We start from the raw sequence: 70,000 nt of genomic DNA on the forward strand, positions 1-70,000 counted from the left end.
AGTTTGTGGATTTGTTTGTGTGCGTTTGTTGTTGTTGTTGTTGAAGGTGTTTGTGTTTGTGTGTGCATTTCAGTCTCTATGTGGGTGTATGTGTGAGTACATCTGTAACTGTGAAATTATCTCTGTACATACAGTATGTGTGTGTGTGTACTGTATGTTTGTGTTTATGTATGCATTTCAATGTGTGTGTGTGTGTGTGTGTGTGTATGTCTATAGCTGTGAAATAATCTCTACATATCATTCAATAATCTGTACATATGTGTGTGTGTGTGTGTGTGTGTGTGTGTGTGTGTGTGTGTGTGTGTGTGTGTGTGCGCGTGCGCAGGCCTGGGCATGGAGAACATCGGCGGGATCTTCGTGGTGCTGATCTGCGGCCTGATCATCGCCGTGTTCGTGGCCATCATGGAGTTTGTGTGGTCCACGCGGCGCTCTGCCGAGACAGACGAGGTACGCCCTCACCCCTGCCACGGCCGACATCACAGACACCCCCCAGTAGGTCACCGCGGCAACCCGCCACCCCTCTGTATGTGTGTGTAAGTGTGTGTGGATGTGTATGTGTATGTATGTGTGTGCGTGTGTGTGTTTGCGTGTGTGTGTTTGTGTGTGTCTGTGTGAGTGCGTACACCAGGTGTTTGTTGCTTTCGCCCTTTCCTCAGTCAATTCTAAGCATCTGATCAACAGACTGCTCCGCACCCCATTTCAGACAAGCCAGTGCATCTATTACTGCTCCGACATAAGCACCCTGATCTGTGTAGTAGTGGAGGAGGAGATGTTGGTGCATTCCCAACTGTTCTAATTAGCTGTTGTGGAGACTTAACCATGTTGTACTGCGGTCAGTTCATTGGAGAGGGCCTTGCACCAGTTTGTAATCCCCTCCACTCCTCATTGATTAAAAGCATTGATTGATGAAGTGGCAGAGTGAATCAAACCAGCACAAAAAAACAATGGTGCTTACTCCTTCCTTCTCTCTCTCCCTCTCCCTCTCTCTTTCTTGGCCCTTCTCATTCTGTCTCTTTTCTACACTGCCTATCTTTCTCCTCTTCATCTTACTCTCTTATCCTCTCCCTCTCTCTCACTCTCTCTTTCCCTCCCTCTCTCTATCTATCTCTCTCTCTCTCTCTCTCTCTCTCTCTCTGTCTTTCTTGGCCCTTCTCATTCTGACTCTTTTTTACACTGCCTATCTTTCTCCTGTTCATCTTACTCTCTTATCCTCTCTCCCTCTTTCTCTCTCTCTCTTTCCCTCCCTCTCTCTCTCTCTCCATGTCTTTCTTGGCCCTTCTCATTCTGTCTCTTTTCTACACTGCCTATCTTTCTCCTGTTCATCTTACTCTCTTATCCTCTCCCTCTTTCTCTCTCTCTCTCTCCCTCTCTCTCTCTCAGGTGTCTGTGTGTCAGGAAATGATGTCCGAGTTCCGGAACGCCATCTCCTGCAAGAAGAGCTCCCGTTCCCGCCGGCGACGACCCCTGTCCAGCTCGGCCGTGCTGCGGCACCCTGCGCGCCTGACCCTGGGCGGTCCGCGCCCGCTGCGGCTGGTGCGCGAGATGCGGCTGAGCAACGGCAAGCTGTACAGCGGCATGGGCCCGCTGACCGGCGGAGGCCCCCCCCTCGGAGGAGCGGCGGGCGGCGGCGGTGGTGGGGGTCCCCTGGGGCCCCCGGGCCCGGCGGACATGGGCCCGGGGCCACAGCGCCTCCTGGAGGACCCGCTGGGCGCCGGCATGTCCAGCACGCCGCCACCGGCGTCCATGCCGCAGGCCCAGGCCCAGGCTCCGCCGCCGGGCAGCGTTGGCGCGACGATGGTGGTGGCTCCGTCGTCGGCGTCGGCGCGCGGCTGCACCCACGTGCGCATCTGCCAGGAGTGCCGGCGCATCCAGAGCCTCCGCTCGGCCTCCTCGTCCTGCTCCCGGATCCCGCCGCTGCCCTCGGCCACCAGCTCCCTGCCGCGCCTGCCGGCGCCGCCGCCGCCCTCCTCCTCCAACACGGACAGCGAGGGGGGCGGATCGGCCAGCAGCCCGCGCCGACACAAGTCCAAGCCCGCACCTCCGCCCCGGCCCCTGCCCCCCTGCAAATCCCCCTCCACAGACATACTGAGCAAGCAGGACTGAGGAGAGAAGAGAGGAGAATGTATGGGACGTATGGGGGGGGAGGAAAGGTGGGGGCATTCACCCAGAGAGAGACTCGTTGGAACTCCTGCCACCCCACCCAAACCCCACCCCAACCGACCCCACCCGACCCGACCCGACCCGCCCCACCAACCCCACCCCTCTGATTTCTGAAGGAAAGAGACCCGACAGACAAAGCAGCTGATGGGAGGAGAGGCCCCCTTTATAACAAGCCCTCTGTATTACTGATAAACACAAACAAACAAACAAACAAAAACAATGACAACAAAAAGGTTGACAAAGCAAGCAGAAGAGAGTGTGTGTGTGAGAGAGAGAGAGAGAGAGAGAGAGAGAGAGAGGACAGAGGCTCTCATGGTCCTTGTGAGACAGGACACCTCCATGACATGTGGCTCAGCGCTAGGGTGCGCCCTATGGGGCTCAGGTTGACAAAAGATTAAAAAAAAAAGATTAAAAAAAAAGAAATAAATGACCCAGTCGACCTACGTGGCCCTGCTCTATGCAACATGTCTGTGCGCTCATGTGGGTCGGTTTCCCATGATTCCCATCAGGAGGATACGGCAGCTCTTTCTTCCTCGGAGACAGGAAGTCAAGCTCACCTGGCCTGGAATCTATCCTCTGAACACTGAATATAATCTGGAGGACCAACATAGACCATAAGCCCCTGGGAGCGAGAAAAAGAAAGATAGATTTGGTACAAATTTCAGAGTGACAAACACCACCGAGAACGTGAGGCTTGAAGGTTGCGTTGGGATGTGGGTGTACGCGTCATCTTTAACGGAAGTCTTATATTCACCCTTGAACTTCACATGACTCAGAATGACTTTTAAAAGTAAAGGGCAAAACGAAGATGATGATGATAAGAGGAAGACATCAGTGGTCCAGTTTTCTTTCCTTTCAAGCTATTTGCTTCTTTTCTTTTTCTATATTCCTTTGTTTGCTTTCACTCAGTGTGGTGTTATTTTTTTTTCTACCATAGCTGGTTCCCGTATTTCGGGCTGGTTGCCAGGGAAACAAATGTCTGAGATTTGTCATGTTCTGTTTTTTTCCCCCCCGTCAGAGGTGGACAACGGGAGTGCGGAACAACAAGACAAGAGACTGAAAATTGGACCGTTCTTCGTTCTCACTAGAAACATACAGACATGGGTGGGCACTTGTGCTCCCAATGAAGAGGTTTGGGGGGGAAAAAACTTTGTCATCAGGCACTGACCACAAACAGTCCTGTCCAGGCATATACGCTTGTTCTTTCCTGGTTTAAGAGGGAGTTCATGTTATTGTTCATCTTATGTTATGCATGAGATTGTGTGTGTGCGTGTGTGTGTGCGTGTGTGTGTGCGTGTGTGCGTGCGTGTGTGTGTGTGTGTGTGTGTGTGTGTGTGTGCGTGTGCGTGTGCGTGTGTGTGTGTGTGTGTGAGTGTGCGTGCATGCATGTATGTGTGTGTGTGTCTGTGCCTGAGAGGGCGAGAAAAAGTGTGTGTGTGTGTGTGTGTGTGTGTGTGTATGTGTGTGTGTGTGTGTGTGTGTGTGTGTGTGTGTGTGTGTGTGTGTGTGTGTGTGTGTGTGTGTGTGTGTGTGTGTGTATCAGCGACAGTAATCGTCACGGTGAGTGACAGTGAATATGTGTGTGTTTGTATGAGAGTATACGAGAGTATTCAAATGACACAAATGAGTCTGATCAGACATTTTTATTATCTCTTTTTCCTTCCTTGTTATTTTTTCATAAGAATTTCTATACCAGTCCTTAATGGATTACAACAGTGAAAAACAATGGTTATTATGACGATTCTATTGTTATTATTCCTATTGAGATGTGGGGTTGTGTAGGAGGGCTGCTACCCTCTGCTGTTAAAAATATATAGATAAAGAAATGCATTTGGAATAAAAAAAAACAGCTATTAAAACTAAATGTTGTATTAATCATGCTGTGGGTCATTGTTTATATGTGTGCTTGTCTGTTCATGGGAAAAAGAAAACATTAGTAGGCCTACTGTATGTGTAACATGAACATCCCTGCTGAAAAAGCCTGGCCAGCTTGGGTTGGTTTGCTGGTTAACATACGAAGAGTTTGATTCCAAAACGCTATATATCCATTTTTAAAAACATTAAAAAGTCATGTTATTTAATTGTGTATTTCAGGTAATATCAATGAAAATGCAGTTGTTTTGTTTTGATTGAGTAAATATAAATCAACTAAACATAAACCAATACAGTTCCACTGTAATTACTTGCAAAACAAAATGTAAAAAAAATATTTATGGAAATCCATTAAAATGGTGGATAGCGTTTTGGAACCAAACTCTATATACCCAGTTTACAATGGTAATTCAGGTGATTTTGCTTGTCGTACCACCTCAAACTTTAATTTTTAGCTGAAGTTGCTGGTCTTACACTGCTGACTTCACTGGCCACGCCAGCTTATAATGATCATTCTAGCTCACCAGCATTACACCAACAATGTCAAGCTTGGCACGCTGGTCATGACTATTTTACAGAAGCTGTATCTCACATGACAGGGTGGTTACACCAGCATGACTACAGTAGCTTCCTCTGATGGCCACACCAGCATGTTCACCTGGTGGCCCAACCAGCTACACCAGCAAAGACCAGCAGGGATGGTATATTTTTGGTATACATCTCAGATCAAGCTGAAGGCTGGCCTTCAGGATATGTCTTCTAACTCAAATGTAGAGATAACGTATGGTACTTTACTTCCTAGTTTAGAGGTTACAGTATATATTTGACATTATTTGTAGAATGTATTTATTAAATAATATAATTTATCTATTATTTTATGTCTGATTACATACATAGCATAAGCTTACGCATAGCATAAGTATGTGACAGCACACAGCCATGGTCCACATATTTGGACCTTTGGATGTCTCTTAAGAAGCAAGGACACAGTGAACACAGACCTACAGAATGCTTGTGATGCGATCAAGTAGTTTGGTACTGCAGTGCCCACAACTTGCACATTTGACGTTACTATTGTTCTAACAGGGAAACGTAAGCTTAGAACAACAGTGTATATGAGTTGAAATCGATGGGTGTTTTTTTTAAGTCTATTCTCTCAAGCATCATCAGAAAAGCGCACACCGTTTCTCCACAACGACGAGACCGAGACGTGGGTCGAGGACATGCTTGCCCGTCTTCGATTAAAGCTAAGGGAGCACTCGGTCCTGTTCTCTCCTCTGTGAGGAAACCTAATTCTATCTGAGACGGGGCACCCCGTGGGGGCAGAATGGAAGAAATAAAGGCCAGTGTAATTTCACAGATATTATCCTCTCCTGATGAAAAGATCAACTGGTCGAGGCGCAAGAGGGAGGGGAGACAGCGCGATGCCTTGGCGCGTCAATGAAATTTCAGTAGCCACATTCGAGACCCTTCTGATGTTGGTCTGAAAGGGGGAAGGGGGGGGTGAAATTAAAGCAACAAACGACTGAGGACAACCTCAGGCACGGTGGCACGCAATGACAATGCAAGGAGAATGCGAAGAAGAGAAACGGAACCCAAATGAGATTGAAGAGAAGTTTAAAGGTGTATTCGGGTCAGGTGGCTTTGTTTGTTTGTTTTGGCACGCGCACCCTCAAGCATGAACACATAAGCTGGTGTCAGTTTCCAACGTCCAATCATGAGGATGGATGTCAACAGAGAAATATTGACCATAGTGTACAAGAATCAGAAACCTTCCACGTGGGTGCTCCTTGTTGCCAGGGAGCTGTTGTTAATGCCCTGTTGAACTCCAGACTGATTTCTGTGCGGTGAACTGTCTCCAATGTCTCCAGTCTCTCCACATCATTGTGGTCCTTCTGTGAGTTTAATACTTAGTACGGATGTGACATTTTTATTATTATTGAACACTGAGCTGTTATTTGCATTAGTCACAGTGGTCAGACAAAGTTAGCTTTATATGAAAACTGAGTTCTAGATAAGGCTACGTTATTTGGATTTAAATGTAGAACAGGCCTCAGTTCAAGGATAGGCATAAGTGAAGTGATGCGAAAGGCGCCATTTTAGCCTTAGGCTTTCCATAGACAGAAAGGCATCCTTATGGTCAGCAAGCAAATATGCAATCATATAGGTTTCCCATGTTTGTATGAACTGTTCATAAAACAGGATAGACACAGGGAGGGACTGAAAGAGATTTTAACATTATGTTGTCTGTCCATACTACTAAGGTTGGCGGTGTAATATCGTATACCTATGATGTAGCAAAATAGGGTGGCTTTGCCTTTGTTTAATATATGGCCTAAACTGCTGTGTAAGCAAACAGGACCAAGTGTATAGATCAGTCGGAAGAGCACCAGACATTTTTTTCATTCCAGATCTTTGGCCAAGGCTGGATGTTTAATGAAAGCTTTCTACAGGTTAGAAAAGCCTTGAGATATTTAAATATGACCCGTTCATATTGCTCTAGGCCTATATTGCTCTTACTCAAAAGCGTATATTTTTTTGATCGACTTCAGTGTGAGGATACGTGATTGTGACTTAATATTGACTTCAACAGTTCGCCACTGGGCGGCAGCGTAGGCTACAACAAAATCAACCAGTTGTAAAATGTTGATGCAGTGGTTTTTTTGCGCATACATTTCAATTGTTTAATTGCCATGATTAAACTGAAACGTGCTTATTCACGTAGCACTCGTAATGTTCCTCATGTTTACATGATACTGTTCATTTGTGACATTTTACTTTCTTCACAGAAGGTTAGCCAAGCAATATTGTCCAAAGTAGCCTACTTTTAGATGCAACAGGTGTATCAGCTGTAAAGTTTCAGCTGATGTCTTAATAGAAGTGAAGCTTCTAAATTAGTATGTTGTACAGTGTCCTCAACATTGTATCAGATTCAGTAGCCTATCCAACGATTGCATAGGATGACAGTCGTATACTTCCGCAAATGATCAGGTATGGGTGTAACTGAGCGCGCGGGCGTGGTTTGATTACAACTAGTGCGCACCTCCATAGTAGGATAGGCTATTATTCACTCTTTTTGCTTGCAAGAACGACTTTACGCGCACTCCTCCTCTGGAACTTGAAGGATACAGACGCGCCAATGGATTTCTTCAACTTTCGGCTATTCTTGCTCTTAGCGTCAGCACTTGGTGAGATATTTAAAAAATATTTGTGGAAAGAGTGAAAATAACGTTTTTGCTGCTTTTTAAGTTATTGTTACCTGTGTAGGTTATGTGCGCAGATTAGGCTATCTTTAGTCTGTTATTTTTGACGTAGCTTAACGTTTTAATTGAACTTGTGTAAATTGATTGCCTATTGTATAATCATTTGAAAAATTGGCATACAAATTCATTTCCAAAGGTTGTTGAAATAACCATTCTTTTTTATGTTTGTGTGTGTGTATGTGTGTGTGTGCGTGTGCGTGTGTCTCTAGGGTGCTGCTCAGCAGATATTCTAAAAGCCGACAAGGTGAAAGGTGTGTTGGGAAAGAATGTAAAGTTCAACACAACCTTAGATGGCTCGCAGTTATACATTACACTCAGCTGGAATTTCGGAACCGAAAATATCGTGACGGCCACGAAAGATACAGAAAAAATTGCCGATGCCTACAAGAGTCGAGTTAACCTGAACAAGACCACCGGCATGCTGGAACTTGGACCGCTCACGGCCGAAGACAGCGGGATGTACACACTGAATATTGTCACTCCAGAAGTGAAGACATTAACAGGAGACACGACTCTTGAAGTATTGGGTGAGTGCATACTTGATTTGACCTCACTGGGCATACTAACTGGGATGTCATCTAATATTATTTTTAAAACCACTTTTGGTGTTATTATTATTTTGATGTTTAACTGTAGGTTTTTTCGAGGGGGTGGGTGATGCAGGAAGGCTTAAACTGCCCTCAAAGCACTTGCCAATTGAGAAATTAGATGGGAACCTAGAAAACAGCGGCGCCGCACTTAAATACCACTAGAGGCGCAGGTTATACGGTGAACTGTAGTCTGCGGTTCAGTGGATGCTCTCAGGGCGTGGTTGGTTATTATCGTAAATTGTTCATGGTGCAACAACAGCATGGTATTAATAAATGACGTAAGGCATAGGGAGTTTATATCTTCGGCATTCACTGTAGATTTAGCTCAGTGTCTCAACATCACTATAATTCAGACAGCTGTAAAACAGCTACAACCTTTTGCTTGAAAGGAGCGTTCATTAGAACTGAATAAGTAGGCTAGTCTACCCTGCTGAGAACTCATCCAGCGACAGCAACAACCCTAAACAGCACATAGCCATATATTGTTTATCACCTGTGTCAATTTAACTGCATTAATTTACCCAAATGTATATGATAAAGGCCCAGACCATTTGGATTTACACATCCATATTTGAAGACACTACTATAGGCCTACTAGGCCTACTATGAATTACTTTTCTATGGTATAGCTGAGAAAATGGTGTTGGATAGTGCTGTATAGTTTGTGTGTTAACCATTTGTGGCACATTACTATAGCATATTCCTATGGTGAACTGTAGTTTAGCATACCTTATCCTCGCAGATCTGCTAGAGATCATACTCTCTCACCTTTTAGCTCTGGCTGCTACTTCTGGGCCAATTACCAAAACCCAGGTGTCGACCAGTCAGAGAACAGCAGCTGATAGGGAGGTCAGCCAAAATTCTTTCCAGGGCATTGTGTGCACTCTCTTCGTCCTCAAACATCCCTCCTGTGCTGGAATGCGAGCACTCGCTGTGAGGTGTGTGGAGAACTTGTGTGTGTGTGTATTTAATATATCATTAAGGCTAGGTCTCCTGAAAGACACAAGGATTAATCAGCAGTGGAGGACATTTTGATTACCCTCTTTATCTGTGGTGAATCTATCCCAGCAAAGGATGTGAAACCAAAGGCTCATCAGTGGTAGAGATTGTGAAATAAGTGCAGGCAGAAAGATGTACCCTTGCATTGCATGCCTTTACATTTCTCCGGATGTGATTTTGTTTATTGCGTGGAGTGCTGCTCAGTCTTTCTCCTCTGATCTTCCTCCTTTTCAACTTGCAAGCAAATGGACAGCCTGCTGTTCCCGTCTATTTTTCTTTCCTTTCCTCACATTAAACGTCCTTTTTTCCTGAAGCTTCAAACCCAAGCTCACCCACTGCTATTCATTAAATCCCTGTCACTCCTCTCTCTCTCTCTCTCTCTCTCTCTCTCTCTCCATCCATCCACTCTTGTTCATCCACTCATCCTCATCCCTCTCTCAATCCCTCCCTTCTCCCTTCAACCTCTCATCGTTATCATTCTCTCTCCCCCTCCGCAGAGCCGGTCTCCGAAGTGAAGATCGCCTCCGACCCCCCGACGGAGGCGGTGGAGACCAACAGCTCGGTGGTGCTCACCTGCACAGCCAAGGGCTCCTTCCTGAAGTACACCTGGCTCAACGGCACCACGCCCGTGGTGGCCGACGGCAAGCGGCTGGTGCTGAACGACGCCGGCAACATCCTGAGCGTGAAGGATGTCCAGCGCTGGGACCTGCAGGGCCCCATCTACTGCAACGCCGGCAACGACCTGGAGGAGGAGAAGAGCGCTGCCTTCAAGATGGCCGTCAGCTGTAAGTCCAAACATTGACCAGATAGATAGATAGATAGATAGATAGATACTTTATTGATTCCCAAGGTGTACAGGGTACACTACACTGTACAAAGTACAGTAAAAAGCACCACAAAGTAAAAAGGCAGTAACTGCAGGATAACTTTAAGGTCATTTTTTCTCAGTTCTGTACTCGCGTAGTTACTGTCTTTTTGCTTTGTAGGGCAGTACAACACTCCATCACTCTGATTGGGACTTGCCACCTGTCTCCACATTGCCTCATGTTGAGCTCTCTGTTCTGAGAAACGAACTGTACTTGTTTGCTTTGATTTAGTTATTTGTTATTCAGGTCTATTTTATTTCAATGTGGTATCCAGGTTTTTGTTAGTGGCAGATAGCACATACTGGCTGCCGTGTCAACATCAGCATCCAGACAGGAAACACTGGTTTATTCAGTCTCTCCTTCTGATAGGCTTAAACATTGGGTACACCGATTTGATCTGATGTTGGCTCCATCATATGGCATATAAATCCTAGCGGTATAGAAAATATGTGATTCATTCGTTTTTTTATTGATTTAAACTAGTGTAACCATGCTGTCTTAGGTAAGCATAACTGCCAAGAAAACTACTACTAGTTGTGGAATGTAGCCTGTTTAGCCAAGTTTTTGTTTTGTATGTTTTTGCCTACATTACATTGTTGAGATCTCACTCACCTAACCACCTATTATGAAAGTTTCATAGGGAAGTACTGTAGCCTATGCCCACCTGTGCGGCACGCTTCCCTATGTCTTTACCTGAGAAAAATAGAAGGCTCTCTGTTATTCTGCCTCTCTTACTGTCTCTCAGTTCCTGTCTCAGCGTGTCATATCCTCTTGAGCTTCAGAGTCGTCTCTGTCCTCTCATTTGTTTTGTCGGTTCATATCCCTCCTGCTGTTGTAAGGGTTACCTGAGAGGAAGCCAACAGTGTGTAGTCACGTCTCCCTTCCTGGTCGAGGTGGCCATGTTCCACACACAGTGTGTGACTTGTGAGGTTTTTTTCCTTATGCAAACAGCCCCGTGACTCAGACAGGTGATGGGAAGGCAGCGTTTAGATAAGATCTCATTCACCAGCCTGGCCCCCTCAGCACACACAGTGGCCTAGCCGCCTGCTCTCCCAGGAGAGACAACACCGAGGCATTGTTCTCGCTAAGCCTTACTATATGTTTTGCATCCACTTGCCTCATTCTGTTCTCCTTTCTGTGTGTGTGTGTGTGTGTGTGTGTGTGTGTGTGTGTGTGTGTGTGTGTGTGTGTCTGTAGATGGCCCTGAAAACGTGGTCGTCGTGCAGACGCCGGCGAGCCCTATCCTTGCCAAGGGGGTCAAGGTGACCCTGGCCTGCTCGTCCATGTCCAGCCCGAATGCCACCTACCAGTGGATGCTCAATGGGGCGCCCATGACGGACACCACCGCCTCCCTCGCCTTAGAAAAGGTCGACGAGAAGAGCAGCGGCAACTACACCTGCGTGGCCTTCAACGCCAAGACCAAGCGCTACACCGCCTCCAACACCGCCTCGTTTACCGTCATAGGTGAGAACTCCGAATCATGAGTCGGGTGTGTTTCTGTCTTGTTACTAGAGCCCCTATACCCCCACCGCCTGTCTTGCATATCTGCTATCTATTCAAGCTCACCCAATTGAAGTCAATCTTTTTAACATGCCCCTTATTAGATACTTCAGGATCTAGATCAGGATGAGATACAGTACATCTGGATTTGGGACATCCATTTAGTCACTTGCATAGTTCAGTACATAGTGAAGGACCACAACCCTGGAAGCTAGCCCGAATGGCTACGCTAAGCTTAATGACCACTGTAGTTGTTGACTATTTAATGTACTATGTAGTGGATTAGTTTGATGTCTACAAATGCAGGTCAAGGGTTCTCAGTGAATGTAGAATGTGACTGATAAGTTCTGTGGGGTATGTTAAAGGAATGTTGGAAAACATGCAAATCAGGGGGGCTCCAGGTTGACATTGGAGAGCCATGGCTATTACCAGGAGCACTATGAATTAGGTGTAGAATGACTAGCGACCTCAAGCATGTATTGGTCACATGCTATAGGTGTTTTGTGCGTAATACGCTTGGTATGATGGTTGTTTTGTGTTTGTGTTAGAGTGTTGCACCTGAAAACCCACCAAATTCCTGGTTGTGTGGTCATCACATTCTGAAGCAGAATTTGCTATTTAAATTTGTTGCTGGGTAAATAGGTCAGATTTGGCCAGATTTGGCCTCCTGACACCTTGATAGCCGAGAAAGAAAAATACTTTCCTCTTTTTAACCCTGATTTTACAGTGTAGTGTACCGTTTTTTGCTAAAAGGAATCAATTATGTGAAGGTGTATAGTACAGAAAACATTCACAACTGAACAGGACTCTACCACATTTCGTGTTATAACAAACCAACTAACATGTTATAGCCCCCCAGCTGTATTTATTTGAAAATCCATAAGCACGTTCCCCAAGATAGTTGCCTATAGTTGTGTAGTATTTTGGCATAGGTTTTTAAACTACAGTACATCTGTTCGCTTGACTTAAGATGGCTTCTTGTGAGGCAAGCATGCGGAAACTGGTTTCACCACTATCTGCCCTGTGGGTATAGGAACGGCCCACGTCATAGTGTTTGACTTTCTGTGACTGCGCACCATAACGCTTGCTTCATATGTGTGTGGTTTTTTTTCTCTTTCACCGGTGAAGGCAGGATAAGGAATTAGGGATTTAGGCGGGATAAAGGATTTAGCTTGTGGGTTTAGATTATTTGAATTAGTTTAACTGTACTGTATCCTGCTGACGAGTTAAAAAAATGTAGCCTACATGTGAAACCTTTGGTTTTAAACAAAATTCAGATTGTAGGGGAAAAAACAAGGAAATGGATGAGGGAGAGAAATAGGTAGATAAATAGAAGCAGAGAAACAGACGTCATTTCCTGGTGTTTTGTTGCAATCCAATGAATGTACCATGTTGCTCAACAGCACATTCTGTAGTTGTTTACTCTGAGTCATTCCTCACACTGATGCATGCTAACTATATGGCACACAAGTTCTAAGATGTCAAGAAATGCAAGGCATGACATGCGGTAGCTTCAGAGGGGGAAAACCATGCGTCCCTTTAATGACTGTTTGTCGTTGAGATTCACAGTGTTGTGGACACAGAGGAGGATGTCAAAAAGTCATTCACACCCCTAGGGTGCCTGGAGAATGGCTTAAGGGGGTTGGTGGCTAGAGACGGAATGTAGTCAATGAAGAACATCAACCTATGAATTGTCAAGTCAATTGAAAGGTTACTTCGTTTCATCCTGATGAAAGACTCCTCCTTCCTGGCCCCACTGCATAATGTTCTTTCCAGATAAATATATAACATCAGTAAGAAAAAAATGTCCAATTGCATGCTTTTGATACTTTACTGAGGAGAGCAGGTGATTTAAGTGTTTTCAAGAATACTTTTAAGTCTTACACATACTTGGAACATTGAAGTTAGGTGAGTAACATGTTATGACCAGTAAATTGTGTATTGATGAGAATGATTGATTTAGGATAATTTATATGGGACATTCTTACAGTATGTGGGAGCAAATTCAACGCTTACAAACGTTCCACAAGAAATCCTTCATCAACCTTTTAACCAACCGCATAATCACTCTCTCTCTCTCTCTCTCTCTCTCTCTCTGTTTCTCTTCCTGTCTTCCGTCTCTGTTCCACAGAGCCCATTAAGGAAGCCACTCTCACCAGAGTGGGTGCTGCCACGCCCCTCATCGCCAAGAACAGCTCCATCGAGCTCACCTGCAAAGCGGCGGCCGGCACGGTCGCATCCACAAAGTGGACAAAGAACGGCGTCGATCTGGTCGTCAGCGAGCGGGTGGTCCTCTCCAAATTGATGGACAAGCTGACCATCTCCATGGTGATGAGGGAGGATGCCGGCGTGTACAGGTGTCTGCTGAAGAACGCAGTCAACTCCCAGGAGGGGAACTTCACGATCGTGGTGAACTGTGAGTGTGAACATGCCGTCAGTCGCCGCACACACTTGGTCTCTGTGTTAAACAAGCATTCCTCATGACACACTTCTGACACAGACAAGCACACACAGAAACAAATACGACATAAACTCTCTATCAGTCTCTCTCTCCCACTCACACACACACACACGCGTACGCACATAGACACAATCATATAGAGAGAAAGTTTTGATCATTGTTTCTGCATTCTCTGCTTTTGTAATTGCTTTCCTTTAAATGGGAAAGTGAAAGAGAGAGATTTACACATTAATGACAAATTGATCATGATTCTTCTCAGTGATGTCTGCGAGGACTTGAGTACACTGTTATTTCAGCGCATGTCTGCTTAAAGGACCATTCACGTTCTTAATTCATCTCTATGCTGCTACCACACATGACTAAACACCTTGACTCTCTTGTCTCCTCTGAATGTCCTCTCAGATGGTCCAGAAAAGATGAAAGTGGACGGACTGGCGGCGGTGGAGGTCACGGACAGTGTGGAGCTGAAGTGCACGGCGGAGTCTTATCCCGCGGCCTCCTACGCCTGGAAGCTCAACGACACCGCGCTGCCGACCACCACGTCGACGCACTCCATCCCGACCCCGAGGTTCCGCGACTCAGGAACCTACACCTGCACCGCCCGCAACTCGCTCACCAATCTCACCGCCTCCGCCACACACATGCTCTCTGTCAAAGGTGAGGCTTTCACAGCTGATATTGATTGAGCATTGTGTGTGTGTGTGTGTGTGTGTGTGTGTGTGTGTGTGTGTGAATGAACAGCTAACTATTGGAAGATATTCTGCAAGTTTCATTGTCCTTAAACAAATGTTTCTCTCTCTGTGCGTGTGTGTGTGTGTGTGTGTGTGTGTGTGTGTGTGTGTGTGTGTGTGTGTGTGTGTGTGTGTGTGTGTGTGTGTGTGTGTGTGTGTGTCTGTGTGTGTGTGTGTGTGTGTGTGTGTGTGTGTGTGTGTGTGTGTGTGTGTTTTTGTGTGTGTGCGTTCAGAGGACGGAGCACTGGATGAAGGCTTATCAGGTGGTGCTATAGCTGGCATCATCATCGGTGTGCTGATCGCTCTGGCCATCGTGATCGGTGTGGTCATGCACATGAGAAAGAAAAAAGAGTGAGTGTCATCTGTTTCTTTCCTTTTATCTTGCAATCTTTTCATCCCTCTCTCTCTCTCTATCTCTCTCTGTCTTTGTCTATGTCTACCTCTCTGCATGCATATTGTGTGTTCAACCCGAGTGCAAGTGACAGACAGAGCATAAGCATGACTTTGGCATCCATTTTGTTTTTCTTGTCAAAACTGCTCAGAAAATGTTTTGAATGACTATGGAATCCTTAGGCTGGATTGACAGATACCTGAGCGCTAGTGAAAAGGCCTGTTGTGTACATAGCTTGTGCCCCCGCAAAACCTGAAGGCTTGGTTTGGCTTGCCTAAGATGACGTGATGCAACCTCAGCCACATCTTCTGAATGGCTGCCAATCAGTTATGACAGAGGAAGTCACCCTTCAACAGATTAACTGAACCACTCAAATGCTGTTTGTTGGTAGGACAACTGACGTTTGATATTTGATACTTAGAAGCTTGTGTCTTCTCTGTAGCTAACACCCCGTGAAGCTAATGCATTCGTAGGTTTATTTACAGTTTACGCTGCATTAGAGAGATTATGAAGAATTACTTATTTTAAAGGAACAGGTCACCGTTTAATGAAATTGAGTTATTCACCGCCTCCCCTAAGCTACGCTAGCGGGGATGCTGCCGGACTAAGACTATGCATGCACAGAGACAAAAATGTTTTTGCACACTTATTTAACTCCAGGGAAATAGTGAATAACCCAATTTCATAAAACAGTAGCATATTCCTTTAATGCAATTTTAATGTAGTGCAGACAGTAGTGTAGGGAATAGTTCATTTTGTGTTTAAGATGCGTGAAATTGAATAAGGCCTGTTAGTAGTTTGGCCACTTGTTTTGGTCATTGGTTAATTCTCAGCTGAAGTAAGGTATGTTGGACACACTGGGATCCACTGCCCACTTTGGGTTTTGTATTGGTCATTATTTTTTTACTGTTACATTCCAAAACATTGCACGTGTCTTACGGTGCTTTACAGAGTGTGAAAAACATCCACTCTGTCCACTCCTGTCCACTCCTCGCCTGCCCTCACCACTTCTCTCCCCTCCTCGTTGAGCAAACACAGAGTCGACAGAGTCAGGGATTTACTGGGGCAGGACAGGTGACAGAGGTCAATCAAGGCTAGGCACACCTGGGCTTGTCTTTGTGCCGTGGAGGAGCCGAGGAAAGCTCTGTAGGGACATCCATCTCAAGGCGACAGGTGCTGAGAGGAAGTCAGAGCTGGTGTGAAATTTTTTTTTTGAGGGGGGGGGGGGTGGGTTCTGTGACAGACGTCTTGTCTCAGACAGGTCTGTCGTCAGCTCCAGTGGCGGAACAGAGACGGTGTCGCTGTCTGTTTGTGCTCAGGAAGAGGGTTTCCGGATGAGGAGACGTGTTTGTGGACTGTCTGTTGACTCAGGAGGGGGAAGCCCTTTTGAAGACTTGCTAAACAAGCAGGTAGTGAGGAGTGGGCGTTTAGGGATTTGCTGCCGCTCCGCACGGTGACAATTGGAGGCGAGGTGGTGAACCCCGTCATGAACAAACACTCAGGCGATAAGGAGGTGTGTGTGTGTGTGTGTTTGTGTCTGTGGTTTCAGGACAGGGAAAGCCTGGTTCACTGTCAGGGGAAATTATGCAAAGAAACAAGTTTAACTGTCTGTATTGCCAAAATGAACTCCGACTCAAGAGAGAGAGAGAGAGAGAGAGAGAGAGAGAGAGAGAGAGCAAAACTTACCTGACTGCCATGTCTGTTTCACTTCAGCTCAAAACTCACAGGTGTAGTCAGCCAACTTGTCACCCCTCCCTGCTTGTCTAAAGTTGTTTCACTGCTTGGCCAACGGTGGTATAGTTCTTACTAGATTTCAAATCCTGAACTGTTGTTCCTCAGGGTGTGAGATTTCAAATCTGTGTGCAACTGCTCTTTGACACCATCTGATTTGACATGGGAGGTTGGAGAGCGTTTCATAACACTCCACATAAGATGCCATTTTCTGATATCTCTGGCTGATAAACAGATGGACTGATGATGGACTGCAGAAATGCTGAAACAAAAATATCGCTCAACCTGTTGAGATAATCTCAAATATCTACCTCAGGTTACAGACATCTATTGGCTCCCCCAAAGCAGCCATTTCACGTCATTCTCCTTGCAGAGAATAAATATTATCACAAACTTTTTGATTTATGTTTGGTGAATCAGAGACAAAATGGTGCCAGGACTTGGCAGGAGAACGTGTACCAGGCACACGCTAGCACTCCCATTACAAGACGCGGCACGGGTGTGAGGGAAGCTATGGAGGAGGTGGGGGAAACCACACAGGCTGCCGTTCGCCAAGTGCACCGGCGGCCCCTGTGGTGTGAAGTCTGTGGACACAAAAAAAGGGCTTAGGGCGCTCACGAGTCTATATAAATTAGTACTCAGGTGCTCCTCTGCTACGGGGAAGTGACAATCCAAAAGCAAAAACAGTTTCGTTTAAAGTAAAGTAAAAGTAGTAAAAAGCCTGTAATAGTACATGGCAAGCACTGGGTTTTAAAAGCACATGGGCCTACGCGTTGCGGCCATATTGGCCTTCATGAGGGCATGAGGTTTGTGTACTCTGTGTTGGGATGCCAGACTATAGTGGGAATTCGGTGGAGCAGGCGGGATGCGCGGGGCGAGATTCCTGGGATGCTCCTCCGCTTCCCTCCTCGTCTCTGACATGGCCGTGCCTGCTCCGATTAATGATTGTCGCGCGCGTTATTGTCAAAACGCCGTCCGACCGCATTCCATTCCCTCACACACAGGCTCTCAAATTTACAGAAAAAAAAGGAGTGGCCTCCGTTGTCACGGATATTCACCGGACCCACAAAAAAAGTGTGTCTCTCCTGGGTCTCCTGAAAAGCGCAAAAAATATTCTCATTCTCGCACCTTTTCAGTGTAAAGATTTCTCAACATGTCTCGCCTTTCTTCCCTCTCTGTCACTCTGTACATTTTGAAATTGGAGCAAGCAGATATGATTCAGTCCTGCAGAGAACCGTGTTGACAAGAGGCCGTGTCATTCATTCTCTCTCAACCACTTGTGGTGAGAGTAAAAAAAAAGACAAAAGGAACAGTCACCATAAGACAAAGGAGGATTTTTTTTGTCCTGCCGTGCCCCGTGTTCTTAGCATTAGGTATCTGTCTCTCTGGGGAAGAGAGGGAATGGGGGGAGCAGGGTGGAGAATGAATGGCAAGAATGTCAGTCATGTCCACACTTGCTTGGCCTCTCTCTCTCTCTCTCTCTCTCCGTCTCTTTCTCTTGACTCACTTCCTCTCTCATCCCTTCTTTCCATTTCACACACACACACACACACACATACTATTCTCTCTCTCTCTCTCTCTCTTGCTCCCTCTCTCTCTTACTCAGAGTGTTTGCCAGTGTTGGCTCAAATTCAAATTCAAAGGTGCTTTATTAGCATGACTGTTTGAGTACAGTAGCCACGTTGATATGGACATTTCTATTCTGATTAGAAACAGAAGAACAGCTCGATCATTGATTTGTTCCGATCAGAATTCTTATCGGAATGAAAGAGGTGCTGTGGTCCGTTCCTATTCCGAATGAACAGCCATGTATATGGTCATTCGGATTGACTGCTTTATCTTCTCCATGAAAAGTAGGCAATGGCTATTTCGATCAAAGACTCTAAAGCGCTCGAAAGCAGCTGATCAGACTAGAACGTACCCCATGCAAACAGCACAATTTTTTCGGAAAGACAAAAAAACTGTCTATGTAAAAGTGGTTAGTGTTGCTAAAGCTAGTGTTACAAATGACAGTAGTGTAACAAAAGAAGGCAGAGGATAGAAGCACAGCAATGTGGGTATACATATGTGAACAGTAGTCTTTGTCTGTACATTTCCACCTGCCTAATTATTCTGTTTCTCTTCCATCTCTCTCTCTCTTTCTCTTTCTCTTTCTCATTGCTGTGTTGAATTCCTTCATAATTTCCGAGAATTCTATCTGTAATGCCTTGTGGTTACCTTCCGTGATAATAACAAGTTTGGCTCCCAGCCATCTCTTCTGATTGGAGGTGATCACTGAGAAGGAATAGTTCCTGCTATCTCTGTCTGTGAGACACGGTGCTCTCTCCCCTCACCCTACATTTTCCGTCCTTCTCCTTAATCTCTTCACTGAAACTCTGACGAACATACTGATGTCATTCCGTCTCACGCTCAAGGCTCTGTCTCACTCTCTGTCTCACTCTCTTTCTCACTATGTGTCTCACCCCCCCCCCCCCCCCCCCTTCCACCACCTTCTTCCCCTGTGAGTCTGCCGCTGTGCGTCAATTTGTCTCAATCTATCGTAGTCTTAACCGTCCTCTCTTATATCCTTCCATCTCCGACACTCTTTCAGCCTTGAATTCATCGCTGCGATGATAAATGGTCGAGGCTTCCACCAACCAGTACGGCCATGTAGATAGTCAGACTAAATTTCGCAGATAGTTTTTTTTTTTTTTTTTCTCCCTTCATGGGAGATTTGGCCATCCTAGTGTTTAGCATTGCCTCTGTTTGTTATTGTGCTTGTTTTGTGTGTTTGCTTATCAGTTTGACTTCAGAGATTGTTATCTCAACTGAAGCTTCATCGGTAGGAATTTCTCTGGAGGCCTAGTCTGCACAGACAGTTTTAGATACAGACAGCCAAGGTTGATGAAATGATATTGGATCTTTCAGAATTATCAAACCTGACCTGAATTTCAGAGGAAAATTCTCAAATTACGGAACTTGTTGGAAGAGCTTGTTGTAGTCACCAGGTGCTTTTTCCAAGAGGTCTACAGCTGTAATGTGTCTGACTGGGCAGTGAGTGAGTTATTTACGCTGAGTCACTGTACACTATCTGTTTTTGCAAAACACACTTGTCCCACCTTGAAATCTTGAGTCCTTGAATCACACTTGTCCCACCTTGAAATCTTGAGTGCTTGAATCACACTTGTCCCATCTTGAGATGCACAAAATGCTCATTATCCTCAGCTTGTTTTCTTTAGTGTCATTCTGTGAATTGTATATGTAATAGCTCACCACATAAGCTCTTGCAAGACTGCACAATTACTACCAGATACACGTGGAACAGGAGAACTGCATACGCATTATCTGACTTCTAATTTCTCCCTTGTCTTTTCTCTTCCAGTATCCCATCGCCGTACTAAGCACGCCATCAACTAAGGGAGAGGGAGGAGTGAGGGGAACCGGTAAGTTTCTTTAACGATATTTCCTCTTTTTGTCTGCACGCAAGCCTTGTTGGTTTTCACAACCCTGACTCGGTCTGATCCACCACCCAAAGACTGCTACAGTATTCCTCGGGGATGGTTCCTTTCTTTTGTGAGGAGAGAACGTGTTTCTGTTGATGTTCAGGAATGACTTGTGGTGGCGGTGTGGGTGGTAGAACTGGTGCTAGTGCTGTGAGTTTGCTAGACTCACAGTAGGGTGCCTGATGAATATTCCAGAGAATTTTCCCGCTTGGCTTTTGTCACAGTCTGCATTGATGCCTACAGTAGTCTGTGTGGGTACATGGTGTGGAAGTTCGTTCCCGCCCTCACAAGCTCGCCGTGTGATAAGGCTGTTGACTCAGGGGGAGGGTGGAGAGGCTTTAGGCAGATATTAAACCAGAGCTACTGTTCAGCTCGACCTTTCCCTGCTCCTGGGCATACACAGGGAGTTGGTGTGTGTGTGTGTGTGTGTGTGTGTGTGTGTGTGTGTGTGTGTGTGTGTGTGTGTGTGTGTGTGTGTGTGTGTGTGTGTGTGTGTGTGTGTGTGTGTGTGTGTGTGTGTGTGTGTGTGTGTGTGTGTGTGTGTGTGTGTGTGTGTGTGTGTGTGTGTGTTCTGAATGTGTGCGTGCAAGGTTCACAGACTGCGGCCTATATAGATTTTAAGTTTTATTTCAGGTTCTCGAAGTGGTGTCATCTGCCACCATGTTTAAATCAGTCACAGACTAGCAAGCAGAGTGGGTCTAGGAATTGTGCTGCCTCAAGCACAGATGTTATCTATTTCTGAAGACGATCCTGCAATGTCAGTTTTTCAGTGGGGTGGAGACGTTTTGCAACATCTCTATAATGTTAATCAGCTGTCTGAAGAGTGTTGAAATTCCCAGTAAAAAAAAGGAGATTCTTATCATAATCTGGTGCTGTGTGTTAACAGAGGCATGCTAATGTGAGTGAGGGAGTCATTTTTAACTTGTGACTAATGCCACTCCTCTCTGTCTTTCTCAGGGTCTGCAGAACACCCCGAAAACCAAGACGTCTTCATCTCTTTTCCACGGAAGACCCCACAGGGCAGCTTCAAGAACTCGCTCGTTGGGGTCATATATCTCCGGTTCCCCCTGATTCCCATCCCACTTGTCCCAACCACCCGTCCCGCACCCCTGGGGGTGGACTGCTCTTTCGCATCGCCAGAAGAAAACGGCTGTCCTCTCACTCACACACCTGGTTTCCACCCCTCCACCGGCCTCGCTGGAGTCACCCATCCCCTCTTCTCCCCACCCCCACCACACCCCACCCTGCTCGGAACCTGACCCCAGAACCAGACCTTCTCTTTGGACAAAAAAACAAACCAACCAACCACCCTTGAGGAGTTAAGAGATTCTGGGACTTGAAGACTGAATTAGATGGGGTGGAGGCGTGGTGGTCTTGACCAGGACTCTTCTCCTTATCTGTGGGTTTCTGCTCCATCTCATAACCCCCCCCCCTCCTCCAACCGACTCCTCTCCCTATTGTGTCCTACTACCCCTACCCCCTTTTCAACTATACTAATGTGGACCACTCCCTATTGTCCATCAACAGAAACCCTAAACCCTCTTGTTGCCCCCAACCCCCTCAAAAAAAATCCTGGATTGTCATCCCTATTTGCTTTTTTCTCTTCTTTTCTTTTTTTGGAAAGGAGGACAACTCCTGAGGTAAACGAAACTTGGTCTGGAATTAACCTGAAGGCCTAAGCCTCCAAAGGTTGACGCCCCTTTGGGAGCTGAGCGCATTCCTGTTGCAGCCATGGCCTTCAGGGACTACTGAAGCCAATAAAGGAGACCAGATAGACCAGAGTCTCCAGAAAGTGAAATGGTTTTTTTTATTTTTTTTTTAAAGGTGTTAAAAAGCTGGTTTTGAAAAGTTCATGTGTTAAATGCAAAGAATTAAGCTGTCCTGAGGCAGATGTAGCCCGCCCCCAACTTTTCTATGAACCAGTTTCAGTTTAGGTTGGCTTGGAGCTTGGAGCTACAGCATGAGGGCTCTGTCACCCACTGCTTGCCCTTGGTGGGGCTTTTAAGCCTCTGTGTCTGTGAAGCATGGCCATTGTTTTGTGGTGCTGTAGAAAGAAAAAATGGAGTTGAAATTAAACTAGAAAGGCTTCACTCGCTCCTGTAATATCTCCCCCTGGTCTCCAAGGAATGTGTTTTGTGTTTATTTGTTTGTTTGTTTGTTTGTTTGTTTGTTTGTTTGTTTGTTTTCTGGACATCCTAATGTTGGCCAATGAGGCAGAGTGGAGAATCTTGGAGAAAGACCAACATGTCACAGCAAGCCATTAGAGAGACAGAGAGAGAGAGAGAGAGAGAGAGAGAGAGAGAGAGAGAGAGAGTGTGTGTGTGTGTGTGTCCTGGGTGGGGGTGGGTCAGTTCTACAGACAGGGAGAGGGTGGGCTACAGGTTTTTCAAAGAAGATGAAGGTGAGAGATGTTTTGCTGTAGAATGGCATTCCTTTTGGAGTTTTTGGAGGGAAACGTTAAATGCTTTTCTTAGGCGTTCCCTCTCCCGATTTGTTATGCTCGTACCATCTCTGTGAATCACTTTTGACATTGGATGGCAGGAGACCATACATTTTACTAACATTTAAAATCCACTGGAGTGTGTTTGAAGCTTGAAAGCTTAAACATAAGAAAATTAGAGACCACTTCTAAAAAATCATGACCAAATATTTGTACTTAAAAAAAAAAAAGAATACTGATATAATGATTTTTTTTTTTTTTTAACTCATTTTAACGCCCCTTCTGGTGTCACCCCAGACTGAAATAGTCTCGTTTGTGGAGGCCCCAAGATTTATTAGGTTGCGATGAATCAAAGTCAGACGGCACTCACATAGGGCATTCCAGGGTACGTGCCCTAACATAAACACCTACCCACAGAATGAGTAGATACGTGGGAAGAAGAGGGCTGCGCATGTAAACTCAAAGCTTTGCTGTCCTTTGGAGGTCAACGTGTTTATTGTGGTCAGGTTAAGCACATAAAAAAAGATCTGTTATGACAACTGAGTTTCAGTTGTGAGAGATTACTGAGTTCCTATTCGCTGTATGTGTGAGTGTACACACCATGAGCAATTCAACAGAAGTATTTGTGTATGACTTTGTGATTTGCTGATTGGGAATTGGTTAATAGAAATTATAGAAATTTTGTCCTGGAAATGAACTGACTTTAGTTTTTCTGTTGAGTGTAAAGAAGCAAAGAAGAATTCATTAACAGAAGTCATTTTGATTCAGATGTTTTGGTAAAGATGTTCCAGTCTCCCACTCCTACAGAGATCTTTATCGATACGTCACTGAAATGTTGTTATAATAAGTGTATTTGTCTGTGCTTGAGACATGGAGTCAGTATTTTTTCACAACAGATAACATTTTTCACAATTTCTTTAATTCGTGTCAGCCATGTCTTCATAAAAGTGCCCTAAATTACATAATATACCATATGTAAATATGACAAATGTATCCGTTTTGTTAATGTTTTTCTTTCCTTTTTTGTAAATTGTTTGGGATCTCTTTTAAATTGTATTAATTCTGTTAGTTAGGATTATTCTCAGGTTGTTTACAGTATGGGTGTGATATTTCTTTAAATTAACAAGACCTGCTCCTGTTGTTGTTCTCTTGCTAACCAGATGACTCTGCCTCAGTAATGTTTGTGTAGTTTATTTTTTATTTCTTTTTGTTTTCTTTAGTTTGGTATGTTTTGTTTTATTGTGGCTTAGGAGTCATGCTTGTTTAACTATTTATTCGCATCCATTGTTCTCCTTTGTAACCCAAGCCACGGAGTCCATCAAATTTGCCCCTCCCTCTCTTTACGTTTGTAATTGGCTAACTTATTTGGAGGCAGACGGTGTTAGTTATTTTTTAAATTTTCCCGCATTGAATTCCCAAGGTTGCCACGCCTCTTTTTTCTCACACTGAAGGAAGCGGTTGCCGTTATTGAAAAGAACTCTCATGAGACCATAAACATACAGAAAGGGCTTAGGGCAACGTGTGTGTGTGTGTGTATGTGTGTGTGTGTGTGTGTGTGTGTGTGTATGTGTGTGTGTGTGTGTGTGTGTGTGTGTGTGTGTGACAGAGAGAGAGAGAGATAGAGAGAGAGAGAGATAGTCCCTGTGTTTGAGTACAGATCAGGGGCCCTGTACCTTGTAAAAAGTGACACCATTCTGCACTTATTTTCAGACTGTATGTCACAGCTCTCTGTTGAGAGACAACCGTGCAGGAGTGCCCTCTAACTATGGTGTTTGTGAAGACCCGGAGTCACCTCACCTTTGTCCTGTTGGAGCTTCTCTAGTGTCGGTGGGGCTTTCCCCCCTAACTTTCATGCCCTGGAGTGGCTAACATCCTCTAGTAGCCACTCCCTATAGAGAAGGATTTCAGTTACAGAGGGAGGCAGCCATAGCTTGACCCTGATTCATGAAAGTAAGAAAACGAGTCAGGTGAACAGTCTGAATCTCATTGTAAACGCCCTCATAGCAAACTGATGAATGTCCAACACACCCCAGAGAAAACTGAATGTGTAATCGGTTTGTTTTTGTTTGGTCTCCTTCTTGCTCGCTCTGCTGACTCTGTGTAAGCGTTTCCTACGGCAACAAGAGATCATCCATATCTTAGACCTCATCGGGATGTGGCAAGATCAGAGTAACCTGCAGTATGTTATTGTTTGATTGGAAGACTAATTTTACATGCATGTAAACACATTGAGTTACTGATGCCTTTTTAACACAATCAGATGAATCATTTGAACTTCCCTTGAGCTAATTGTTTTGATGGTGTTGAGGAAGTTGTTCCAGTGAGTGTTCTGACAACAGCACGACTGTTAAATGCTGTACTTGAATGTAAGCATAATTTGAATAAATGAATATTTCTGAAATTCTTGTGATTTGAACTGTTTCTAAGTGAAATGTGTGTGTGTGTGTGTGTGTGTGTGTGTGTTCATCCATGGACCTAGGATTATGTTGAGCTTAGTCTCATTGGAAACTGTAAAAAATGAGAGTCAAGGTGTTCTGGCATTGAGTCACAAACCTGCCTTTCCACCACTGTCATTTAGGTCTACACACCTGCAATTACTCTCAGCATGCTTTCAGTGTGTGTATGTGAAGCTGGGTGTGTATGTGTGTGAGTGTGTATGTGAGCACGTTTCTTGGGGTATTTTTTGTGCAGCAGAGATTAAAATGGCAAGACTTGCTGCTACAAGTCCGGTTCAAAGAATGGTCCTCCATGAAAATGTTCAAGGCGTGTTGAATCCGAGACAATTTTTCCCGCAGTTACATTTTGATCCTCTTTTCCTGCATGTTTCCCCCTGTAGCACTTTTGCTCTGGACTGGTTGGGACTTCCATGAGGTTCACTCTGTTTGGCCTGTCCTTGTGTGAAGTGTTCCTAAGCATATTTACACAGCAACAACAGCATGTATTTAGCAACCGTGGCCACCACACATAAGCAAGTATACTGTAGGCCAAAGGAGCACTGCTATTGTGATTGAGTGGATAGTGTAGTGATATCTGTAGGCTACTTGCTTAGTTGATATGTAATAGCATCGGTATGAAGTTAGTTATGGAAACGTTATTAATCTGTGTCATAGTCCACACAAAAGAACAAGGTCACCAGGAAAGGAATATCTGTCAGTAATCAATTCACTCAATCGAAACCTGTAAGCTACTGATTTTCATACTGATCTTGATGTAAAGGCAGGTAGGAAACAATATAACCTTTCATGGGAAGCTGCACTTCACAGGAAATGTTTGATGCAATATATCTACAAGGCATCTTTATGGTGACTCTGACAGAATGATTAAGAGACCCAACGCAACTGGTAATGCAGATGTTGAGTCATACAAACCACAGGTGTTCTCAGGAGGATTAAGCAAAGCATGTAGATTTTATATTACTAGGCTACGATTTAAAAAGAAGAACGAGATGTTCTCCCTGCGACGTAAACAAACCTAATGAAAGGCCTTAACCAACATCTCGTAACAGTGTTATTGAGCCACATACTGTAGGGCTACCACTACTCGGAATCTCGAAGAGTATTTATTTCACATTCATCATTTAATTATAAAACTAGGCAAAGTGACCCGATGTCAGCCGGAACGGATTTACCATGTAGGCCTGCCTACTCATCAAGTCTGTGTCGCAGCCTCACATAACGTTAACATCAACAACCCAAGCATAAACAGTTTTACAGAGCAAATGGGCGTTGTCAAAGTGTGATTGACGAGGATAAACAACATCAGCAGTTTCAGCTGCAACAACTTTTACTCCCAATGAAATGACTTTCACAATCACGAATTTATTAAAGCATGCCAACAAATGTCTAAGGAATTTGGTGTCAATGCTGTTCTATTTTCTTCTGGGCCTATCTTTAATGTGCCCTGGCAAAGGTTAGATTGCTGACGTATTCACGGTAAAGCAGTAAATTAAAACAGCATCAACGTAGCCTACAATTGTTGTTAGTTTACCAGCAAGACCTGCTCATGTCGTTAATTATTCCTCAGGTGACGTTCCTCCGACCGTATGGCAGCTTCTACGGATATGTTGCGCGAGCAAATTGATTTGTGTGCGTTTGTGTGTGACAGCCTGTGGCAGTGGCGCGAAGACTCTATGGTTGGGCCCCATGCCATATTTGTGTCTGTGATTATTCCGTGCAACCTACTTGCAGCCATGTGGAGAAAACACAGAAGAAGTATAACTTCAAAAGTATTCCATCATGTCGTTGTCGGCATAGCAAACAGAGGGATCTGGGCGTGGATGAGGGCGCTTGGGTGTTGACATGCCGCGCAGCACAATGGCTAAAGGCCAGTCAATCGGTCACAGGTAGGACTAATTACGAGAGCCTATATTATTAATGGCAAGTCTCAAATTGGTTGAAGGGCTTGTTCTTTCACATTTCTCACGTCACAGTTGTCTGTTCAGACTATATTTGGAGTGATTTTTCGCTTAGTATCATGGTAGGCCTATTAGGCCTATACTGTATGCTGTGGGCATGTGTTTTGTCAAAGGTCAACGAGGTGCTTCATTTCTCTGGTAAACTCTACAGGCACCATCTAATGAATGCTGAATCTGATATAAACACAACACTTGTTTGGCCTCTTCCCAACACAGAGTTTGAAAACAGCCATGCAAGACTGGACATTGCTGGACTACACTTTAGGAATTCATTATTGGAGGGGAAATGCTAGGCATAATGAGTCTCTGTGTGTACAGTCATGCAAAATAATTTCTGCAATACAAAATGGTTTTCAGTCCTTAAGGCCGGTTTATTTAACCAAAGAGTTAACCAAGATGACAAAGATCACAAAAGGGCCCCTAGTGTCCAAGGCAAATTTATAATACAGCACCATCCACACACAACCTAATCTAATTGTGTTTGTTTTATAACACAACTTTTTCAGCTGTGTAGTCAAACAGTTGACATGTGTCATGGTAAAGACACCCAGGAAGTTCTCATTTCCTTACAAGGTATGACGTGTTGTGTGACCTCGCAGTGGCTTTCCCAAATTCAGAGCTTCACACATAAGTTCCCACATATAGCTCTTCCTCTTTTTCCTCTTTGTCACATATGCTGTAGGCGGACATGAGTTGTCATACTGTTGTTGACGTCAGTTGCAGACAACAGGTCAGCAAATAATAAGAAACATGGACATTTATCCACACATAGAGATTGTTGATCAGTGAAACTTCAAAACAACCTCCACTATCTAAAAATAATGACAGGGCAATGTACCCAAGGACGTCACAAGAATATATTTATTTTGGTATAGAAAGATAGCCAGTAGAAGGAATGTAGTCAGTCATTGCGATCAGCTGCCACCTCATCTTGGATGGGGTAAGCAATGATGTAACCAACGGTGACAACGTGTGTGCCAGTTAAGATGTCACACTTCCAGTCTGTTCTGTGGGAGGGGATGTTGAGTACTAGCTCCTTACAAACAGAAACATGTCAATGTCACACTTCATCATCCCTTTTTACTAGTTTCCTCACAAAGGAAGCTGAAAAAGTGGAATTTGCCCTATTGCTCAATTTCAACAGAACCAAACTCTATATACATAGTAGCTGGCGTATATGTTGAAGTCATGTGGTAACTAAGATCAGTAGCTTGTTACTGAAGAACACCTTCCATGATCACCTACTGTATGTTAGCATGTTAGCTAGCACTCTAGCCACTGAAAGCTGGCTGTCTGCGGGCTTTTTGCTGCTGTGAAGCTGCGTTGGCTCTGTGCTCTGAAGCTCCTGTTTATACTCGCGAGTGAAAACGACTAAACATTTTATCAGATGTGCCTTTTGTTAAGACGGCGACAGCTTTTTGGGGGCTTAAAAGCGAAAGGCACATCTGATCTAATATTTAGTTGTTTTCAGCAGTGAGAGTAGTCGTGTTAACAGGGCCTGAGTGTAGAGGTTTATGCAGCGGTGTGGGGGTATTGGAGGGTTTCAGCACACTGAGCAGGATAGGACATGCAGCCAGCAATTACTCTGGAATGCACCTGCCAGACACACACACACACACACACACACACACACACACACACACACACACACACACACACACACACACACACACACACACACACACACACACACAGAGAGAGACCACAAAGTTCAAGGAATAGTGAGGAGAACTACAGAAGGCATGTCTCTGGCACTTGTTCTGTATGTCTAATTTTGTCAGTTTAAAGGTGTGTAGGAGTTTTTGTGTGTGTGTGTGTGTGGGGGGGTCAGAAGAGAATGTAATCTAAGTTTCTCCCATCAGTTTGGTATGACGCTACATTTGTTTCTGAACTTGTGTGGTTTGTGTGTTTGTTCCATCTGTGTGGTCTGTACATAAACATGTATATTTATCTCTATGCTTGCGTGTGAGTGTGTGTGTGTGTGTGTGTGTGTGTGTGTGTGTGTGTGTGTGTGAGTGAGTGGTAGGGGTTGTCTTGGAATGTGTCTGTGTCTAACATCTCAAACCACGTCTGAGAATCACATTAAAACAACTCTTTCCATTAATGCACATAGTAACACGTTATCTCATGTTCACGATTTCTCTCACACACCCCAACACCTCTGACAAGAACAGTCAGTCAGACAGTCAGAAAGAAGGCCTGGAACAGGAAATGGGGGGTGTGTGTGGGCTTGTGTTTGGGCTGCTGTGGAAACTTGCACATACCACTTGGTGTGGTGGTGGCTCACTTGCCAGTAACGATGCCTGTGCGTAGGCATAACCGTATGGGTATCTCTGTCTGTGGTGTGCCCTCTCTCATGGCTTGGTCTCACTCATGCCTATTTTTATCTCTGTAGCCGCACAGTATATCTATGTCTGTAGTGCTGTATACATGATCGTATTAAAACTTCCTCTATATTGAATGCGTACCAGTAACATTGTTTGAAGTCAATTCCTGGGTAATCCAGGAAAAGGGAGGGGATGACTCAAGGTCGGTTTGAAAACCATTTTTATAATGGATATAATGCATAAAAACACACACAGAGATGCACTGTTTGAGGGGAAAGTTATAGTATTTCTGCTACGTATCTCTTGTACAGTTCTCCCTTCCATCCAGGAAAATCTCTGCCTTCCCCTCCTCTCTCCTGCTCCCGCCAGCCCTAGTACACCTGCCTCCAGAAGCCAGGATATACATGGGGGCTAGTTGGCAGGCACATTCGCACAGTATGCTCCACTGCCAATCGGCAGAGAGATATAGGGATGCCTGTAGACACAACAGCCCTCAGGGGAGGTCTGCATGCCATGCGGAGGACAATAGAAGAGAGAGGTAACGTCATACAGTAGAGAGACTCAAAGCTCAGGCAGCCTGGTCTTCTGTTGAGTTCAACATGTTGAATGGATTATTATGCTGATCCTGATGTTACTGTAGGTATCAAAATCTGTGCTGGATTTGAGGCTGTGGTCTAATTTTTGATTTTCGTTCTTTGCCGTTTATAAAACAAGCCAAAGAAAGAAAAGAAAAAAAAAACAGTCAAACAGTGTGTTACATCTGTGCTACTTCTTAAAGTAGTTTTATACACGATGACAGAGTGAATACATATGAATCTGGGAAACTTGAGGTTATAAAGCCTGGGCTTTGTGAAAAATCACATAAAGAAAACCATCAAAAAATATCAGCAGATAGTATTCAACTTTGCAGGATTATAGACAACAATCAAAGCGGACTGAAAACACTAACCTGGGGTTCCCAGTTGTGCTATGACCTAAGCCCCATAGGTTGTCTCAGTTCATTGTGCCTCACTCTCTGCATACTATGTGCAAGTGACTGGGCCAACCTGCTCCCACTGATCCACAGATTTCCCTTGCAAATGTTCTGAAACTGAAATACATGTTTTCCGGACAATTAAATTACATTTCCTGGTTCTGGGCGTGACCAGGGTGTGGCCTGCTGTCTCCGCTGATGGAACGACGTTGATATTTCTCTGTGTGATGGGAGAATGGCATGTGTATGTCACATCAAGTCTGCAAATGATGGTGACGTTGTGATGGTAATCTATGAAGTATCAGTGAGAGAAAACGATTTTGGGAGATCCCAGCATTTTTATAAAGATTAATTGCTAATTTTACATTTTAAAGAAAAAAAAAACGTTTGGAATACGGAGACACCTGTTGACTGACATTTATGCCCAAGCTTGCATGCCTACTGTTACATTATCCAAGCCAAAGTTTACTCGTCAGGTTTTAATTCCAGATCCTATCATTTGTCCTTTACACATTGATGTTAAAGGGATTACATCATGCCTGGCTAGCACAGACACATCCAAAGCTGCTTGTCTTACTGCTGTTTTGAATGCCTCTGACCAAAGCCAAGCTCAGCTGTCAAGATTTTAATCTGTTTGTGTGTCCTCCATTAGCCATTCATTCTCCACCTCCAGAAAGGTAAAGTGATAAAAAGAAATATTAATAAAAAGAATAAAATGCTTCAGCTTCGGCTTATGATAAGACTTGAGCACAGTCAACACAGTGTTCTACAGCTGCCATATTGGTATGAAAAAGATTTATCTTTAAATGGTGGGCAAACAATTCATAGAATTTAGCTACTTCTAACTCAAGGTCTCTGGATATTTGGTCATACTGTACATACTTTCTCTAAGTTCTTTCAAGACAATGCTCTCTTCCTATTCAATTTTCAAACCACTCAAAACTGCACAACTAAATGTTAGAGGTCAGTTCCTGTTTCTTGTTTTAATCAACTGTGTCCAGCGCTGTCCAGGCCTTGCCTCTGAAGGGCACATATACACAGTTAGGTGGTGTAAAAGGAACAGGTATGGAAGTGAGATAGTAGATTCTACCCCACAACAACCACAACCCTTGCTCATATGACGACATCACTTCCTTTCTGTTGCACACAGACCTCTCGTTATTTAGACCTCTGAAGTTTTCCTACAAAAAAGAACCAAAACTGCCATCTTTGCCCATATAAAGAGATCCGGGTGTTAATTGAAGCTCACTATGACAAGTTGCATTGCAAGTTGGCTCTAGGGAAACAAAATATAAGTTTGTCATCTTAACGTACCACAAGATCACAGTACAGACAGAAGACTAAAGTGTGTTGAGCAAAATGTCTGTATTTCAGACTTCTTCGTCCCTGCGAGAGTTTAAGTGCAATAACTCAAAATCCCCATGTTTAGGTGCAATAACTCAAAATCCCCATGTTATTTTCCCATAGGAAAAGATTGCAAGATACCATCTCAAAGATGGTATCTTTTTTTGTAGGCAAACTTTAGAGGTCTGTTGGCCAAACTGTGATGTTTCTGAATCTACAGTCAAGAATAGATGTTCTGTGGAAGGATGTATGCCACACTGACATACATACCGTTTTTAGCCAATTTGTAGCACTTTCTTTCTCCCATACACCATAGTGGTTAGCCAAAACAAGACAAGTCTAGTTGGTTCTTCAAGTTGAATGATTGCGCCATGTTCTTTTGTTCAAGACAGAATGGAATATAGGTATTCTGATGGAAATGATGGATAGTGTCCTTTACTGACCTTTGTTGCATAATGCAATGGCATTACTCACTTGGGAGTACTATTGGAGCACAATCTGTGGTCATAATCTTGAGGCTCTCTGTGGTCATTATTTCCGTCATGGGTGTGTGTTTATGTCTGTGTGTCTGTGTGTGTCCGTGTGATTGTGCATGTACATGTGTTGGATTATGTGGAATGTCAGCCCAACTGAGACTGAACTCTCTGTGGCCACACCCTGCCAGTCACAGGAACAGGTCTGACCAAATGCACGCTGGGTAATCACCACATCACTCTCGTGTGTTCTCACTTTACCTCAGAACAAGGGCGGTAAGCAACACCACACTGACACCTGAACTTGTAAACACACACCACCCGCACAAACACTAACACAAACCAGCCAGCACATAGCTCGGTGCACCAAGTCAAACCTTCAAACACAAAGCATAGATGCACATAGTATATATCCATAGGGTGTCAACAGTCTGCCACATTAGCTTCTGAGTTAAAAACACAAACTTCCGCAGATAAGAATCCATCCAATGTTCAACAACCAGCAAGAGCATGTGAAAGTGACTGAATGATAGAACAAAGACTGTTGCACACGTACAACAAGAAATGGAGGGAAACAGTGGGTGAGCCTGGCTATGGGGGACGGGTGTGGCCACTTTCCACAGGTATGTCAAGGCCTCGAAGGATTAGAGCGCCTCCTAGGGGTGAAGTGCTTACACTTCATTTTTGGGGTGTGGCATAGCAAGGATGTTACTCATTTCATTCATTCACTAATGCACTTCCTGAATGTCGATCCATTCAGTCAAGTCAGCCACTTACAGAAGACTCACTATTCCTGTAATAGTACTACTTCCCGTTCTCGGGCGGTTCTCCCTCGCCACATTATGACACAGTAGGGCGCACTTAACTGCAGCATACATACTGTACATGAGTAATAAACTCTTGAGTGTCATCGATCCAGTCCTTTTGTTTATCATCTGAAATGGAGGAGGCTTTGACAAAAGCCATCAAATCATGATCCACTGTCAGCACTCTAACAGCTTCCTTCTTTTCACCCCCGATTGCTTAAAGACAGAAATGTAAAGAAACCCACAGTTAGTGAAACCTTAAACAAGCAAAAACCTCAATCCAGGTCTACCTCACAATCTCAGTCTCACACGTTTTTGCAAAACACCAACACACAGAACACACTACACACAGAAATGGGACATGACGTCACTCATTTACCATAGTCTTTAAAGACACCACACTTATGACCCGATTAATCAAACACAGCCATCAAGCGCAAAGATACATTGGTGCTCAGCAAACTCACCTATCAGCAAGGACTAACTGTATAAGCACTGTGAAAGGCATTAGGTGAGTTCACCTGTCTTCAGAATACATGGAAAGCAGCCAACGTTGTACTGTATAGTGGGAGGAAGAGGAAGAGGAAGGGTGAGTGAGGCTAAGAGGTGGAGCCCATAGTGAATGATGAGTAGGAGAAGAGGATGAGAATGGATGTAGCTAGAGTATAGTATATGACCAAAGAAAACAAGCTCCACATTTACAGACGAAACATGATTCTAGCAATATTGTTTGACTTTGCTGTAAATAATGGCTTGAGTCATTGGAACAGAATGTTGCACCATCTGTGGAACATTATTTATTCACTTATTTTTACATTCCACAAATGTTTCCACTGCACTCTCACTGTAGAATATTCCATTTATTATATTCTGTTTTGATTCCAAGTGTAAAATGCAACATTTTATATGAATAGATGTACTGAGTGATTTTACAACGTGGAGAGAAAAAGAAAAATCACAAGTGTACAGGCCTAGTCTTGTTTGTCGTGTTTTGTCAATACATTCTTGTTCTTTGTATGGTCCATTAACAATATCTAAAAAATACAAAACCTATATCCTAAAGAAAATGTCAGAGATGTCAGATGTGTTTAATATTGAGCATAGTAGTGTGTCACTGATTAAAGCAGAATCAAAGCAAACGACTGCATCCTTGAGTCGTATGGACTATTTTTTGAATGGGCTAAGGCTGAGAATATGATTTTAGAGGTACATGATAGACAGGGGATAGGCTACCTTTTTGAACAATAGAATTGACAGACCTTGACAGTTCCTTTTCTGTACTTTTTTATCTAAAAAGAGAGGTTTTTCTGATTGTGTGGATCTCTCTTTGTTTGAGAAAGGCTGTTCCTGTGTGTGTGTGTGTGTGTGTGTGTGTGTGTGTGTGTGTGTGTGTGTGTGTGTGTGTGTGTGTGTGTGTCCAGTGGTTTTACACACAGCTAAAAATCTAAATTTCACACCCTCAATGAAAAAGCTGAGAATATGAGAAATAGAAATAGACATGGTCAAACTACCTTTTTGAGCAATAGAATTGGCAGACCTTGACAGCTCCTTTTATGTCAAAAAAGAAACAGGTTTTTTTTGTTTGTGTATGTGTGTGGGACTCTCTCTCTCTCTCTCTCTCTCTCTCTCTCTCTCTCTCTCTCAGTGTGTGTGTGTGTGTGTGTGTGTGTCCAGTATGTGTGTGGGTCTCTCTCTCTCTCTCCCTCTCTCTCTCTCTCTCTCTCTCAGTGTGTGTGGGTGTGTGTCCAGTGTATGTGTGCGTGTGACCAGTGTACAGTATGTACACACAGCTATTATTCCAAAAGTACAATACCATATCTGCAAGGCCAGTATATATAATTTCAGATAGTACCAGATAGTATTTGCTAGCCTGGCTTTTGCCATCTGCGTAATTTCTCTCAATTTAGCAAAACGTAGTCAAGAAGAGTATGATTCACATACTCATCATCTTATCAATGGAAAAGAACATCCTTCTACACACGACATGTGTTGGTCAATTACATCATGCACACACACACACACACACACACACACAAGAAGAAGAAGAAGAAGAAGAGAGAGAGAGAGAAGAGAGAGAGAATGGTATGGAGCAGTAGTGAGAGAAGGCATTTTGTCAATAGATGAGAACAAACGGTTTGTTTACTGCTTTCACCTCCAGCAAAAAAGCATATAAAAGTCACAGAGCAAGAGAGAGAGAGAGAGAGAGAGAGAGAACATCATTATGTTAAGGTCACAGATAATCAGGAGGTAATGATGGTAGTGGAGTCCACAATGTGCCAAGACATGATGTTGATAAATACAGTATAAACAAAACAATCATTGGCTGTTCTATCGTTCCTTAGAACTCCTCCTAATGCAATGCATATTTGGATGTGGTGAATATTGGATAGTACCATGCTAAATTTAATTGTGTGTCTGACCACAATATTTAGCTATGCTTTATTTGGAAATATTGTGTTGTTTCCATGCATAAATGCAAAATACAGCATTCAAATCAAGCAGTCAAAAAAATGTAAATAAAAAAATTTAAATAAGTGTTGTAGTTACTAATACTCATAATAACACTATGCTTTTCCTTACACTCAAGTCCTGATTTGACGTATGAACAGGTGCTTTAGGATGATTTGGAGCACTCTGGTGGTGAATATGAGTATCACCATCTTACAATATTCTCTCTCCAACACTGACTCCAAGTGGTATGTTTTAGACATTGCTAAAATGATGGAGTCATTTGGGGAAACTAGTATATCCGTAGATGTTAGAAAGCTAGATACCCACTGAACTCAAGAACGTTTTTAAATACCGCCGCCATCTTGGTGGTGGCAACAATCACTGGAGGCCAATGGAGAAACAGATGTCTCTGCCTGGAAATTCAATTCAATTCAATTCAATTTTATTTATAGAGCGCCAAAACATTACACATGTCTCATGGCGCTTTACAGAGTGTTAAACCTTCAAAGAGAGCCCATGAGCAACAGGGGCAAGGAAAAACTCCCTAGAATTGGAGATACATATAGGAAGAAACCTCAGACAGATCCACGACTCAAGGGCCCAACCCATCTCCCTAGGTCAGTTAAGTAGAGTAAAGTCATTTGTAGTATCAGAAGGTTCAAATAGTCCAGTATAGGGAATAAATAGTCCATCAGTAATCCAGGTGTATCTGATTACCGGCAAGTGTTGCCCATAGACAGTATTTATGGGTTTCATCACCATCAGGTATATTAATCAAGCACCATGCAGTCTACATTCATAATCCAGATGCTACATTTTATACACCTGTGGAAAGGCACCTGATGTAACTATGAATAGGTGTTGCCCCTAGCAATTTGGCGGACCTGTTTATGTATGCCACATAATGTATAGAACTGACAGACAATGTGGTATCTATAGCTTTCTAATATCTATGAGCGTATTGATTCATCTTATTCCTCCGCCGTTCATTGTAAGTCAGAACGAGGCTCCTAGGTAGTGGGTACACTAACTAACTAAACTACACATACTGTATAGTCATTACTATACGTGTCATTACATTAGTTTACTGTAGGCCTACGCTAAACCATCCTCTATTGTTTCTTCCCAAAGAGCAGAATTTTCATTTCATCTGACCATAGACCATGATTCAAGTGAAGTCACAGTAGCATTCCTGCCATTTACATTTGTAATTAATGACTCTAAATACTTTTACCTGGTATGCTCTCTAATTATCTATTAGCACTGAGGTCACTTTTATCTGGAGACTTGGTGACCCCAAGATGACACTTTCCAAGATGATACTTCTTTTTTTTTCTGAATGCAAGTGTCTCTGTTAGAACCTTTTAATTTCATTAAACTTTGAATATGGACATTCAAATTATGTAACAGTGAATGTTGTCGATGACTAGCAAATTGAGCCCATGTCATGACATGCAATAGGCTACATCAAATTATGTTTTTTTAGCACATTTCCATCCCCGTGAGATATGAATTAGGAATGAACACTAAAACAAACAAGGGGATGTGAATAGCTGTGGGGATAGAAACTTTCTTATGGGAACTTTCACAAAACTTTCACAAAACACCTAATAAAAAGGCCACAGTTATACCCATTTCCATCATCAGTCACTTGATGATTTTTCTTTTTCTTTTTTTAAGGTTTCTTATGCAATTGATCGAACTTTGCATTACGAAGGTGGATGGAATTCCAGCTGTCAGCAAGGTAAGAGACTATGATGTGTTTTTTTGGCCTTGCCCTTCACATGCTAGGATTTCACCAGATTTCATGAATCTCGTCATTCATTATTTTCTATCCCTGGATTTTATAATTATATTCTGTCCTGCAGAGGATAAAATTCCCTAATTCCTACCCATTTCTGTTTGAGGATGTTGATATCAAAATACTGACTGGATTATTTACTAATATCTGCAAATTTATGAGAATCATTAATTTATTCATTCAACCTTGATTTCATGCTCGTAAATACAGTTAAGGGCAGAATAGAATAAATATATTCTATTCTATTCTATTTGAATACCTACCCTAACATTGTGTCTACCTATATGTTGACACAATTCTGGAGGAAAGAGTAAGCCTAATGTGAGGTACTGAGCTTGCAGGCACAACTCCAGATATATGATGATAGAAACACATTGCGAGATATTAGGCCTAACAGTAAGGCTACATTTAGCAGACACTAAGCACACACGGTACGGTAGATCCGGCACCTGTCCAGGCATGTCCCAGCGAAAACAAACATTTGAGAGGGGTAAACCAACATTCCCAGAAACAAACAGATCCGTACACAAAGAATGCAACAATTTAAGCAGACAGCAACTTTCCATTTATGATTGTGAGTCATGCATGTTCCTGGAAATTGACAGGGCCATTAGAGGAGACGGGGGGCGGCTGGTTTTTGCGCAATGTTTTTGCCCTCCCCTTACATTTTTTTTTTTTTTAAATCTTTGCATCAGTCTCAACCAATCCTGAATCTTTTAAAGTTGAGTCCTCCCTTGCCTCCCACGTACGACTGTAATTATTTTTAAAAGCTTAAATTGAATACCCACCGATTCACAACTCAATTGACTCGCGAACGGGAGGGAACAATGACGGCGGAAAATGGCACGACGTTTTGCGAGGGAATGTACTCTAAACTTATCGATTCTGATGGTCCATATGACGAAATGAACTCTCCAAACGTGCGGGAGCAACATGTTGGTATGTTTTGATCCGCTTTCCCGCGTATATGTTTCATACTTCTAATGCAGCACGGCAGAGCATATCCAAACAGGCTAATTTCACATTTTGTATGCAGCTAAATGTTTGCATGTTTTCTTACGTTATTATATTCTGACTAAAATGTGGGAACTAAAACCTGTATTGCACGCCTCTCCATTGCTTAATCCAGTCATTTGTGTTTAACCCCCTGGTACTTGTCCGGACCTGCCTTGACATTTGGGAATAACATGTCTAATTGGCGCTTTAAAGGTCAAATATTTAATACATTACAAAAGTAGCCAATTTTCCCTCTACGAATGTCATGTTTTTTGTTTGTAGGAGAAATGCTGCACACATTGGAGACATGGAGGAGAAAAGTAGCCTAGTGGCATGCATGACTGTGGAAAACGTGCAAGACTACCATGAGCCTAATCTATGCATGACATGAAAATGTGTGCTAACAAATCTCTCTCTCTCTCTCTCTCTCTCTCTCTGTGTGTATTTGCAGTTCATGTCTCTCCAGCAAAAGGCAACTCCAGGCAACCTTACAAACTGGCCACAGCATGCCTGACTGGGCTTTGTGTGATCCTGCTTTTAGTCCTTGTGGTGATGAGCTCACGTAAGTTTTTACTGCTCTCTCTCTCTCTTTCTCTCTCTCTCTCTCTCTCTCTCTCTCTCTCTCTCTCTCTCTCTCTCACACACACACACACACACACACACACACACACACACACACACACATACACACAGAGAGAGAGAGAGAGAGAGAGAGAGAGAGAGAGAGAGAGAGTTTACATAGGATAATACTATCACTGCATTATTGGTGTTGGGGCTAGTGGTTCAGAGGACAAGATTTTGCTTCTATCTTCTCTCCCCTGTAAAGATGCCTCACTGAATGTGGATTACAGTACAGTACATGGAGACAGGATCACTGAAGCTTACAAGTCCATCCAAATTTGTAGGCAAAAATACTTGAACCGTGAAACAGACATGTGTGTGTGTGTGTGTGTGTGTGTGTGTGTGTGTGTCTGTGTGGGTGGGTGTTTGGGTTGGTGTTTGTATCGGTGTGTGGACTGTGATTGATAGCCTGTAGCCATTGATTTCGATGTTTGGTTTTTTTATTCATCTGTGAATATGCCTTGGCTTTGACTACTACCTCAGCCCTCAGCTCTGTGTAAACACTGGACAGACTGTCGATGGACCAGGCCAATAGTGCTGTACATGGTGTGTGCTCTCTCCCAGAGTAGCCTACCCAGGCCTCTAACTACAGTATGTGGAAGTAGAATCAGGGGCAGATCCAATCCAGCACCATTGTTTGTCTAGACTTTTTGTTTTTTATTTCTGTCTTTGACCATCTTTTTCCAGTCAGTTCTAATTCCATCTATCTTTCTCTTCTACTCACCCTCTCTCTCCCTCTGAAGACAAAATATGTTTTTTGTACTGTTTAGAAAGGCGCACCGGGCTAATTGGGTGACTTCCTAATGTTATCCAGATTGTTGGAATGTCTTGGTAAAAGACGTCAGCTGTTTCTTTTTCCCCTCATGCCGATTGGGAAAGAGGGCCGCTGGTGTTATTGTTGTCTTATTGAATGTTCACGATTGCACCCACAAGCTCAGATTCACAACTCACTAAACTTAATGTGTTGTAAGTTGTTGTTTTTGATGTTTTGATGTCAAACTCAAATACAAAGTGACTGATGTTTATAGGTATACTATGCAGGTTCAGGGGGTCGTGATGTATTTATATTTTACTCTGCCATTGTAAATAGCCTACTTCTTGTGGCTTGTTGCCTCTGTATACAAGGAACATTTGTGGAGCAAAAACTATCTGTAGAGAGCTATATCTACTGACACGGTAATGTTTCACAATTCTCACAAGATGTTTTTGGGCCGCTGCTCTTGTTGAAGTCGGGTGGGCTGGTTCTCTCATTAGCGACTCATTACGGCTGTGCTGTATGGCCATGCTAGGTGAACTATTCCCCTATTACAAGTTTTGTTTACCATCAAATTGGTTTCGTAAAGAAAAATCTGGCATACTGTACCCTTGACAAAAGCATTTATCCAAGTAACATGGACTTGTAATGTTGGGTTCAGGAATCGAACCTGGACCGACACTGCTGCAGCTCCTTTCACAACTTTGTAATCGGCAACTATCTGTTAACAGCTGTATCGTTTGTTCTCCCTCTTCGTGTCTGACACTGCAGGTAGGAATGTCTCTGAGGTGATACCTGATGCCTCCGCTCAGCAGCAGACTCTTCCTGTGAACATCACAGAACTGATGGAGCAAATTAAGAACTTGGAGAAGGAGAACAAGGAGCTAGAGACAGAGAAGGATATCCTGGAGAAGAGGGTGAAGGCCTTAGGTAGGGATGCTGTGGAAGCTTGCTTTAAAGCTACACACTATATAGTTCATTTACCTGAAAAACGATGCCTTCAAACTCATTTTGATAATGCACAGACTTATAATTGGCAGATTACTGATACCAATGCATGGCCGGAATGTCTGGTTTTGAGCAATTTAACTTTGCTGTTTCGATGAGGAATATGACCCTTTTTGTCAATAATTGTATTGTTCCAAATTGGCCAAGAACTGACAAAATTTACAAAAAGGGGAATTCTTACACTGTGTGACCTTAATTTTGATTTTGAAATTCAATCATATGGTATCTATGATTTTGTTTTTTAGTACTGCAAATGTAATGTTCATGTAATCATTAGTATAGCCGTAGTGTCTTTAGTCAATATCCAGTTATTTTATGAGCAAAGTGGTCTAAGAATGTGGAATAACTCTGCCACCTGGTGTAACTTAGACCTTAGTCCTCCCAGATCCCCTCAATGTAGGGCATGGGTTAGGCTAGCTTTGTCTCTCTTTCACACACTGTCTGAGTGTGTGTGTTTGTGTTTGTGTGTATGTGTGTGTGTGTGTGTGTGTGTGTGTGTGTGTGTGTGTGTGTGTGTGTGTGAGAGAGAGAGAGAGAGAGAGAGAGAGGGAGACAGAGAGAGGGAAAAGAGAAAAAATGCATCACAGATGTTGATGACTAACATGGAAAAACTAGGATTATTTAAAGGAGTTTATAGAGTCAGTGAAGCAGGCATTAACAGTGGTAATATTTAGATCTAGTGAAATGTTCTGCAGTGTGTGATCAGCCAGTAGTCAGTCTCGACAAATTGCTCATTCAAATAGCATAAATAATTGCACCTATAATATAACACAAGCCAGAATCTAAATAGAGTTAGAACATTTCTATGTACAAAAAAGTTAAACAACTTATTTTGCTTAGCAGTCGTTTACGAAGGTCCTTCCAGTCAATCTTTGCAACTATCACAAGCAAAAACTACCATTGTAATTGGAAGCGTCCTCCCCCTGATCCTTCCTGAGAACTTGGAAATGTAAATGCTTAGGAAATGAAGATAGTTCCTGTGTGCATGCGAGTGTGGCCTTCCTGATCTTTTTAACTGGGCAGTGGGGTTTTGATTAATTTTTTCCAGACCTCCTGCACAAATCAGCCAAGTTCTTTTTACTTAGGCGAAACGCAAGAGCCATATACCTAATCTACGCAGACAAAAACATTTCCTCCCACTAACATGTCCCAGTAGCCAGCTTAACTATGTAAACAGAATGTGTTTGGGAACATGAGCGGTCAGCAAGGCCCCTTTCGTTCCCACAGCAGTGACACTTACAGTGGACCTACTCGGGCTCAACACACAGCTGAAACAGAGCACATGAGCTGCACAAGAAAAAAAAATAGAAAGAGAGAAGAGTGGTCTATTTTTTTTCAAATGTCCGCGTTGCACACCTCCTGTTCTCACGTCCGATGTAGCCAGCTCCATTGATTATTGTGGAGGAGTTTTGTTGCAGCATACGCCCTTGTTGTCGTTCCACTTTAGTTATGCATTCAGTGTAGCTTGGGTATTAGTGCTTCATTGCGGTTCTAAAGTCTATCCTGATTTCACCCCTGTGACATTTACATTGGCTTAATTATTAGTTTACACAATGCATATCTCTGAGGAGAGAGATGTTTGTGTTCAGGAGTGCGGCTGTTAGTCATCAGTGCCGTGTGAGTTAGTCATCTTCCTCATTCCCATTTCATCTCTCATCTAATCGGAGACCAGGCTTTCTTGCATGCTTGGTGATGTTTTGCCTGGTGTGTGTGTGTGTGTGGGAGGTGTGTGTGTGTGGGAGGTATATGGGTGTGTGAGGGGGGGTGGGGTGAGCGAGTGGTTTCTCACACTGATAGCCGTGCCATCTCCCGCCAGAGGCAACCCCCTCCCCTCCTCGTCCTTCTCCTGCACGTGAGACCACTGTGGCGCCGGCCGCCTCCCGGTCCCCACCGGGCCTGCCCAAGTGCCCAGCCGACTGGCACCGCTTCCAGGACAGCTGCTACTACATCTCCCGCACGACGCTGACCTGGAGCAGCAGCCAGCAGTTCTGCCAACGGAGAGGGGGACACCTGGCTATCATCCATACGGCAGAAGAACAGGTGAGAGAGAAAAGAGAAAGAGGGAGGGAGGGAGGGAGAGGAGGAGAGAGAAGGAAAGCCAACTAGGTAAACCAAGGGTCAGAACTTGTGTCAACACACTGGACCAAGGCCATGAGGAGAGCATTGAAGATGGGCAATGTTGATAGGGAAATGTAGAAATGATGGTAGTCATCTTCAAACAGAATGTTTTTCACAGCTCTAGAAATCACTGAGACTGAAAATGGTCAGTGATGCTGCACACACAGACACACAAGTATGAATGCTCTCACAATCAGTCCTATTCCAGTAAGCTATAGCTTTAAGACCAAATGATGGGAGAGTAAAGAGTAAATATGTTATTATTTTATTATTATTCACCCTCCTTTCGAACACTTTTTGTGTGTCTGGCTGTAGACATTCATTTGGAACAAGCTGGTTCGGGGACACTGGAATGCCTACTGGTTTGGAATCACCGATGAGAAGGCGGAGGGGACTTGGCACTGGGTGGATGGCACAGAGCTGGATATGAATACTGCGTAAGTGAATGCACAGGTTCACAGTTCTCTCGTGCATGCACACACGCATGCACGCACACACGCTGGGATAACGACCCTGTACTGCTGTGATTTAGCAATCCAGTGTGCAGAGTGCGGCCCATGTTTTTAGCAAATAACTTGTCTTGTTTTTGTGTTTCCATAGGGCCAATCTGTGATTACGTAAAGTTAGCTAATGTCAACCGATGTCAACTCGTAAATTAATTTGCGCAAAAACATTCCTTTTTCTGTAAAACAATCATCTGGCATAGGATTTCACGTTGTGAATTTGGTTTGTTTTGAGCAGAAATTCGTTTGCTATGGAAATGTGACACGCTTACGCACTCTATTGTGAAGTTTAAAATGAAAATGCCACATCAGCAAGTAAGGTCAGTGGCAGACCTGTTGTTTCTCTCACTTCTGTTAATCATTTGGTATCTTTCGCCACTCAGTTTTTGGGAGGAGGGGGAGCCCAACAACCACATCGACGAGGACTGCGGCTACATCGTGAAGACGCAGGTGCTGAATCGCGTTCCGATCAAGAGCTGGTACGACGCACCGTGCGAGATGCACTGGCGCTTTGTTTGTGAACTGGAGTTGCCGGCCGTCTCCACGACTGCACCGCATGCATAGAGGGGAAAATGCTGATGCGGTGCACAGGCTACTCCTACTCGCAGCTTGTGAAATATATGTGATAAAATCACACGGAGAAGAAATGAGAGTGTGAACATTCTTTTCAATGAGGAGCACTTCCCTGTTGCCGTAGTTTGTTCTGCTTTGAGAGAGAGAGAGAGAGAGAGAGAGAGAGAGAGGGAGAGAGAGAGAGAGAGAGAGGGAGAGAGAGAGAGAGAGAATTGTAAATAAACTGTACATATGTTGTTTTGATATAGACAAATGGAATGGGATGTTTTATTAACTGGAACTGATTTCAGATTTCAAATTATGTGTTGTTAAGACTTGAAAAGTAATTGTCCTATTCAAAGCATTGATAGTTATAGAGGTATTAGTCAAATATGGCAAGGTAGAGGGTTTGATTACCAGCTATAAAACATTTGTACCTGATCTTTGTATATAAAAAAAATGAAGAATAAAACTTGACATGGTACAAAAATCTGTTTGTTGTTGCTAAACATGCCGTTTAACTTCATCTTGAAGTACAGTGGATCTGAAATAGCATGACACACTTTATCCTGTAGAGGGCAGCACGTGTGTGGACTGATAGCTATTCACTCTATATGAATGTGACTATCTCACACTGGTTAAATCACTTGCACAATTAGAATGGCTCATTATGGCAGTTTATTCTCATGCAAGAGAAGTATGGAATGGTCATGGGAACACCAGTAAACAGAGACAATGTTTATTCAGTGGACAGTGTGTATGCTGGTGATGGTGATGGATATTAAGGGCTTGCCACATCTCAAGAAAACAACTCCTGTGATATTCCTTGAATGATTCCTTGGCCTCGTTTCTTCCATCATGATTGAACTTCCCAAAAGTTCAAGTCATTTCTAGTGTCTGGACTTTCTGTGAAAGCGTAAAGTAGGCCACTTCAGTATGTGAAGAAAAATAGGTCACGTTATTAAAGGCTGCAGTCATTTATTTTACTTGTTAGTCCCATCCATGCGAGAGAAAAAAAAAAGTTAAATAAGCTGTCTCCAAATAGCACAGACACCAGCCAGTCAGTGTCATAGTTGCACTCCACTTTGAGGTATACTCATAGAATCTAAATAAACTCAACAACAGTGTGATAAAGAACTTTTCTCTCCTCAAGAAAATCATTAGTTAGTTGATTTTCGAATGCACCGGTTTTCTAACGATCTTATCCTTACCCATGTGTGCACATCACCCCTCACTAGTCCTACTTTGCATGTGTGAGTGTGTGACGACTCCGAGGACCATGAGAAGATGAGAACCCACGTCACTCGTCGACACCGGTCACTTACAACATCGCCCGTCAGACCTTCCCAGAGAGCTGGACCCTGTCCAGCCTCGGCTCGCTGGATGTCCTTCGCACTACTCGATTGGCTCGTTAAGCTCCCTCGCACCCAATTGGTGACCTTGACTCCAGCTGATCCACTTGTGCATTAATTGACACAGTTCCTGCCACCAGTGTAAACAAATGAACTAGGGCACCTGTTATATAACGGCGCGGCGTAGTTCCCTGTAGATCCATCTGCGGCAGGCCACTTTTGATGAGCACCAGTGGCCTAATTAAGAGCTCAGAATTCCTGATGAGGGAATTCTCTTAATAGGCAAAAGAAAACCCACCCCAGTCTTCCACAAATGTCCGCAAGGCAACGATGCATAGTTGATTATTTCGATCCACGTTCAATTATATCTTGCATTGACATACTGATGTGATGTTGCTCACAGTGTGAGAAATATTTTTTGTCTGCTCAGCACAGCAGGGCAAACTGGTCTTGACAGCTCTTCCACAAGCACGGTCCTCATCAACAAGAAACATGCTAAGGTTTGTCAGCCACTAATAACCTTGGGGCAAGTCAGGGTTTATCATCGTGAGAAATAGGGTTTGGGTTTAAACTTGAAAGGTCATCTTTTTCAAGGGGGGGAATGTTATGAGGAGGTCAAAAAGAAGGTGAATGAGTTTAAGGTTGAAGAGCAAGTTGCGTCCCGCCTACCCTCTCGCCTCTTGAGCTTGTTACCATGGAACCATCAGGTAGTCTCAAGCCTTTTTCTGTCAGTTCGTATTAAGCAGGATTTAGATGAGAGAGAGAGGCAGGGAGAGAGACAAAGAAAGCGAGGCTGCTCACGGCCCCAGAGGGGTATTGATGGTATGTCTGACTTGTGTCTTAAGGTGATTCCAGGAAAGAGAAGGAGATATGATTGCAAGCTTTTCAGGATGTCTTCACATGACACACGTCTGACTGACACTCCAACTCATGATACTCACGTGGCGGTCATTACTGACACACACACACACACACACACACATTTAGTAGTTCCTCTTCAATGTGTGGGGAGCAAAATATGGGAAGTTGGCCAATGTGCAAACTGCAGCCAGTTTCACCAACAATTTAACTGGGCAAATAACTGACTTCTAATTTGAATCTCTGAAAGTCTATGGAATACTTCTAACAGACACAATGGAAGCACTGTTTAGTTTTTAGTATTTTATTTATTTGGAAAAGGGGGCTCTACTTGTCTGCGTTTTTGGTCTGTAATCTTCCAGTTGGAGATACTGTATATGTCAGGCTTTCTTGCTGAGGATTGTAGAAAGCAGTCTGGTATTTTAATACGACACAGATTAAGAATAACATATGAAAATCTGTAATGCAAAGAATTTATACCAGTATAATAGTCAGGTTGTGAGAAACCATGAGGAAAAAAAGTCCCATACCTGCATTTGTAGACTTTATTCTCTACGGGTCAGTCACAGAAGTGGGGAATGGGGCCTAGGGTGCCATACAGAGTATGTCTGTAAAATGTCTTGTCAATATGTACGTGACTGAACTCTATCACTGGAATCTGCCGGAATCCAGGCAAGTCCCGTAAACCTATCAAAAAAGGGTACTGGGTGTGTATGCAACAAAAAGCAGATTGTGACCCCAGGGTGTGTACTGAGTTGGTGTTGGGGTGTGCGTGGGTTGAACAGCGGATTTTGCTTCCTCCAGATGGGGTGCGCTAACAAGTCAGAGAGTTGTTTGTTTAACTGTTATGCACCGAAGGAATACAATGACTCATGGTGATTAAGCAGCATTGAAAAGAACAGTATGCTGCTAGGTTTCAACTCTACTTCAATTCTGACTTAGCAAGGCATAACCTTGTCATAAACATGTTATGGCAGATGTATTGGAAGCATGACAGTTCATGACAATTCATCACAGCTATACCATGAAAATTCATTAAGGATCTATAAAAGAATCCTCAAAAAGAATGGTATTTGGAATACAGGCAATGATATAACATGACAAACATGTTTTGACTTGGCAGTGCCTATAGCATTCTTTACATTCCAAAGAATTCATAACATGGCAAAACAGAGTCGTTATATGTGGGTACTAGACTGTTTTCACAATCTCTGTTGGGGGAATGGTTCATTGATATTTAATAAAGTTTGCAGTATTTTTGTAAATTACTTCATTGACCAGAGTGTTTGTTTGTGGATGTCATATCTGTGGGTGGGTGTGTGTAGATAGGGGTGAAGGGGGTGGGGGTTGTGTTCTTACTGCAAAATACTTAGCAATTGCAATTGGATTGACAGCTATTATATTACAGCATGTTTAATGGAATGACTCGTTTTCACCACTCCCCAGTATAAACAAACCAAGTCAGAACTAGGATCACCTCTTGCCATCACCCCTTTCACCTCCACACCAATCACCATCTCTTAACACCCAAGGCCCCTTATTCCCAACCAACCAAACAACCAACCAAACTCCGCCCTGGTGTGCGGATCTGTGGGATATGATACCTTGAGCTGTAAGCAAGATGATGATCACATGGTGTCTGGCATCTACAGACTGGTGCCTGCAGAGGTGAGAGCTTTACTCCTTTCACTGGGCACCAAGTGGCACCAAGACAACGGCAAGTGGGCGAAGTACCAACTGGACACCCCTCCCTCTCTCGACCCACACACGTTCCCTCTCTCTCTGCCGTCCCTCCTCTTCTCTGTGTTACCCGTGACGCATGTTCGGATTGGGTCGCTCTAATTCCTTAACGAGATTGCCGATTCCACGGATATCCAATTAGATCGTGATTAACTGGGCTCAACTCATTAGGTCTGACAAACTAATTCAAATACTCACCCCCGAACCCTACGAAATCACCCCCGATAAAATTCAACAATCACAAACAAACATCAACGTGTCAGAAGTGGTGTGTCATCACCATCCTCTCTGCACTCAGTGCAACGATGTAGGACTACAAATACTGTGCATGCATGACCTTGACTGTTACGGCAAATTAATATCCAAGTGCATTGGAAATCATTCTACATCATTCTGGCCAAAACAACAGCCTCTTATGGTCTGGCACAACAAATGAAAATTATTATCAGCATAAGCATTATTTCAAGGCCAAATAAAGACCATTTTCACCATTTTATCCACCTTACAGACGGATTTAGTGGTTGGGTAGTGAGTCATTTGGAGCAGGTTTGCTCTCTAGCCTTCTCTTCAACTCTTTGAGCATCTCACCACTGCCCTCCCAAAGGCTTCAGGTCTCTCGTTCCCACCTGGATTCTTCAGGTATGCGCCTTCGTTCGGTTTCTTCAGTTGCTCCTGTCTTTTGACCCCATAACCTGCTTTCCTGCTGCAATCGGTTTACCTGACTCTCCTCGTCGTACTCTCTACTTCCCCCTCCTCTCCCCCCCCCCCTCTCTCTCTCTCCTTCCCTCCTCCTCCTCTCTCACTCGATCTCTCTCTCCCTCTCTCTATTTCCATCTTTGGGGCTTATCCCTTCATCCCTGATCTCCTTCATCCTCTCCAATCCTCATCTGTTCCCCGGGAGGAAGGGGGAGAGAAAGAGAGAGTTTTTCACAGGTGAGTTCCTGCCAGTCGGTGGTAAGAAAGCGTGCGAAGAAGAGTGAGTGAGTAAGAGAGAGAAAGAGAGAGGGGAAGCAGGACCGTCCTGTGGATTGAGGAGTGCACAAGCAGCCGAGAGAAAAAAAAGGGACACACGCAGCGAGGAGAAGAGGAGAAAGAGAGGATTGGAATAAAAGAGAAAAGAAGGAGAGAGAAGAGCTGCACAGCGAGAAGCAAGGTGAGTATTTTTGAGATTGATCTGATGTTGCATGCTGTCGATGACTCTGACAGTGCATTTGGACTTCAGGCCTTTAGAACTATTTAACTCGTCGGCATCCGAGAAGCTTCAACAAAATTGGCTCTGTTAGCCCACTTATCACGAAACGCAAGACATGACACCAACCAGACTGGGAATACTCGCAGATGCAAGAAGTGGATGACAACTCAATTCGTGGAAGTTATGGAAGTAACTGCACAGATTGCAACATTTCAAAAGACGAGCAGGGTCGGCCACATCATTAAGACAATACGATTGGCTTTTAGTTGCATGATATGCAGGACAAGATGGATGCTTCTACTTTTTTCAAAGGCATTAGGTGTCAACTAGGCGGCTGGCAATGTGCACGTCTTCTCTCGTTCTTGAAGATTCTCTATATCAGAGACAATACTGAAGGGTACATTTAGCCTATAGCTCACATGCCATGCTAAACAGATTAACAACAAAGAACAACTCTTTCTTCTGCAGAGTTTTGGTAGTTATGGCAGACATTATTGCATGTCGACCCAGCCATAGTTTAACATTGCATTTTAGTCATATGCACAGTTGGTGTTTTGGGCATCTTACTTGATCAACCTACACAAGTAAAACAAAAATATTAAAAAGGGCCATTGAGCGGATACTGACCATGAGAAAGGGTCAACACGTTTAACCATACTCATCTGTCTAGTCCACAGCTATTTTCTCACATCACTTGCTATGTACAGGGTTTTTTGTCATACATTTGTCTCATTCGTCTCCGTCTTCATGTCGCTTTGGCCTCTAACTCGCTCTCTGATCCAATGGGATAGTAATCGGATGACAGGAGATTTGACTTGAAAAGCCACCCTACAAGCTCCTGCTGGGGGCTTAAACCCTCCCCAGTCGTCCACTCTTTCTCCACTCTATTCTTTGGACTATTTCCTCTTGCCTCTATATCTTCTCCAGGCCTCCTCGGGTCTCTTCCTTAAATCGTTGAATCATAGTAGACCTCGTATTCACCGGTGTGATGTTTTTACGTGATACTCTGACTCTCTGAGCACATATCTGGCCACAAGTGGCTCAGGGGCCAGGTGAGATCGGGCAAAGCTCCACAAAGCCTTCTGATCCTCACCCGTAGAGGTCACTTGTTTGAAAACAGTTGCTGCTTGAATAGAAAACAGAATAGAAAACAGAGTGTGCCGTACGTACTGTGGGGATAACAAAATGTGAATTCTGATGACAACTTGTAAAGTTATACAAAACCAAAAGTTATGTTGGTTGAATATATTTGTTGCTATGGTCATGTATGTGGTTTCATATGACCATGTGTGCAAGGGTGTGTTGCTACCTAAGTCTGAAAATTTGAGCATTAAATCCAGACTTTACCCAGACTTCATTTAGTTTCAAAAGTCAGGGAAGTCGTTAAACTACTACAGGGCCCACAGAATTGGCTTTACCAAAGTCAGTAAAATGACACCTCATTATGCAAAGGGGCTAAGATGTTCTCCTCATCCAGGATATGACATCACTGGTCGGCATGGAGGCCTAGTTCCCGATAATGCCGTCACTACCACCTGGTTTACTTAACAATCTCTTACTTCCTTTTCACTGGGCAAGCAGGAAGTGACTCCGATTAAGTGAAATCCACTTGGTGGATCTCCTCACTGCTTGAGTGGAGGATGTAATACCACCGTTCACCTTTGTCCCCATTCACGACAACATGCCACTAGGTCCACAGAGTTAGAGGCTACTCATCTCTGATTTCACAGGCGCTCATACCTCTTCCTCTGCTCTTGTCTTTGTGTTGTCCAGGTTGTCCTCTGGTCTGTAACATCCCCTTCAAGCCGCCGCCATGGGTGAGGTAGAACAAATGAAAAAAGAGGCTGAGACCCTCAGAGCTCAGATTGAGGTAAGCAGCGGCCATCTTTGAGTCCCTTACCTAAACCTATTATAGGATCCACACAGACACAGACAATCCATCTCATAACACGCAAAATGTGTGACATGTACAGGAGAACAGAACCTTACTGGGTCAGCCACAGTAATGAGAGAGATTACATCCATACATTATGGCTGAGGCACTGACTTCTATTGAAAAATCCTATTCCCCAAGTTTATTTCACAAGGTCAAACACATCTACCTGTAAATGTCTATGTATATACTGTACATCATGCATACATTACACGGTAAGTTTCCTTAGTGTACGATGAATGCATAATATAGACATTTAGACATATAGACATCACAAATAGAATAGAATATCTTGACAGCAGTTAAAGGGATGTGTTTGCAGTTGTCGTTGTGACTACCTCTACCTTCCAGTGTACATCACAGATGTAGAAAACATTCTGTTTTGATTCATCTCCCTCTCACAGACCGCCCGCAAAGCAGTGGCCGACGCAACCATGGAGTCGGCCTCCTCTGGGGTGGCCCCTGCTCCTCGCATCCAACCCCGCGCCAGACGGACCCTCAAAGGCCACACAGCCAAAATCTACGCCCTGTACTGGGCCCTCGACAACAAGTGAGTTGACACTCATGACAGAACAGAGAAAAAACTGGTTTGCCATTCATTCACCTGCCGGAGCAATGCACACATTCCTGAAGAGGCTCCCCAAAATATGACTGAAGGCAGACAAGTCTGAGTGTCAAGGGCAGGCTTTCAGTCACTCAGGTTACATCAGACAGGACTGTACATATATGTGTAGAGCACATTCTATTTTGCATCCACATATGACTTCAGTCACATAAGCGTCTTTGGGTACCTGGAAAAGCACTATATAAAACATATATTATTATATTGTTATGTAGGCCTTAAAAATTGAGGCAGTGGTAGTGTAGTGGTTAAGGAGCTAAGCTAGTGTGCAGTAGCCTGAAAAGTTGTGGCTTCCACCGCTGTGCCCTTGAGCAAGTGTAAAAAATATCAGGTAAAAAGTCAGGACTTCTGTAGAGGTCATATTGTCTTCTAGCAGCGTGTAAAGCATTTCCATTAGACACAAAGGTTAAGTGTCTTCTGTGCTTAAGTCAGAAGCCTAAGCTGCTATAGCCTAGTTGGAGTTGCTTCACGGGCATTTGTGCTATCTTGTGGTCATCATGGTGAATCCCCCTTAATGCTTAGTTGGATCAATTAACAGAGCTCAGAGGACCAGAATAGCTTCACTGGCCTGTTATTTGATTTGAAGGAGAAAAGAAGGAATGTTCAGTCATCTAGTCAACCATTGTGATAGATGCTTATGCTTAAGCTATAAATCTAACTTCAGTGCAGTCATGGTTAAAAAAGGGTCAAAGTCTGCAGTAAGGGTTCATATATATCAGAATATGGCTGGTACAGCACAGTATTGAAAGAACATAGGCGCCACCAAGTGGCATCTTTAGGTACTGTCATGTTAAAAGCACAGGAAGTAATCTTGAGGACTGAGACACCAAATAATTTAGTAATTTAGCTTCCACATGCGGTCTCTCATTGAGCTCAATGCAAATCAAACAGGCTAATACGCTAACTGGAAAAAACACCATGCCAATCTCTAGCTATGGTGAAGGGTATGTGATGATGTGAGGCTATTTTAATTCCAAAGACCAAGGGAACTTTAGCAGGATGCATAGTATCCTGGATCCATGAAAGGGCTGGCCTTCAAAAAAAAAAAAAAAAAATTATAAAAAATCCTCCTGCTCCTAAGGGAATTTAACATAGGGGTCAAATACTTACGCCCCCTGTATTTAAGGAAGAACATTTATTTATGTTACGATACATTCTTCAATTACAAAGAAAATTGGTGTCCTTAGCGGTTGGATTTTTTAAACAAGGCATTAAGATCAATTGGCAAAAGATGATTTTATATTCCTCTTTTCAGTCAACTTTATCATGGGGTCAAATACTTAGTCCCCCCACTGTACATGCATGCATTATCTACGATACAGTTATATGTTACAATTTCCTTCAATCTGGCATTTTATGAAAGATGTTCATATTCTACATGTACTGGGATAACACTGATGTCTTAACCTGTGTATAGGCTGATGATCAGTGGCTCACAGGATGGCAAGCTGATCGTTTGGGACACCCATGCTGGAAACCTGGTGAGAAGACCCTACAGTATACTATACTATAATGCAGAATTTGCAAACACAATTATTTCAAGTTATCAAACGGAGCGTTAATGATGTGTTCAAACTGTTAGTGTTCCATGTGAGTTGGTGCAGTTTGTGAAATGTATCTACAATGTCTCCTTTCCATCCCCAGTTCAACTGCATACCTCTCAAATCTGCGTGGGTCATGACTGTCTCCTTCTCCCCCTCTGCGGGTCTGGTGGCTAGTGGTGGTCTCGACAACATGTGCACAATCTTCAACATCTCAGGGGAAAAGCCAAAAACCCTGAGGGAATTGGATGGTCATGATGGTAAGAATCTGCATAACAGGCTTTGAGCTCTTGTTGATAACCCAAAAGAGGTCGTTTAACAAAAGATCTGGCAGTGTTCTTACAGGTTAGCTAGATACCAGTAGGCAGATAGATAGCAACCTTTTCACAGCAAAATAAATTCCATTCACAAGAGTGAATTTCTAGACTTGTGTCGCTAAATACCACATGCAGAATCTCCAACTTCCCTCCACTGATGCCTATGCCATACAAGGACATGTGATCCCAATTAGCTATAACAGAAATCTTTGATCCGTACAAAACCAGTTAGCCACACAGCAGGTAGTGCAACATATTGCCACTGTGAGGAAAATCAGATGGGTTGAGTGCGTCTAACTCTCAGTCATTCGGAGATCTGCAGTGTGAAGTCATATTTTCTTAATGTGCTCTTCTCTCTCATGCTGTCCCCATTTCTGTTGCTATAGTAACTCGCTCACCTCCTTGATGTGACTTTCCCTTTTGCCTATCAACCATCTTAGGTTATCTGGCCTGTGCCCGCTTCCTGAATGAAACTGAGATCCTTACTGCTTCTGGTGACCAGACCTGGTATGACAAAACTAAAATGATGATTCAGTGAACATAATTTTACTCTCATTTATGAACATACTGTATTTACATTTTTAAATTCAGGAATGTTATATTTGGCGCACATGTACAACCTTCTCATCCTCATCTCATCTCAAGACCTTTCTGTTCAGTGTTCTCCTCCACACCCAACACATAGCCTTGTACACTGTATTTGCATTGGTGTATTGTATTGTTGTATTTTCTTGTGTTTTCTTTGTTTTTACTGTATTTTTACCTTGGATTTGAGAAAGGTGCTATATAGATAAAACTTATTATTATTATCCTTCTTCCAGCAGAAAAGTCCTCCATCATTCACCATTCTCTCTCTCTCTCTCTCTCTTTCTCTCTCTCTCTCTCTCTCTCTCTCTCTCTCTCTGTCTCTCTCTCTCTCTCTCTCTCTCTCTCTCTCTCTCTCGTGCTCTTTTCCAGTGGTCTTTGGGATCTGGAGACTGGCAAACAGAAGGTACAGTTCCTGAACCATGTGGGAGACTGCATGTGCCTGGCACTCTCTCCTGATCAGAACCAATTCATCTCTGGGGCCTGTGACGGCCTTGCCAAGCTTTGGGATGTCAGGGATGGACAGTGCAGGCAGACTTTCCAGGGCCACACCAGTGACGTCAACACCATTGCGGTAAGGAGGGGTTGAATCATGACATTTTGGTCATAGGCAAGCTGTGACTTCTTTGTGATAGTTCAGCTAACATTTACATTGTCAATATGTTTCACATTGTTACATCGGCTTATGCCAGCTTGAACATTTAGCAACGTTTTATGTTGTCTTTAAGTTTCACAAACGTATTCATCGTGGCATTTGTCTAAAACAGCTCAAGAAATAAAAATGCTTAGTTAGTTGGCATGTTCCTGAGCTACATTTGCATTGTACTACCACTGGAGTAACAGGAAAGGTTTAACTGTAGTAAGGCCTTTTGCCTTACTACAGCTAAACTTACATGATAGCCATTCTGTCAGTCATACCTGCTTTCCTTTCTCTGCAGTACTTCCCAAATGCAAATGCTGTGATCACGGGCTCGGACGACTGTACCCTGAGGATGTTTGACTTCCGCGCTGACCAGGAAGTCATGATCTACCAGAACGCCCAGCCAACTGCCGGTGTGACATCACTCGCCCTGTCCCTGTCTGGACGTCTCCTCTTTGCCGGCTACGATGACTTCAACTGCAACATCTGGGATTCTCTGAAGGGCGAGAAAGTTGGTGGGTAGAAAAGAAAACACAAATAAAATGCTAATTATGACTTAAGTGGGGCAAATTCAACATTTGCAGAGACAAGGGTGTGAGAGAGAAGTAATAACAGGGGAGTAATAGCAAAGAGGGAAAGGAGAGAGTTGTTGCAGAACACCTAACCCTTTGAGCCCCAGTGCCTGACACAAGGATGACCTCAGTGGGTTCCACATTTCAAGCATATAGCAGATGACTCCCGAGTGAGTTTAAGGAAAGTTAGGTACGTTATTGTCCCCGTAGGATTACTTTTTACACAGCAAATACGGCATTACAGCATCAAACTGTCCAGACCCGCTGAACAGAGATTCAAAAGGGATCATGATCTAATCCTATCTTGCAGGAACTTGTTTAAAGAAATCACTTGGGGTATAAATGACGGTTTTGTCCTTTAGTACCTGCAGCCTGAGGGTAACAGGGCACAGTACACATAATAAAACAGAAGACTATTTGAGCGTTAAATGATCGGAGAGGCCAAGAGACCTCAAAACAAACCTATGTCTCACCCTGCAGGAGTATGCGACTTTTATTTGTATAGGAGAGCGGGATACTGTATAACATGTGTGTATAGGAGACTGTCTGGCTCCCGGGTCTCCCCACTTTAGGCTGAATAACTCACCCCTTTGTCTGCCCATCTCAGGTGTGCTGGCTGGACATGACAACAGAGTGAGCTGCGTTGGCATCCCCAGTGACGGCCTGGCGGTCAGCACCGGGTCCTGGGACAGCTTCCTGAAGATCTGGAACTGAGCTGGCCGCTCAGCCTTTCGCAGAGGAGCTCAAGAAGGAGGGAGTGAAGAGGAAGACAAACAGGGACACAGCTAGTGTAGGAGGACAGCGAGCGAGATGAATGAGTGAGAGTGAGGCTGGTGCGTGGATGTGTGGGGGAGGGAGCAGAGAGTTGGAGGCCATTGCACATTTTGTTATCAGGGAGAAAGACAGGAGGGCTTTGTTTTTTTTTCGTACCAGACTAGTCTTCTCTTACTTTGACTCGCTCACTTGTTCATTCTCTCTTCTCTCCTCCTTCTTTGTTACAACTTTGAAGGCAAAAGGCAAAGACTCCATAGAATGTATAAGATGGCATTCCTACCACCTCATAATGCACCATGGAAGATATTGCTGAGTGTTTCAGTATATCAAATGACAACAATAAAAAATATAGCATTTTATGGTCAGACATATTTGAAAATAATGAATATAAATGTAAAATAATATTTTATTGTATTAAAGTTATTTGACAAATACATAATAGATTTTTGAAAGTAAAATGAGAAATCATGTGGAATAATTTTGCGGGGGGAAATGTGTAAAAAGAAATAGGACCCAAGGTTATTTTTTCTTGTTTCTTGTATTCATGGTTGAGATTTAAGGCCCAATCCTAGATGAGAGATGACACCAGACCTTGTTTGTACATTTTAGAGAATTCAGTGCAGCGTTTGTGTGCATTTCTGTTATGCAACAAATCTGCATTTATGTTTGCAACTCCAGCATTACAGCTGACATTTTGGATCTGCAATGGTACTGATACTTATTCTGGTGCATCTGCAAAGAACTTAAAAGCCAGCTTGATTTGATTCCAGAATGGCTACTGTTGCCTTTCATCAAGCCATTCCATGAGAATCATTTTAGGTTCATCCTATAGAAGGGACATGTTTATGTACACCGGACACATATCAACAAAAGTCACCATGGATTTGTTTCATATATCTGTCCCTCTATATTGTAAAACACAAAAAAAAATTGTTACAATCAGTGATCAATAAATCATTCCCTCCATATAATTTTGGTTTTGCTTTTACATTTGCAGTCTGTCTGTACAATATTGTTTTAAAAACTTTCTAATAAATGTAGAATTCTGCACTATGGTTGTTTCCTACCAATCTGGCTCCAAAAACAAATGGTATGGTCATCGTGAAGATTTTTAGGATGTAAATAATGTATTATTTACTGTATTATGTAACTTTAGAGTAGAGAAAACCATGAAGTAAATGAGCCGATGCTTGTCTAAGAGGGACAAGCTACAGTATGTATATAGGATTTTCTACTCAAAGACATGCAATAAAAAGTGAACGATATTCTATCTGAAAGGCATAAAAGATATGAGAGCTTCATGAGTTGGTGCTAGAATATCTTCAAGTAACTCTCAGTAAGAGATAGATATGGAAAAAAGGGCCAACACATTTTTATTAATCCTCTACTAGGGGAAGATAATAGGCAGAGCCAACTGTTCCCCTCCATTATCGTTATGAAATGTGCAAATTTTGATATGGCCAGCTATCATTCAAGTGTTTGAATTTCAATGGAAATTCATTCATTGATGGGACAGTATTAACTACAGTAGTGTAGGCCTACCGCTTTCTCCCTACATGATTCTTGCCTAGTTTGGATTCTTTGGGCCACTCTCCACTGTCCAAGCCCTGTCCACTGGGTGTGGCATGGAGCATTGTAAACAGATAGCCTTCCTTCATCAAGATTCCTTTTCTTGGTGTACCACTTCACCACCACCCAGACCATCACATTCCTGCCATCATCATGTTTGACAGATGGAGTCATAGTGAAGGCCCAGTAGATGAAAACACCTATTAGGCCTTCACTATAAACGAGTCTGGGGATAACTGGATTATGAACAACAAATCAGGACTTTGATTTGGTTGTAAAATGCTGAACTATACTTCAAAATATGTCATTTTACATTCTCTATATGTAGTGAAATAATAAAAATGGGATAGCAAATTGATGTGTTCATCACACTCACCCACCCACCCACACACACACACACACACACACACACACACACACACACACACACACACACACACACACACACACACACACACACACACACACACACACACACACACACACACACACACACACACACACACACACACACACACACACACACACACACACACACCTGCTTAGAATACCTCCATGATGTGGAACGAGCAGGAGAATGGCAGTAGCGGATAAGGTTCAAACGTCCTAACTGTAATTGGTTGAAAGTCCTCAAACCCCGCCTTCATGCACGGAAGGATGCTGAGGTTGTCCTTCCTCTCCGCTGAGGAAGATAGCTACATTCCGCTGCCAATGGAACTACAGATATGGAATTGAGTAGGCGTTACCCCATCTCGTGATTCTGACTTGTAGAAGCTCTGCGTACGCTGTCGCTGGTGGATGACTGCGGCCTGTCTCTGTTCGAAGTGTATATCCAATATATAATAATGGCTGCCAGAAAATTTTTCGTGGGGGGAAACTGGAAGATGAATGGAGACAAGCAGAGCCTGGGAGACCTCATTACCACGCTCAACACGGCTGCGCTTCATGACGAAACAGGTAACTTTTGCGTGTTATTGCGCGTCAAGCTGCGCTCCAAATATAGCTCCTCTCATCCCTGCTGCTGCTGCTGTGGTGAGGCCATCCTCGTGCGGAGGTGCTACGTGCAGAAATGCACTGACGACCGAATGGCAGCGGACACTTGATGATCACCCGTAGTCACAAATGACAGAAAAGTTACTGAAATAACGGAAGGACCCGTTTGGCCATGTCCTTCTTTTGACACTTTGACATTGAGCATCCGCACTTAGAATCTGCTTCGCAGCAGGCCTGGGCTAGCTGAGGACACCTGTGTGTCCGGATACGTTGGCCGACCAAAAATAACTTCTCAGATATTTTTATCCACAGCAGCTCAGTGAAACGTAACTCAGCTGTTCGGTGTATAATGCTTGTCAATTATTAATTTCCCATCGCACTCAGATGTAAAAATGTCACATTTGTGTTTAGGTAAGGAAATGTTTTTCACTACCAATGAACTGAGTAGCATGAGTTGTACTTCCCATGTTATTAACAGAGGTGGTATGTGGAGCTCCAACCGTGTATTTGGACTTTGCAAGATCTAACTTGGACCCCAGAATTGGAGTTGCGGCACAGAATTGTTACAAGGTGGCCAAGGGGGCTTTCACTGGAGAGATCAGGTAACAAGGGCTCATTCCAACTATTTAATAATAACACTGACTGCTTCTGTCTCTTCCTCTCTTCATTCCTTGCTTTTCTTTCTTTCTGTTTCATTCTTTGTATCTGTGAAGACATTCTATACTCCTTCCTTCTTTCTTTCTTGCACTCTTCCACTACCCTCCACTTACACTCTCTCTCTCGCATTCATTCATTCATTCTCTTTCTTACTCTTTGTGTCCTTTGTCATTGTCCTCATTTATTCTGTTTCTATTCCCCCTTCCCTCAGCCCAGCCATGATTAAAGACTGCGGTATCGACTGGGTCATTCTGGGCCACTCAGAGAGGCGCCATGTTTTTGGGGAGAGTGATGAGGTATGAAGCTCTGTGCATCCTTACGTTCTGAAATGTCTAGTTGGGGGGAAAAGAGGAAATGTATATCGCCTTCTTTTGTGATGTCACACCTGTATGCGGTTCTTTCTGTTTTGATTGGCTGTCTTGGTCATCTCCTCCAGCTGATTGGTCAGAAGGTGGCCCATGCTCTGGAGAGTGACCTGTCAGTGATCGCCTGCATCGGCGAGAAACTGGAGGAGAGAGAGGCGGGGACAACAGAGGAAGTTGTGTATGCACAGACCCAAGTCATTGCAGGTGAGGACCATATCTCAGCACAAGCAGTTCATTCTGTGTGATCACCAAAAGTGTCAAATATTTACAGAGGAGGTCAGTAATTGCAAGTATAACTACTAAGAAATGAAGAGACAAATGCCGTGGAAGTGGTTCTTCTTTGATGTTTTTATTTGTGCTATTTGTGGTTCAGATAACGTGAAGGACTGGAGCAAGGTAGTGCTGGCTTATGAGCCAGTGTGGGCTATCGGCACAGGGGTGACAGCCACACCTGAACAGGTAGGAGCCAACTCGCACATACACAGGCCCTGGTGTAGGCCCAGTTAGTTGCAAACAACTGTTACCATCATGTCTTCTTCTTAGACCTTGGAGAAAATGTTTTTGTTACCATTTAGCACGTGTGTACATTGGTTGTAGTGTAAGATAAATGTTACAAACAACACTTAATGTGGATATGTGTTCGACAGGAAGTTGTTGTTGTTCTTGTTTCAGCAATGGACTTTTCCTCACTGTCATTGACCCCAGTGCGCACACAATAACCTTATTATATGTACTTATGTTAGACAAATTGCAGTATTACATTTCGGTGATAAAAGAGTCCTCCCTAACGTCTCCATGTGGTCTCTGTCTCAGGCTCAGGAGGTACATGAGAAGTTGAGGGTGTGGATCAGGGCCAACATCTCAGACGACGTGGCCGACTCAGTCCGCATTCTTTACGGAGGTCAGACATGCAGGAGCGAACAACACATTCCCTCCATCTGACTGCTCTGTGTATTTCCATTATTTGCTTAGAATATTTAGGAGAATAAATGCGGCAGAGGATTTGTTTTCTAACCTCAAAAGCAATCTAAATCTACCTGTTTACAGAAATCATCTGATTGTGTGTAGAACTGTGATACAGTACATGTGTTGTCACTGTAAACCTAATTGAACCTTTTTCTTTGTTTTTGTGTTGTTATTGCCTCAGGATCTGTTACTGGGGCCAACTGCAAAGAGCTAGCCGGCCAGCCAGATGTGGACGGCTTCCTTGTAGGAGGAGCCTCCTTGAAGCCCGAGTTTGTCGACATCATCAACGCACGTGCATAGGAAACACAGACCGCAAGGTTCCATTTAGGCTGCACTATGATGACTGGCACACGTTTATAACTGCTCTGTTCGTATCTGCCCATGTCTCTTGCAGTGTGTGTGCATGAGTGTGTGTTTATATGTCTCTGTGGTGGTTTATGCTTCAAATCGTCCTCTTTTAGATGTGACAGCTGGAGTTTTAACACCTGTGTGTATTGCTGCATTTTAGACCTATGGCTTTTCGGCAGTAGAAGTCCCACCCAACATATCATTTACTGACTGAGTGTGGTTAGATGTAAATGTGTAGCACAGTCTGGGACTTATATTGTGGAACATTTATGTAGCCTTTATGGGATGTACTAAGAGCACTACTTTGCACCTGATCAATCTGTGAACTATTTATTTCCTGACATGATGGGAGGTCACTGAACAGGGCCTGGTCACACAGACTTGTCTGTGTGTTCATGCGTGTTGGTGGTGGTATGCATGGCCATGTGTCCTATAGTTTGATGTATGTATTAATCACTGAAATGTGTCTGACACTGAAACAATTCCATTAACCCCCTTATTGGAAAAATCACATGTTTGTCCCTTTACTAATCAGCCGGTGGCTGCCAAAGAGTACCTCACATGACTAACTACTTGAAATAAATGGTGTAGTCCACTTTGCTGTGGCCCTGGTTTATTTGCATGCATATTTTAGTATCTATGTGAGACAAAGTTCCCATTGGTCATGGAATTTCTAGTCTGTTCCAGAACTTCCAGGCATGGAGAGTCATGGAATTGTATCATTTGTGAGGCCATGGAATATCAGGGAATTTTGTTGTAGCAGTTTAAAATGTACTTCCCAAAACATGTTAATGCAAATATACTGTATGTCCATGCAGAATTGATGTATATCAATCAGGCTTTACTGCGCCTACTCTGAATGGAAATTCAGGTTTTTCATCAGGGAAAAGTCATGGAATTGTATATCTGACTGAGAACCCCGGTGAGAACTTTTGAAGCTCTGTGATTGCATATTATAGCCTTCGAACCTTCTCTCTGGGAAGTAATATTTGAAATGAAAGAGGTTGAGAGAGGTTATTATAATACATTATATTATTGTATTATTACATTATAGCATATTTTATTGTATTGTGTATCATATCATATTCTATTCTATTACATTATATAGATGCTAATAATTCCTATATTAGGTGTAATGGAATTGTCTACTGTATATTCTTGCTTTCGTGCACATTGTCATGGCATGAGCGAGAGGTACCGTCATTCAAAAAAAGCAAATTATGCTAATCTAAATACATAGTGAGAGCTCACACACTATCTAGTCTGGTGTAGTCTCCCTCTTGAGACTAACGTGGAGAACTGCACTGCCATTTGAGAGAATCGGGTATGTAGTGGACCGGCACATGCAGTTACCCCTCAGGAACTGTATAGTGCATTTCATCTACCATTCAAGAGATTTAATAAACTGTTTTATTTAACACCTCAGAGGATTTAACCACCAGATCCAAACCACAAAAACAAGCTTCCTGTAGAATGAGTCATATTACATTATTATTACTAATATCAGTAGCATACAGTGATGCTCAACCACTGCTCCATTTCACATCAAAAAGGCTGATCTGACGGTAGAACTGTGTTTCATCCCAACCACCCACACACTCATGCGCACACATGGGCAGGTCCTGTTTTCAGACAAGTAAAGACACAGACACGCGTTTGTGTGTGGTTGAAGTAAATGATGAAAATTTTAATCGGATGAAATAATTGAATATCCGCTTCATTTATGATTTGCTTAAAATCTTTTCTTTTTTCTTTTTTTTCTTTCCAAACCACAGTGATTCTACAGGTAGATAAACAATGGAGGCTTGGGGGTGTTAGGAAAGTGGAACAAGCATGACGGAACAGGCCAAGTCTGCAATCATATTAACAACGAGGGAGAGTCAAGAAGGGGGCAGGAGAAGGGGGGGGGGGTTGGCATGAAAAAGAACAGGAAAACAGTGATGCAATTTCAATTGACAGAGAGGAAAATAGGAGAAAAAAGTGCAATTGTGAATGTGTGTGTGTGTGTGTGTGTGTGTGGGTGTGTTTTCACAGGTGACAGAAGGTGAGACTGTGAGCTACTTGTTTTGTAGCTGTGTGTGTGTGTGTGTGTGTGTGTGTGTGTGTGTGTCAGACTGTAAGCGTGCGTGTCCAGTCATTTGACGTGTTGCACCACAAGACCTTCAATCCTCGCTTTTATTTTATTTTTTTGTGCTTCAGGCTTCATTTCTACAGTACAATAGTTTGTCAATGTGCCCTTTCATTCTTTTCAATTCACAGTATTCCTCTATTCGTTTGTGCATCATCAGTAGTCAGTCTCAAGTTGCAGTCAGTGTATGTCTGTCTGTCCGTTTGTCCGTTGAGGTGGTTGTCTTGGTATTTTCTACAGTTTTTTTTCCACACAGTATTTTCTAGTGCTCTACGAGATTCATTAATTCAGTGTCTACATATATAATTCATTTGTTGTATTTGATGTGCTATTTTTTTATATATAGGCTATCGTTATTATTATTATTATTATTACTATTTTCATAGTTATTACTTTTTATGAGTGATCTTGCAGTCTAGTCCTACATCCTGCACTAAGCGTCTCCAGTCTTATTTTGTTTAGTGCATTCTGTCCTGTTGGTGGGTGTCAGTCGCTTTTGTCGTGGTCTGTCGTCCTGTGCATATCGTCTGTCTCTCGGTCAGTCAGTCTGTCTGTCTGGCTGTCTGTGGGTCTGTGCAGCAGTGTCAGTCTCACAGGGCACTGGGGTTTCTGAAGTTGTGGCCAGCGAAACGAGCCTGGTCACCCAGCTCCTCCTCAATCCTGTAACACAAATAAGTTCTTTCTTTATCTATGCGTTTGTTTGTTAATTTTGCTATGGCTATCGCTAACAACTCATGACCATCCAATGAACAGGCCAATGTCAAACATCCATAGAGTTTATATACCTTACACATGCACGCGCATGGCACAGGTTGAGGCTGTGATTGGCTTACGGGCCCTCCATAACCTGCTGGTTTAGGAGCTCTATTGGATTAGCCTTAGCTGAGCACGGCGTGAGGCACGATCTCACTGGCTGCCGCTCGTGGGGTGACAGTGACATTGTGGCCGTCCATAAAGGCTCTGTGATGCCAATTACCCAGGCTGTCAGGAGGGCCATTTATTCTGGCATCGCTCAGAAGGTTGTTGCCCGGCAAATCTGTGTGTTTCTAGAAACTTCTGTCTGCCAATAACATGGATTCGATGTTTGTCTGTAGACTGTCTACCCTTTCACAGAATGGTCTGGCTTGTAATACGTAATCACAGATTTACAAAAGCCAGTTAGCGCTGGCAAAACCACAAGCCTCTATACTGGTCACACCGGTGCATTGAGTCTGTGTAATACATACACAATCCCATGTTATTATGAAGATCTTTCTCACTTAAGTTATGCATGGTAGCATATACACATCACATTTTCCCTAAATATTGTTTTCTCTGTTTTCTAGTTGCGGTCCATTCTGGAGACAGGACCATGTATATTATTTAGTCTTCAATAATAATAATAATCTCTGAATGAGAAATGTAATATTTAAATGTTTTGGGAAGCCTCTTACCTCATCAACTGGTTGTATTTGGCCAGTCGTTCAGATCTACAAGGAGCACCAGTTTTGATCTAAGATAAAAGAAGAAAAGACAAACAAATGGGGATATTATCCATAAAAGAGCACATTCTTTTTGATAGTGTGGAGAGATTAGTTTGCTCCCACATGCACAAAGAGTGATTATGCAGATTGCCTCAGGTGTGTTATTTGGTGGTGGTTGTGGTGGTGATGGTAGTGTGTGCTCTCTCTCTCTCTCTCTCTCTCTCTCTCTCTCTCTCTCTCTGTTTGAGTTTGTTTTTTTGTATACCTGTCCAGTGCAGAGTCCCACCACCAAGTCAGCAATGAAAGTGTCTTCTGTCTCTCCAGAGCGATGGCTGACCATAACACCCCAACCGTTGGCCTGAGCAAGCTTACACCTGAGACAAGAAGGGAGAGAGAGAAAGAGATAGAAAGAGAGAGAGAGAGAGACAGAGAGAGAGGGTAGAGAGAATAAACCAATTAAGGATGTTTTATTAAAAAATCTAATATTTTGGCCTGCCTGAATATGGCACCCAAGAGAGCTCCTGGCTCAGTGTAGGGACACAAATACAAAACTTTTATTATAATTACTACTTTGATAACACAAATATCACCATCTCTTGTCATAGACCAGCCAAATATCCATTTAAATGAAAAACATTGTTTTTTTTTTTTTTTTTTTATCATGCATATTTTCCATGTTTTTCCCTGTGTCTACACACATGGGTGTTCTGTATATTGCCTGTCTGGACGAACAGACAAATGAAAGTATGTGATGTATTGATTTGTATATCCACAAAGTTAATAATGCATTACAACATATGGGATAACAATGAATGATTAATGAATGTATGAGTATGGCATTTTGAATGGCTTATGGATGACCACAAGCTGCCCTTACGCTTGAATGGCCTCGGTCACCGAGCCAATCTGGTTGACCTTGAGCAGGAGGCAGTTGCAGGAACGCTCCTCCGCAGCCTTTTCTATCCGCTTTGGGTTGGTCACTGTCAGGTCATCCCCAACAACCTGGATCCCCACAGAGGCTGTGAGCTGTGTCCAGGCGGCCCAGTCATCCTGGTCGAAGGGGTCTTCGATGGACACCACTGGGAGGACAAGGTGAAGTAGAGGTGTGAAGATGAGGGGAAGCTAGCAACCCTGGCATGGGGGCCATGTTTGCTATTTGCTTGACATTCAAATACAATCCCAGCGCTGTGGCTCAAATGGAATTTTAACTTGACATTTTAGTCGGTTTTTTTCTCACTCTGCTTTGAAGCATAGAAATAGTCTAGTGGAAATTTGTCCTTGACCAAGGTCAACATAGCAACTCTTCCAATTCCTACAGGACTCCCATTCTGACTGTATGCCTCATCGGCGAACTCCTTACCTGGGTAATCGTTGACAAAGCCCTGGTAGATTTCAGACAGCTCGTCAGCACTGATGTGTCTGCTGGGGTCAGGGGGAGATTTGAAGTCCAAGTCGTACTTCCCCTCACGATAAAACTCGGAGGCAGCCACATCCATTCCAATAACAATCTTATCTGTGAAGCCAGCATTCTCTATGGCTGTTTTCAGGAGCTCCAGAGCTGTGAGAGAATCAGGGAAGATTGAGAATCGGATTAGTTGGATGCTCAGAACATTAGATCATTCAGAACTTTATTGTCAAGGATGACACAGATGAAATTATTTAGACAATTCTTTTCAGACTAACACCTTTAACTACTTTGAACTACAATGATCCATTTCAGAGAAAGAAGTTTTGCAAACTTTAAATCCACTTGAACAAACTCCCGACACCAAAAAAAAGCATTTATACCTTCACTGTTCTCCAGGATGTTGGGTGCAAAGCCACCCTCATCGCCCACGTTAATGGCGTCCTGGCCATACTTGTCTTTGATGACAGCCTTCAGGGTGTGATACAGCTCTGCACCAATACGCAGCGCATCACGGAATGACTCGGCACCAACCGGAAGGACCATGAACTCCTGCATGGCTAGCTTATTTCCGGCATGAGAGCCTCCGTTGATGACATTGAAAGCCTTGAGAGAGAGAGAGAGAGAGAGAGAGAGAGAGATAGAGTGTATGTAGAGTAATGATGTGTTATGAAGTGAATGCACTCAATGTGTTTTTTTTAAGTAGATAATGCACACTTTAGAGAAGTGCATATTCCTGTCTATCTCAAATTGACATGTTAACGTGTATCATGTTTTGTGAGGGTGCCGTGCTCACCGGTACTGGCAACACCAGTTCTGTGTTTCCTGCCAGGTCAGCGATATGGCGATACAGAGGGACCTCTTTCTCTGCTGCACCAGCCTTACAAATGGCGAGCGAGATGCCCAGGATTGCATTAGCGCCAAACTGAGCTGTTTTGGGTGAAGAAGGATGACAGAGCGTTGAAGAACCAATGCCATATGCATGCAAAATTGTTTCCATTGATATAGCTCAAATTCTTGACAGAACACTCACATTTGTTTTCAGTGCCATCCATCTCAAGCATCAGATTGTCCAATTTCTCTTGTTCCTCCACACTGATACCCTGAGAAGGAACCAGACCATCATGTTAGATAGCAACGCAACGACAACAAAAGACAACAATATTTGAATCAACATGACATGATGATGGTGAACTAATCAATGAACCGATTTTTCATGGTCATCAAAGCTTTGGCAACGGGTCAGTGTTACATTGTGACTCTCATGGTATTGACCAGTCTCAGAGCATGCGTCTATACACGTACTTGCAGACTAACAGTCATTAGATGTTATTGACAACATGCCCCTTGACATTTGTCTGTTTATTTATTTGGTGCAATATGGATTTGCTTGTTTGTTCCTTCCTCTCCCCTTACAAGAGATCTTTTTATACGCAGTAGGGACCAATGGCAGATGGTATCAGAGCAAACTGTGCCTCTGTGTTTGAGGTTTCTAGAGACCGCCGGCACGTGACCGGACGACAGGACACAAATGAAAGAGCAGCCATCAGCTCAACACCTACTGAAGCGATGAGTGCAGGTCCCAGGGTGTCATTGATGTGACCGACAGCCTTCAGTACACCTGGGAGAGAAAAAAAAACGAGAGATGGAGAGAGAGAGAGAGAGATGAGGGAGATCATTTCTGAGGGTGAAAGAGGACACCAGTGTCATATACCCTTGAGGAAATGCATTGCAATTAAATAGAATAGGCTTAGTTATGGTTGCTATGCGAAAGCATGGCCTGAAGGACTTTTTACAGATACAGTACTTACTCTGTCTAACAATAACCAATATCATCCCTTAACTACCAATCTCATCCCTCAAGGAACTTTCTATGTTTTTATTCTGCATCGATCCTTAAATTCAATATATTATAAATGGACACTTTTTCAGGCCGTGTAAAGACGGTCAAGTTGACCCCGTAGGTACTCACCTTTCCCCATGTAGCGGCTTTTGTCGCCATCTCGGAGTTCCAGAGCCTCGTAGATCCCTGTGGACGCTCCACTGGGCACCGCGGCTCTGAAAACACCTGACAGAGAGAGACAGACAGAGAGACTGAGAAGGACAGGCGCAGAGAAGGACGAAAGGGTGAAAACACTGAGTACTTTGAGCAATCTTAGTTTATTCTATTCTTTAAGAGACTACAGTCTGCAGGCGTGCAGGTTACATTGGCAATGAAATTAAATGAGTCAGTCAATTGAGCATTTAAATGGCGTACAATAAATGTATGCATTTTGGTCTCTTCATCTCAAAATAATGCCTAATCATCTTGGTCTATTTTCAAATTGTACTGTAGTTGAAGCTCAAAGATATATGAGACAGATCTGCAGTTATATTTTGGGGACAATTTGTCTTTGGTTCGTTTTATCTGGTTCACAGTCTCGGTCTGCTCAGGGAGGCTTTTTCAGGCTCCTCTCAAGTTACCTTTTTCAGTCCTCAGGTCCACCTCTACTGTGGGGTTTCCCCGGGAGTCCAGGATCTCCCTGGCAACGATACTCACAATGGACATCCTGTGTTAAAGAAAAGAGTACAGCAAGCCAATCAGGGAGAAGATTGTGGGATCTTTTTTTGTACATTAAAGTCTTGCTTTGTGCTGTACAATGAATCTCTTTGGTCTTTTGATACGGAGAGTTAGAATTATAAGTCCTGATCCATCAGCGAAAATGAACAGATCCTGGATCAGACTTGGGCTCTCTTGGGCTCTGTCTAGACACAAAGCTATTTTTTGTGCCTTTTTTTCTTTCTTTCTTTTTCTCTTTCTTTTTCTCTCCAGCAGGCTCTGAGGCGAGGGGGGGCATTTGACACAGGAGTGCTTCACTCTCAGAGGAGATGCTATCAGCCTTGCCCTTCATGATGTGAAAAGGCTCTTTTCTTTGAGATTGCGTCTATTGAACCGAGCTCAGGCCAATCAAATAAAAGGTCTCCCAGAAAGCCCGGGACTGGATTTATGGCGAGCAGGCCCATGAATAACGGCCCGTTTCAAGCGGTGTCACTTTCGGGGATGCTTTCGGGGAGATTTGCAATTTCGACGGCGCTATAATGCGACGCACATCGACCTGGCTGGCATCAAACCAGTGCTCTCTCCAAGGGGAGCCAGACCTGGCTCAAGGGTGTGGTGAGGCTGTTGGCGCACTGCTCTGCTCCCAGCAGCGTTTCCCAAGGAGACAACAACACTGTGGGACTATTTTTTAGTTAGTGCTCTTCTTCAGCTCTATATGAGAGGAGAAATCCCTGACACAAAAAGAGCCCAAAAACACACAGATCCACAAAGTGTCAGATGATCAATCTCTCGGGAACAACCCAAAGTGTTATGTATATAACATTATTATTTTTTTACATTTGAGTGTGTGCGTGTGTATATGTGTGTGTGTGTGTGTAGTGGGTGTGTGCGTGTGCATTTGTGTGTGATCAAGACACTGAAAGAGGCATCATCAAGACCCCATCAGCCATTAAGCAACCGACCATGGTGACCGCTACCCCATAATTCCACTCCCAGCTGCTGCGCGATGCGCCGGGGGGGCCGTGAAAGTGTCTCATGGCAGGAGGCTAACAGCCTGAGCCCATGAACCACGGCTGTGGCTTTTTCTTTTTTTTTTTTTTTTAAGACACATCAACCAGCAGTGGGCTGTCAGCCGCGCTTTCATGGTTGCCTCAAAAGGTTGGGCGGACATCAGCGTGGACAAAGTGGTGCGTATATTTATGTGTGTGTGTGTGTGTGTGTGTGTGTGCGTGCGTGTGTGTGTGTGTGTGTGTGTGTGTGTGTGTGTGTGTGTTTGAGGAGGAGGAGGAGGAGGAGATGGGGGGGTGTTTGAGGAGCAGAATCTAGTTTACATTCTACCCCACAACTTGGTGCATTTATGAATGTGGCCATGGGTTACGTAATAGAGTGAAGAGCACACTTCCTCTCTACCTATATGGGACTGCAGCCGCACCGCATCGTCAGCAGAAACGAGGGAAGAGAGAGAGAGGGGAGGAGAGAGAGAGAGAGAGAGAGAGAGAGAGAGAGGGAGGGGGTAAGGGTAGGGAGTGCTGAGGGACGAGAGACAGATAAATTATTGAACCCCTCTTTCAGCAGAAGAAGTGAGAGAAATTCTGAGATGGCGTGATGCTGCTGAACAACAGGGAGAAAGAGAAACAGTTGGGGGAAAATGCAGAGCAAGACTGTTTGACAGACAGTCGAACAGAAGGGTGTTTTTTGCACGAAAGGAGCACAGATTGGACACACGCTGGCATTGCCTCACAGACTCTCATGAACATGAAAACACACACACAAGCACAGATGCACACACACACCTAAAACACATACACACACAC

General features: G+C 43.5%; 6 protein-coding genes across 7 annotated transcripts in view; 5 read left to right on the top strand and 1 right to left on the bottom strand.

Annotated features, from left to right (window-relative positions):
• Positions 1–2,160, top strand: part of LOC134073170 (glutamate receptor ionotropic, kainate 5) — a 42,563-nt gene extending 40,403 nt beyond the window's left edge. The window contains exons 17-19 of the mRNA XM_062530154.1: positions 326–492; positions 1,381–1,739; positions 1,782–2,160. Of these exons, the coding sequence (XP_062386138.1) occupies positions 326–492; positions 1,381–1,739; positions 1,782–2,103 (848 nt within the window). The 3' untranslated portion in view covers positions 2,104–2,160. The remainder of the gene's footprint in view (positions 1–325; positions 493–1,380; positions 1,740–1,781) is intronic.
• Positions 2,161–7,112: 4,952 nt separating this feature from the next.
• si:ch211-264f5.6 (carcinoembryonic antigen-related cell adhesion molecule 20) lies at positions 7,113–24,887 on the top strand. The gene is made up of 9 exons (XM_062529322.1): positions 7,113–7,220; positions 7,505–7,822; positions 9,382–9,669; positions 10,948–11,214; positions 13,382–13,666; positions 14,114–14,368; positions 14,676–14,793; positions 19,926–19,986; positions 21,004–24,887. The coding sequence occupies exons 1-8, from the start codon at positions 7,172–7,174 to the stop codon at positions 19,942–19,944; spliced, it is 1,599 nt and encodes a 532-aa protein (XP_062385306.1). The 5' UTR covers positions 7,113–7,171; the 3' UTR covers positions 19,945–19,986; positions 21,004–24,887.
• A 12,886-nt stretch (positions 24,888–37,773) lies between these two features.
• Positions 37,774–44,117, top strand: zgc:174904 (uncharacterized protein LOC564690 homolog). The gene is made up of 6 exons (XM_062529686.1): positions 37,774–38,014; positions 38,523–38,633; positions 40,218–40,376; positions 42,271–42,494; positions 42,888–43,009; positions 43,459–44,117. The coding sequence occupies exons 1-6, from the start codon at positions 37,903–37,905 to the stop codon at positions 43,637–43,639; spliced, it is 909 nt and encodes a 302-aa protein (XP_062385670.1). The 5' UTR covers positions 37,774–37,902; the 3' UTR covers positions 43,640–44,117.
• Positions 44,118–48,609: 4,492 nt separating this feature from the next.
• Positions 48,610–56,059, top strand: gnb3b (guanine nucleotide binding protein (G protein), beta polypeptide 3b). Its single transcript, XM_062529563.1, has 9 exons — positions 48,610–48,730; positions 50,543–50,639; positions 51,107–51,252; positions 52,742–52,805; positions 52,969–53,125; positions 53,623–53,689; positions 54,140–54,341; positions 54,706–54,922; positions 55,587–56,059. The coding sequence occupies exons 2-9, from the start codon at positions 50,583–50,585 to the stop codon at positions 55,691–55,693; spliced, it is 1,017 nt and encodes a 338-aa protein (XP_062385547.1). The 5' UTR covers positions 48,610–48,730; positions 50,543–50,582; the 3' UTR covers positions 55,694–56,059.
• Positions 56,060–58,074: 2,015 nt separating this feature from the next.
• Positions 58,075–61,246, top strand: tpi1a (triosephosphate isomerase 1a). The gene is made up of 7 exons (XM_062529851.1): positions 58,075–58,279; positions 58,794–58,917; positions 59,184–59,268; positions 59,409–59,541; positions 59,711–59,796; positions 60,151–60,238; positions 60,485–61,246. The coding sequence occupies exons 1-7, from the start codon at positions 58,168–58,170 to the stop codon at positions 60,601–60,603; spliced, it is 747 nt and encodes a 248-aa protein (XP_062385835.1). The 5' UTR covers positions 58,075–58,167; the 3' UTR covers positions 60,604–61,246.
• Positions 61,247–62,295: 1,049 nt separating this feature from the next.
• Positions 62,296–70,000, bottom strand: part of eno2 (enolase 2) — an 11,784-nt gene continuing 4,079 nt past the window's right edge. For both annotated transcript variants that reach the window (XM_062529899.1, XM_062529898.1), the window contains exons 2-12: positions 68,111–68,196; positions 67,620–67,715; positions 67,210–67,268; positions 66,681–66,750; positions 66,444–66,577; positions 66,031–66,253; positions 65,603–65,800; positions 65,120–65,321; positions 64,508–64,616; positions 64,213–64,271; positions 62,296–63,439 (exon numbers count right to left, since the gene is read on the bottom strand). In XM_062529899.1, coding sequence (XP_062385883.1) covers positions 63,370–63,439; positions 64,213–64,271; positions 64,508–64,616; positions 65,120–65,321; positions 65,603–65,800; positions 66,031–66,253; positions 66,444–66,577; positions 66,681–66,750; positions 67,210–67,268; positions 67,620–67,715; positions 68,111–68,195 — 1,305 coding nt within the window. In that variant the 5' untranslated portion in view covers position 68,196 and the 3' untranslated portion in view covers positions 62,296–63,369. The remainder of the gene's footprint in view (positions 63,440–64,212; positions 64,272–64,507; positions 64,617–65,119; positions 65,322–65,602; positions 65,801–66,030; positions 66,254–66,443; positions 66,578–66,680; positions 66,751–67,209; positions 67,269–67,619; positions 67,716–68,110; positions 68,197–70,000) is intronic.

Source organism: Sardina pilchardus, chromosome 24, assembly GCF_963854185.1.
Source record: "Sardina pilchardus chromosome 24, fSarPil1.1, whole genome shotgun sequence".
Taxonomy (NCBI): Eukaryota; Metazoa; Chordata; class Actinopteri; order Clupeiformes; family Clupeidae; genus Sardina; species Sardina pilchardus.

What these genes read in the sequence shown, in the direction of transcription:
- tpi1a (XM_062529851.1), top strand. Translation starts at nt 58,168, where the DNA reads ATGGCTGCCAGAAAATTTTTCGTGGGGGGAAACTGGAAGATGAATGGA. An exon ending in TGCGCTTCATGACGAAACAG is followed by an intron (nt 58,280 to 58,793) that starts GTAACTTTTGCG and finishes TGTTATTAACAG; the next exon opens with AGGTGGTATGTGGAGCTCCA. An exon ending in ACAGACCCAAGTCATTGCAG is followed by an intron (nt 59,542 to 59,710) that starts GTGAGGACCATA and finishes TTTGTGGTTCAG; the next exon opens with ATAACGTGAAGGACTGGAGC.
- si:ch211-264f5.6 (XM_062529322.1), top strand. Translation starts at nt 7,172, where the DNA reads ATGGATTTCTTCAACTTTCGGCTATTCTTGCTCTTAGCGTCAGCACTT. An exon ending in GCTCTTAGCGTCAGCACTTG is followed by an intron (nt 7,221 to 7,504) that starts GTGAGATATTTA and finishes GTGTGTCTCTAG; the next exon opens with GGTGCTGCTCAGCAGATATT. An exon ending in CTTCAAGATGGCCGTCAGCT is followed by an intron (nt 9,670 to 10,947) that starts GTAAGTCCAAAC and finishes GTGTGTCTGTAG; the next exon opens with ATGGCCCTGAAAACGTGGTC.
- gnb3b (XM_062529563.1), top strand. Translation starts at nt 50,583, where the DNA reads ATGGGTGAGGTAGAACAAATGAAAAAAGAGGCTGAGACCCTCAGAGCT. An exon ending in GGAATTGGATGGTCATGATG is followed by an intron (nt 53,126 to 53,622) that starts GTAAGAATCTGC and finishes CAACCATCTTAG; the next exon opens with GTTATCTGGCCTGTGCCCGC. An exon ending in GCTTCTGGTGACCAGACCTG is followed by an intron (nt 53,690 to 54,139) that starts GTATGACAAAAC and finishes GCTCTTTTCCAG; the next exon opens with TGGTCTTTGGGATCTGGAGA.
- zgc:174904 (XM_062529686.1), top strand. Translation starts at nt 37,903, where the DNA reads ATGACGGCGGAAAATGGCACGACGTTTTGCGAGGGAATGTACTCTAAA. An exon ending in GAAGAGGGTGAAGGCCTTAG is followed by an intron (nt 40,377 to 42,270) that starts GTAGGGATGCTG and finishes ATCTCCCGCCAG; the next exon opens with AGGCAACCCCCTCCCCTCCT. An exon ending in TCCATACGGCAGAAGAACAG is followed by an intron (nt 42,495 to 42,887) that starts GTGAGAGAGAAA and finishes GTCTGGCTGTAG; the next exon opens with ACATTCATTTGGAACAAGCT.